Source organism: Ischnura elegans, assembly GCF_921293095.1.
Source record: "Ischnura elegans chromosome 13 unlocalized genomic scaffold, ioIscEleg1.1 SUPER_13_unloc_4, whole genome shotgun sequence".
Taxonomy (NCBI): domain Eukaryota; kingdom Metazoa; phylum Arthropoda; class Insecta; order Odonata; family Coenagrionidae; genus Ischnura; species Ischnura elegans.
In genome coordinates, this window is record NW_025791660.1 from 7,846,900 (window position 1) to 7,918,988 (window position 72,089).

The 72,089-nt window shown below is 38.0% G+C and overlaps 1 long non-coding RNA gene across 1 annotated transcript; it reads left to right on the forward strand.

The window, feature by feature from the left end:
• The first annotated feature begins 30,623 nt into the window (after positions 1–30,623).
• Positions 30,624–46,811, forward strand: LOC124173241. Its single transcript, XR_006868471.1, has 3 exons — positions 30,624–30,634; positions 40,091–40,093; positions 46,728–46,811. It is a non-coding gene; the product is annotated as an uncharacterized LOC124173241 (long non-coding RNA).
• The last annotated feature ends 25,278 nt before the right edge of the window (positions 46,812–72,089 follow it).

The window sequence follows — 72,089 nt, forward strand, 5'->3', positions numbered from 1 at the left end:
TCGGGTTGTTTTCCAACGTAAACCTCTAAGTTGGACGTGTAATGCATTTTTGCATCGCAGAGAGCAAATATTTTTATTCCATATTTGGCGGGTTTATTTGGTATATACTGGCGAAACCCACAGCGACCTCTAAATGCCTCCAACTTCTCGTCTATGGTAACCTGGGCAGATAAGCTGAAATTATTTTTGCAGTTTTCAACAAACAAATCAAATATCTCTCGCACGGGGGCAAGTTTATCAACTTTACGTCTTTCATTTCTAGTTTCTTTGTCATCAAAAGTTAGATGACGCAGCAGAAATCGGAAACGCTGAAGTGACATGACAAGGCGAAATATTTCAATTGAATTGCCTTTGGTACTAAAGAGGTCTTCGGCGTTTTGGTGATTACTTTTATTGATACCACAAAGCAGCAGCAATCCCATTAGTGCTTCAATTTCATGAACATTAGTAGGTCTTGCGTACGTGCTACGCCCGTAATTAGGAGAAACCTTATCAATGACTTTGTTAGTGCAATCGGTAATCATATTTATTATTGAACTATCAAAAAAACATCGCCATGATTCTATAGCACTTGTTATTCCTTTCGTTTTCCCTATAGGCCCTGGTAATTGTGTAATTATATTTTTTGAACGCGTTCTTACGCTCTGTTTTGGTGTCTTCTTTCTCCATATGGTGGTCCCATCTTTCCCGGTGAAGATATCATCCTCTTTCATTGCTTCTCCGTCGTCCATGTCCCAGTCTTGCTCCGAGTCACTGCTCTCTTCTCGCATCTCCAAAAGATCTTCTTCGTCATCGTCGTCGTCGTCATCAAAATGCAGGGACTCTTGTGGTTCTCTCTCTACTTCGGACAGCAACCGTGACACCCTCTGCTGTTCCTCTTCATAACTCATCCCTCCAACTAATTTCAGTAACAAAAACATATTTAGATGAAAATTGGATGCAACATATGGAACAGTAATATACAGCATAAGGTATAAAAATTCAAAGGTAAAATAGCTGCGAAGCGTACTCACCAAGTTAGATAAGTGCAGTCTGAGCCGTCGAAAGAGTTGAAAAAGGAGATTCACAGAAAAGAGTAGAGGGGCAGATTTTACCCTGTCGAGATAATGATAAAATTATAAGCTATTACATCTCGTTCAGTTATTACGAACCAGAGATAAGTACTAACCAAAATAAATTAATTATTTGCGTGAAGATAATAAGCAATTTCCAATGAATGCACTCCAAAATTTATAACATACCTGTTAGTGTCGTTGTGCTTGTATGTTTTTTCTGGACGGCGGCGTCGTTCCGCAAGCAGGTCTAACATCTGCACGTAAACAGTGACTGACTCGTGGAAAAAGGATTCCTTGGCCTTATATAGGGTACATGTAACTTCCAAGACTTGAAATTTGAATCCAAGGGATGGAAGAAAGCGGCGTCATTGTAATCTATTCTCATGATACATCAATGTTACACTTTCGGTCTGTGAGACCGGGCGTCACCACTCCGGCAACAAAGTAAAATTTCAGAACGTGAGTGGTGACGCGCGGTCTCGCAGACCGAAAGTAGCAATAAGTATCAAATTACTCTGACGAAGTGATTTTTTCTGTCATGTATCGGAAGAGCAGCGTGAAATAGGAAGCTACTGACTTCTATGGCAGAGCCGAAACCTGCGTTTCAAGACATAATAAGTAGTTAATTAAAAGTTGAACTTTGTGTCATCATTTTTGATGTGGAAACTTCTTTAGCGGCGTTAAGCACTTTTGCGGGATGGGGAAAAAGCATAGAATTCGCGTGAGCGTCACCGACCCGACACCGCGATCGCTACAGCGGGATATACATTTAACTCTTAAAATTCGAATTTAAGAATCACATTCTCGGTAGTATAGTGGTCAGTATCCCCGCCTGTCACGCTGGAGACCGAGGTTCGAATCCCCGCCGGGGAGGATTTTTTTCTCAATCTCATGCAATTTAAAATTTTTTACAATGGATGTTTCAACTGCGCAGGCTGTCCAGGTATAGTAAAAGTTTTTTTTACTATGATATTTACATTTTCCGGACCATATCAGACCTTACAATTAGGTATATTGCAAATAAAATTGCATCAAATATTACTATTTAATAAGTAAAAGTACATTACTATTTGTAACTACATATTCCGATCCGTATTTTTAATATTTATTTAATAATAAACAGTATGCTGAAAAAATAATTTAAATTTTTGTTGAAAAATGAGTATTACTGGAAAAATAAGTTCTTAAAATAATATTAAATCTATATTATAAAAAATGGATAATAATGATTTCAGTTTTCACTTCTGTTGGCCAGTCCCACGACTGTCCCGTTTTTTCTGAAATAACGGTCACCAGATATCACCGCGCAAGTATTACATATTTTGAAAAATCCAATTGAAATCATTAAATTATATAGGGGACAGCGGGGTCGTAGCGTACGTACACTTGAGCCTTTTTTATCTTATATCTTTTGTAACTGGTAATGATGAACGATATTGCAAAGACTGTGGGGGGAATACAAAGATGAAGAATGTAACTTGAAGTTTTATTCCATCACCAAAATAAGTAAAACGTAGCATAATAGCTTACATTAAAATTAAAATAATACCGACCCCCATCTTAGATGTAATAAAGGTGAGCTAAAATACAGCTAAAATTAAATAGAATCCTTTTCTGGTTACGATCAAATGCTTTATTGTAGCATTAAAATGTGAAAATACATAATTGGTACAGACAAACTGACCACACTACGGATGAAGGTCGTTTGGATTGTTGAGGTGTTCCGACTATCGAGGTCCACCTGTACTTGGGAGGAGTGGCAGCTCAATGCATTCAAAGGTCCTTCATAATTCACACATGCATTTTAATGTTCAAGTTGCTCAGAAAAGTTGTAATACTATATGGGGCATTATCGTTCAACAAGGGGCAGTACTTACCGTACACCTTTTGCCTTCTACGGTATTGCCCCATGCAAGGCGTACGACATTGTCCCAAAACGACATGACGCAGCATTTTCAACCCTAACCTAAAATAAGAACACTATATGAATTGTTTTTCGTATGAAAGACATGTATATATATTAAAAACCACTAGTTTGAATAAAGTCACTAATAAAATGCGTAGCATTGCGCATGTGCAATAAAATGCGTAGCAATGTTACGCATAAAATGCGTAAACGACCACCAGAAAAACGGAGCGGGATATAGAAGAGAAGAAAATCTCCAATTATGCCTTAATTCTCTATGTAGCCGGGACATCTGAAAAAATAGCAAGAATTCTGGGGAAACATAATATAGCGACACGTTTTAACTGTGTCACGAAGACATGCAACCTCCTGTGCAAGGCTAAGGATCGCGTGCCCATGAATACCCAAAGCGGAATATATGAAATTAAGTGCTCTTGCGGAGACTCATACTTTGGCCAAACATCAAGAGCCATGAAAATCAGAATGCAAGAACACCTAAGGGCCACCAAAAATAGACAGTTTCGGTTATCCGCCATCGCCGAGCACATATGGGAAGGACCAGCACACAATGTGGACTTCGAAAGCGCAAAAATCATCGCTAGAGAAAAACATTACTTTCCACGACTCATACGAGAGGCTATAGAAATAGCGAAAACATCTACTTTCAACAAGAAGGACAGTTATTCACTATCAAACACCTGGAAGAGACTCTTACTCAAAAGGACCAATCAGAACGCACCTAGCCCAAACTAAGGCTTATATAAGATGGGCAAAATCCTGCATCCGATACTTCGTACCTGAAGACGCCAGCTGTAACGCCGGCGAAACTGTCGTCTTGAAGATGAATCGACGCGGAGGTCAACCCGAAAACCTTGCTACGCATGCTGCACCACCCCGCGAAAGTCTCCATCAACATCACTAATAAAATGTTTCTCTTAACTCAGTTCGAGTTATTCCCTAAAATTATAAGAAAAGTTGACAAAGCAGAAAAACTTTCGTCACATTATTATTAAGGTAGGTCTCCATGGAGTGATTACGAAGAATTCCGGGAGCATCCCCTTACATCTTGCACTTCCCTCTTCAGCGCACAATAAGACCTAATACCTTTCATTCTTTCTAAAAATCCTATTCATTTCCTTCCCCTCCCTCGTTTACCTAACATTCTTCCCTCTAACACTGTTTTAAACATCCCATCCCTGCTAAGTACTCGCTCCATCCATACATTCTGTCTCCTCCGTACCTCATCCAAAAGCTGCCTCTCCTCACCCACCATATCCAGCACTTCGTCGTTCCTTTTCCTCTCCGTCCACTTCACCTTCTCCATTCTTCGCCACACCCACATCTCGAATGCCTCCAATCTTCTTTCGTCTTCTTTTCTCAGTGTCCACGTTTCTGCACCGTAAAGCGCTACACTCCAGATCAGACTCTTCACTAACCTTTTCATTAAACTCTTACATAACGATCCTCTCAGAAGCTCCTTTCTGTTCATGAACGCCTCCTTTGCTAATGCAATTCTCTTCCTAATATCCTTACAACTGTATCCGTTTTCCTCTAATGTGCTGCCTAAATAGTTGAACTGCTCAAGTTTTTCACCACCCACCTTTATCGTAAGTCTGACATTCCTAGCTCGTGCGCGTGCGTAACAGAAGAAGCTGCCAGGTTGTCTTTATCGGTTTTACTTTCCTTCCGCTATGCAGCAGCACTTCCCAGCGCTCACTACATATTATAGTGGATCTAAAATTATGGTATATTGGTATTTTCCCGCTCTTCCCTATGAACCATCAAAAGTTAACATAAACATTTAAATCATAAGAAAACATAGAGAATAAATTCACCAGATCTACAACTAGTTTTCATTTGCATTCAAGAGAGAAAAGTTGAACCCCTGATCATCACTGAATCTCGGCATTGATGGGCGAGGCTGTGTGGTTCAGAGTCACTTGAAGATCCACTTTAAAAATGTTTCTTCCACTGCTGTCCCCTCTGGGTATGAAGATTTTTTTTGCGTCTAGCCCATTTTCATATCTACGATAAAGCTTGTAGCCACATATCTAGGCAGTCTGACGAATGATTTTGTATAGAAATGTTGGTAAATTGCTATTAATAATCAGCGAAAGAGCTTCTTCTGGCGTCAGTTCATTGCGAGTATTTTCCTCTTTCTGTACGTAGACGTATGGCAGGGAATGACAAGCAGGAACCGGGTCGTGACATCGCTTTCCACATTAAATTCTTATGAGTGACAACATAAATATCGTTATTAGCCATCAAATTACGTTGTTGAATCTTTCGGAATGGCACTGTTTCCTTTTCAAACGCCTCATAAGACTAGCAAAGTGAGCAGTATTATCGTATTCTACATCCTATAGTTCATCCTTAAAATATGGTAATAATATATCATGCTATTTGAAATTCTAAACTCATAACAATAATGAACTATCATAAAATATAGGTAAAAAAATTTCATTTAATGGATATACAGACTGTCGCAGTGGCGTAATTAGGAGTGAGTAAGCTTTGGGGGGAAAGGGGGAATGGGAGGATATGGAGAAGGCCGACCTCCCTCCCACCCCTTTTAGGAACATTTTGGAAAAATGACTTGCCTGCAAATACATCCTCTATATTATTTCTACCTTATAGATACCTTTTCTCAACTTATACGCGTCCAAATTCTACAAATGAGGTACCAAAATGCACAGAATTTATCAGAGAACATGCGACGGCATATCTTACTTCATAATAATTGCTATTGTTTCCTAAAATTGGTTTTTAAAAAATAAAAAAAATCGATAAAAAAAATAATAATCGATTACGGTAAGATTGTCCTCATCCCAAGAAAATACTGTTAACGCCGTGCCCATCCCACCGATCACGCCCATCCCACCATGCCTTTTAATTTGACTCGCAGACAATTTTCCATTAACCCATTAATGCCCAGAAGATTTTTTTCTAAAAATTTAACTTTTTTTGCTTAAATTATGATTAGGCATCATACCTGATGCGGGGAAAAATATTTTTAAAAATCTATAACATTTGCATAGTACTTAATCCTACACGTATCTTAAGATACATCTGGGCACTTGAGGGGTCAAAAATGTACATTATCATTTAATTGTGTTTATACACGTTTTTGCTATATAATTCATTACCCATGCCTTCATCAGTAGTTTTTAATACTGAATTTGAATTATTATGCATCAAATAATATAATTTTGAGTATTATTTTAGTATTATAACGTAAAATATTTACATTTGCATTTTGAAATTTTACAGCAGTGTGATACTGTTTCCGAGTTTTTTATACCGTAACCACCCCTGTACAACTGATACATCCAAGTCTCATCTGAAATATTTGAACCACCATTTTTATTCCTGATTGTTGTCCGGTAATTTGCCAGGAATTGATCACACATGTCCACTCCACCCATGTGAGAATTGTAGTCCGCGATCGCTACTCGCATTTCGGAAACAGAATAACAAACAGGAGTTTTCATTTTATATGTATGCTAATAGTAATCAATTCTGATATGAATAAGTTGTCAGCAAATATGTTTTTACCTGGTGGTAATTTTCACTCATCCACTTGTCCTAAAAGTACATCACCTTGACCAAGATCTGTTCTCTGAAGGTTGGCTACAGCATGATAAAGGTTGACTTGATTCGAAAATACACTATAATTTTAACCATAATCTTACTCGTTTCCCTCTAATACATTGCTTGCAGCCATATCTACCGTAGTAGTGGTTGATTGATTCATCCACCAAACAGTATTCTCCAGCGCTTACAATTTTGAAAGTCTAGTTCAAAACCTCAAACTAAGGTTGAACTTTATATAGCCTATCCTCGCCATCATTCTTCCCATTATAATAATTATCTGCCAGATGAAAAAACCTTAACATTTCTTCAAACCTGTTCCTTCGCATTGACTGAGAAAGTATTTCGATGGTGCAGTCTGGAGATGACCTCCTATAAAGCCATCAACTAAGTAGACGATGACCTGAGAGAAGCAATATTCCAAACACTTCATAAATCACTTCGATTTGTACGTACAAAGAATGTACGAACATTTTTAACAATTGTTCATAAAATTTGTCTTGAATTTCTTCTGCTGACAGCGCTGATGTTAGTGCTATTTCAGATTTGTTTCACCTCTGCTCCATCACTAAGGTACGTCTTCTCTTCTCAGCGGTAAATGGGAGCCCCTATTCTGTTTTCTTGACTTATATAGCAAGCGGTGTGCAACAAAAGTAACAAAAAAGTATTTACAGGAGAGACGGTTGAAAAGTCTTTAAAGCGCAGATTCCTCCTTATGTCAGGTATACCTTTCGGAGACTCGAATTTGAACACAAAGTACAGAGTTTTTGGTGATGGAGCGTAGTAAAAAGTTTCTTTATCAATGTTCACCAAAGTTGCTTATTTCGTACACTGATTTCCGGCTTGCAAATTGGATAATATTGCCTGGGGAAAGCTGAACGAGAAACAAAGTAATCAATCCATTCCATCGTCGGCGATACAGAATACAAGTAATGCCATGACAGTGGCAGATACATATGGGGGTGAGGGGGAGCGCGCCCCCCTCTTACGTGGCCGCCTGCATTGCCTAACAGGACAGAACTACAATTGTAACTCTTTCATATCCTAAGATGGCATTGCCTTGTATATTTAATAATTATATAATATATAATAATAATGTCTTGTTTATAAACATTTTAAATAAAACTTTCCTAAACTTTGCACGTGACTTGATTATTTTTCATTACGATAAAAGTAAAGATAGCTCAAGATATATTTTGTGCCCCCCTTGAATTCTTTTCTGTATCCACTACTGTGCCAGGATAGGCAACTTGATATTGCTAGTATTCGCATTTCCAGACATTCAAATACTGACTCATTTTCTGCTTCCAATGAAGGTACTTTATCACAATTCAAATGAGAATGCACAATAATTCTGAGAAAATTCCTGTTTTGCTGTATTTACCTAATTGTTCAATATTATACTTCATGAAATGGCAGGATCATAAAACTGTCTTAGATCTATCACATAATAAGGCTTATAAAATAATTACTTATTCATCTAATCAATAAATAGAATGAAACGTGCCTATAAGTCAAAACTTGAATTTTTAGTGCCACAAGTGCCCAGACGTATCTTTAGATACGTCAAAACTTTACTGATTAGTTTTGTGAGGAGTTTGAAAGAAAAATGAATCTCTTTAAAAAGATAATATTCCTTATACATTTAAAATAAAACAGGTAAAAACTGGATTCAGATAACTCAATGGTTTATGTGAAAATTTAATTTTCACATGACCATAGCGTAGCGATTTCTGAGTAGTTCATGACCAGCCATGTGTAAGTAAGCGTAACAATTGCAAATATTGGTTTAAATAATCTAAATCACTTGTATGCCATTTGAAGACTTTATTCTGTCATATTACGTAAAGAAATCGCATTAACAACAAACCACGGAGTATTTAGGAATTTTTAAAGTGTGACGTATCTAAAGATACGTCTGGGCATTAATGGGTTAAGGTTTCCTACGCGATGACTATTAACAAGGCTCAGGGTCAGACTTTGCAAAGAGCTGCCTTATTCCTGCCTGACCCTGTAGTCTCTCATGGCCAACTTTATGTAGCATTCTCTAGGGTAAGATCTTTTCAATATATTTTGTAAATATTAAGGAAAACGCTAAACAAGTATTAACAGAGGATAGTGTAATTACTTCCAATGTTGTGTTTAAAGAGGTCCTCTGACCTCAATTTGTACATGAACATTCCGATTAAATTTGTACACAAGACCCTGCCTTTTTTCAACACTTTATAATTAGAAACGCGCCTATCCCTCTGTGGACCTGCATTGAAAAGAGCGGGGGAAGCCCGCGCTGGGAGCGGGCGCAGCACGCTCGTGTTACATAATTTTAGCACTTAAAATTAGGGTTTCAGTAAAAGATTACGTTAAATTTTACTATAAGTCAAAACTAGGTAATAGTTTTGAATACTATTTTTATTTCTCAAAGGCTTTGGGGGGGGTGGGGGGATCTATCCCCCTCATTCCCCCCCCCATAGTTACACCATTGGACTGTCCCACCGGTCGTGTGTCATTTTTGACCTGTAATTTTAGTGGCTTTGAAACGAGCAATATTAATGAAAATCGGCACACTTATGGAAAAAGGTCCTAAATTTTGTCGAGTTTAAGCAAAATCTTCCAATTTTGACCTTTTGACCTCACAATTTGGGTCCAAACCAAAAATTTGAATTTGCCTCATGGGGTTTCAATGTTAGAAAAAACGAGATAGAAAAAAAGTTTGAATTTCATCGACCAAGATGTCAATTCTTAGGTTTTCGGACACGAGAAACCCGAAAATAACACTTTTATTAACGAAAATTCAACTGTTGACCGAGTAAGGTCACCATCAAGGTCATAAGGGTGGCAAAAAGGATAGCATACCAACAAAGGTGTCGATCCATTGGTTTTAAAGGGTGCTCAAGTCAATGGTACTGTCCTAATACCCATACTATCCACTAATTGACCTCCAAGGTTAATACGGAGGTCAAGGGTCATAGAGGTAAACGTCGGGCCATCGTGACAACCATTGTGTCGAATCATAGGTTTTAAAGGGTGCCGGAGTCGATTTTGCCGTCCATACATCCGTCCGCAGATCTAGGGGGTGAGGGCACGGGGGCTGGTGCCCCCCCCCCCAGAACTTTAAAAAATATGGAAGATTTTAATAAAGTCCCATTATCATTGTGTTCATTTTGTATTACGAGGTATCCTTGGGCCCCCCCCCCCCCGGCACAAAATCCTGGACAGGGCTTTACTAGTGCCCCCCCCCCAGAAAGAAACCCTGGATTCGCCCCTGCGTTCATAGATCCGTATTGTTGATTGTTTGACCTCCGAAGGTCATAATAGGGGTCAAAGGTCAGAGTTAAACATCACCATGACAACCAACATGAATCAATCACGACTTCGGTTGGATGAAACGGGTGCTTCACGAGTCTATTTTCTCCCAACTCGGGAGAAAACGAAGTTACAGACTCAGGCCCCTGGTCACAAGATTTATAAAAGTTGTTTGTGCACACAGCCACAGAACACCTTTTCCCAGGCATTTCCAAGGAAAAGAGATAGCTGTCGTAATTTATTTAAAAAACTTCAAATTCTTCCTCTTCCTTGCGTATATATCTTTTGTGCCGTAATGTTAATGAGAGATAACAAATCCAAATTGACACTTATTAAAAATCTCGACATTCATGATTACGGTACGAGAAGCCGAGATAATTTTGCGGTGATACATCACAATCTCTCAATAATATTTAATACTGGCCCAGTCACTATGAGTTGCAGGATTTACAATAAACTACCAACTGCTCTGAAAGATGAGAAAGTACCAAGCAAGTTTAGAGGCAAATGGAAGCAGTACCTTTTAGGTAATATTTGTTAGCACACGCAGGAAAAACCTTTTATTTATAAGAGGTTATAACGTACACATCCACTGCGAACAAGAGAAGCAGTTACATCTAAACATAAACATAACCTTGGCAACGCCTTTCCGAATTCCACCCAGGTGCTGCTTATTTTGTCAATAACGTACTCTAACAATATTTTCTATTCTCTTGATGAATATCTAAATTCCTGAATGTATAAGAGAGAGAACGTGGTATTTTTTGCGATATGTAGTATGATCCGAAGTTTCTAAATTTATTTTCTATAGTTATATCTGACTTGCCGTTAGCCTGATATTTTATATGGATATGGGAAGAACTTTTGTTCAAGGATGAACATAAGTGATCTTCTTCAAACTGGCACAAAGAACTCTTACCAAAACATTCAAATCATTGTGACCTTCAGATTTTTATTATGGTAGTTTCGCACATTTTACTTAATTTTAGTAAAAAATATTTATATAGATTATTCAATCTGTCCGTAACAATACAATACGAGCTAATAGCTAATAGACCTCTGGACAAAATTTTCATTTGCCTTCAAATATGTTCTAAAAAATCAATAAGGATTAATATATACGTATAACGTTTATTATATGTAATACTTTTCCATGGAATTTTTTTAATCGCAAGAAAAGGAAGCTTTTCTCATCAGCAGACACTCCCACCTCAATACGTATTTCCATTGGCTGACGGAAATATGACGTCAGCTCATGCAACGATGCGGTGGTCCCATGAAATTCATGGGGGCTCGGCTGATTTGCAAGGAGATCTTCAGCATGGATCGGCACTTCGTTAGCGTTTCACTTTGAGAAGTGAACATAATATCGCCGTGACGTGCTTTTCCGAAGAGTGAAAAAGTTACTGGGGATATTATTTTGCTTCCGTGGGCATCATGGATCCTGCGTTTCGATAAGGGAGACGCGAGAAACTTGCCTAAATTTTCAACTGCCTCAATTTTTACATTCATAGGTCATTCACTGAATTAATAGTAACTACATAAATTCTGAGACCCGGGGAGTGTAGATGGCTAGTTGAGTATATCACCACGAGTGGAAATTGATTTTCTTAGGGTATTAGTTGATGTTAACGTTTCTAAATCCTTTTATTCACATAGAGTCAGACGAGAAGAATACGGCGATGATGCTATAAGTTACGTGGTTAAGCGTGATAAAAATGAATGCATCGTCCGTGATCGTATTCGTAGGTTCGATCGAAGGCCTATGTTGTTGAAGCCCGTCTTTTGGAGGAGAGCGGCGAAAGCGAAGTTGTGACTCTTTCGTGTAAGGATTGCATAGCCAGTTTGGGTACGTAAGACTTTACTCTAAGTGGTATTGTATCTTTTTTATTTGGCATTTTAAGGAAAACAAATTTTCCCGTTATTTATTCGTGTAGAACAACCTGATGAAATTTTTAAGTGGTGAAATCTCCGATTTAATAGACATAATAATTAGTAATCCCTGAAGTGTGGAAAATATAATATGGAACTTTTTCGAAGTAGCCCACTTGCTCAAAATTTCACTTTTAAGTAACTTAATGGGATAAAAAAATTCCCCTTTTTCTGTTGCTGTTCCTTACATTCTTTACCTACAGCAAAAATATAGGAGATAAAACTATCCGCTTATTATTATTACATTTGTTACCTATCAATGAGCTGTAGGGTTCTACGGTACTTATTCATTTGGTTTTGTAAACATATATTCGAGTTACTCTAACATTGTCCAGTCTTTCCCTAGTTTCAAGAAAGAATTATTTCAGTTAATTATATTAGAGCTTTCATAGTAAGTACCAATAAATCAAGAGACTGAAATTCGTCGGCACTTTTTCATCCGAACAGTTCGTCGTTCACCGTCTTGGGGGGCTGTGTGAAAATACTTATTTGAGGCATTTCCACTAGTATTACTGCACATAGGCACAATGCAGTACTTGTAGCTGCGCTTCGACAACTCGACGAAATACGTACGACAACAGAAACGGCGTAATAACACTATTGCATGAGCTGACGTCATTCAAGATGGCAGTGGTGCGAATTACGTTCTTCTTGCATGGCAAGTAACAGCTATTTAAAATGCTCGAAATAAAAAAATGCAAGATTATACGGCCAAAGTGTTACGCCACTTAGATTAATATTTACACGTACTTTTCAGAAAGATCTTTACCTTGATAGGTGTCCACTGAAGCGAAGCGAATTTAGGCCCTAAAGGGCCATAAAACCTTGCGCTACCCCTGAAAATGATGTCACTTTAAAAAATTGGGAAAATTTAATTTTATTGCATTTATGCTCTTTGAGCGACCTCTAAATGTTAAACAATTTGGCTGAAATTTTTAAGATATCCATTCTGCACCCCATAGCATATTTTAAGGGGTAGAAATCAAAAATCCGAGAAAAAATAAAAAATAAGCAACACCCTAGTGTCCAGAGGTCTATTCACTACGAACTATATAGTATATCGCATAACTTAAATCAGGTTTAAAATCTCATAATATACAACAAATTACGGAATGAATCAAGAACACTTTCGTTAGCATTAATTCTGACGGATATAATTCAACAATAAAGGCCGTCTCCTCTTCGAATGCTTTATTTTCTGTTTTCTTTCCTCCTATCCCACTTCGTTGCTGCTTTGCCTTCTTCTTTTTCTAACCAGCTTTTAACCAACTTGCGTTCACACACGCATTAACTACCGCCAACCATGGTCGGAAAACGGTGGTCTGGATCCCAACCACGGTTAACGGGAACTTGCGTTCACCCTTCGTTTTGTAACCATGGTCGGGGCTAACCGGCGTAGAAAGAACGTAGTATGAACGGGGCATAAGCATCTCTATGGCAATCAACTATTAAAACTGCTTATGGTCGGAAAGTTTCCTTCTTTTGATAGGGGAATAATAATCCTTATTTAAGCCAAGCGCTACCTCCTATCAGGGTACTATGCTACCTGCTAGCAGCGTAAATCGTAGTGGCGATCATATCCTCGCACTCAAGGTCACCTCACTTGCGGCAGCGGGAACCAGAACGACGTCATACGGGGATTTCCCTGCATTCCTACTTAGCCATCGCGTTTTCGTGCTCTTGAAAATTTTCACTTTTCATTTAATCGCGAAAGATAGATATCGCCATTTAAAAATCTGAAAGCGTTAAATACATACTCCAACATTAATAACCTGTCGATTTGGGCAATATAAAAATAATAGGAAACCACCCTATTTCCGTTACATAACGCGGCACATAATCACCCATGAGCCGCAGAAGCCTGTAGTCGAGAAGAATTCGGTTATGTTTACAAATTAAATCGTTTTTTTATTCGGTAAATAATTATTCCTATTTGTAACTTTCATTAAAAGTTGAATAAATATATTTATGAAGTTAAGTGAAATTGATTAAACTTAAAAACTTCTGTGGTCTGAGTTTTTTCTCCTCAAAAACTGCACTAAAATCGCTAATCAAATGTTCATTTCCCCAGTATTTTTTTATTGCCCATTTGGTTTAATGCCATTGTATACGGCTGCTATTAATCCTTTTTAACCAGAGCCATATTTTACGCGTATTTATTTATTTACTCCATTACTAATAATATTTCGAATTTAAAAAATCTATTACATATACAACAATCGTGGTTGCCTAATGATACTGATGCAATAGGGTGGTTTCCCAGTGTTTTTTATTTCCCAAATCGAAAGATTATTACTCCTGGAGCACGCATTTCACGCTTTTAGAATTTTGAACGACGACATCTATTTTTCGCGGTTAAATGAAAAGTGAAAAATTTCAAGCGCGCGAAAACGCGACTGCAAAGTATGAATGCCGGCAAAAGCCCGTGAGACGTCTTTCTGGTTCCCGCTGCCGCAAGTGAGGTGACCTTAGGGCGAGGCCCTGATCGCTGATACGACGCAGGATGGTAGCAGGTAGCGTATACCCAGCTACCTTGTAGAGCTTGGCTTAAATAAGAATTATTAATACCTCATCAAACGAAGGAAACTTTCCAACCGAAGGCAGTTTTAATGTGTGATTATTAAGACATGTTTCCCTGACCTCTGTGCCTCATGCATGCATTGGTAATCTCAAACGATGTAAAACTCCAATCTACTGGTATTGAAACTAGGTCGCCTTGACATCACATGGAGTGGTATCGCATGGGCGCCAATCTGTCCTTTTTCAAATGAGGTTAAAATTGACCATTGCAATTCGTCTAAATTGGGATTTCTAAAACCAAATGATTAGTAGGTACATAATGGATACACTAATGGATGGTAACGAATCGCAATCAATGCCTTTGTTTCGTTTTCTTTGATGAAGAAAACTACCCTATTGTTGGACGGAGGATTGAATTATTCAATTGGTCATCCTCATGCCTCTACTATGACATCTACAAAGTGAACTGAAATTTAAAACTGCTTTCTAAATACTGAAGCTGATGAGTGCTAATGACTGATTCAAATGATTAATACCTAATCTGTAAAATATCCGTGTATCAGGGGTAGAGGGGTCCGGATTGTGGCCTTAGCTGGGCCAGGTAAAATAAACCATAAGTCATGTCAAATTGTTTTGTAACTATTGTGATGGTAGACTAGTTTCAGATCACCGGCATCATGGGACGATTTCCAAGATTGTGAGCAATAATCTTAGTTTCTTTCCCTTACCTCCATAATTCTGTCCATTACCTAATGTGTACTCAAGACCATAATACTTACGTTTATTGATAGCAACGACAACTCCCTCGTTCAAACTAAATTACACATACCATAATTCACACAAAAACAGTCACTACCTTATCCAAACTCATATACACTTAATTATGGCGTTTCGTTCGTACTAAAAAGCACTCATGACACTAAATTAAATACCCTCATTCAGGCTTAATTATATACTCTCAGACACACAAAAATATAACTCCTGTCACTTAAATACCACATACCCTCAGCCACACTTTACAACATGCTCACATCACACTAAATTAAATACACTCATTCAAACTGATAAATATATAATATCATCTTCCAAATTGCATTCACGCTAAAAGTATACATATACTGTGATCTCACTAACCTACGTATACTCATTCACACTTTATTTAATCTCATTCACACTAATTAATAGCAAACATCGCCCTACATTACATGCACTAAAATATAAAATATCATGTCAATCATTTAAATGCAGTGATTCACAATTAACCATACATTCTAATTCATACATAGCAACACTACCATCACCATGAATTACATGCACTAATTCGTACTAACAAATACAATGTCATGTTCCAAACTTTCGTACATTCACATTCACACTACATTATTTACATTCATAACCAACCCTTAACAAAAATAGACATTTTTTGAGGCTATAATGTGCAAAATGAAAATACGATCTTTTGAAATTTATTTAAAAGAGAAACACAAAAAAATTTATTCGGTAAAAAAATACATTTCTACAAATTAAACAATGAGAAAAGGTTTCCGTAAATTATAAAATATAATATGTACTTTAGAATTCTTATTTCTCACTCAAACAAATAAAACAGGCAGATTTTGAAAGTTACACATGGAAGCATACTTTATATACATATATTTTATTGGAAATAGCAAGACCTAAGCATTCACAGAAAAATAAAAATCCAATTTTTCCGCCGAGCAGATTTAGAAAATGGATTTATAAAAATTATTATCACCCTAATTATGCATGCATATAAATACAAAATTTGAAATTAGATAATGGCGCATCATTGAATTATATTGATAAAAACAAGGCAAACACTGACTATTGAATGATATCAAGTACATTGGTTGTTGTCGGCGAGCATAATCAGTTAAAAGTAGACAATTTTAAATTATTTATTACTTAATTAAACCCATGATTTGATGATTACCATAATAAATTATGGCTGTTTTATTAGGTTTAATTGAAGATAATATGATGTAAAATAAATCAGAAAAATATACATGCAACGCTTCTGTAAGCCTTATACATAGTATAAATGGGTAGTTTTAAATTTTTTCGCCGAAACTAATTAAGTGAAGAAACACACAAAGTAAGTATTACAGTAAATCATACAATTTTATTGGAATTTTCAAGGTTTACATAAAAAATTGGTTAGACATTGAATTGAAGTACATTAAGTGACGGGATAATTTAACAAGAGGAATATGAAATTATTAACCGAATGAAATTAAAATGACATTAAAAAAAACTGAAACACTTACAATTGTGAACAATGGAACTGAATGCGTACACACTCCGATACAAAAGTCACCAACTGCATTAGCCAGCGGAAAGTCATGCGTATAGAAAGTAATTCACCGGTTTTACAATTTGAAACCACCAATGTAGTTTGCAAGCAATCAAAGAATTCGGCAAGTACTGTGAAAGAAAAATGAGCAGGAAAAACTGCCGAGCAAAATTTCGAAAGTTTGTTTTGAATCACCACGGCAACCTCGTTGAAACATGACTGTCCGCTGTTACACCCCCTCTCCACGTTGAGGACGCAGTTGGATTTGAGGGGGACATGCACTACACTACCATCTACTATCAACGCTACCCAAGTTCTACGATAAAAAAACAAGCACTACTTCAGCCATCACAGATAATGGCTTCCTCCAAAGAAAAATAAATGGCACTTTCATTCACACCAAATATATTAAACCTTCATTCACACATTACGTAACACAAGGTCATTCGCAATATAAACATCACACCATCATTCACACACATATATCGATAATAAACGCTCAATTATAATAAACAATTACTTATCATTCACACTCAATAATACAACCTCACTCACACTATAAAGTTACGAACTAAAATCGCACTCACATTAATATCTCATTCACACGAATAAAATACCTCATTCAGACTACATAATACCCTTATTCAACCAAAAAAATATATACCTCGACTTCACACGAAATAGCATACGTCATTCACACTACATAACATACACCTTTCACACTAAATAATAACCTCATCCACACGAAATAGTATACCTAACACACATCATATAATATACCACATTCACACGAAATAACATACTCATTCAGACTAAATAATATACCCTCATTCACACGATATAGCATACACCATTCACATCATATCACATTCCACATTCACGCGAAAAACATACCTCATTCACGCGAAAAACATACCTCATTCACGCGAAATAACACTACCTCACTCACACTATAAAGTTACGAACTAAAACCGCACTTACATTAATATCTCATTCACACGAATAAAATAACTCATTCAGACTACATAATATACCCTTATTCAATCGAAAAAAATATACCTCATGCACACGAAATAGCATACCTCATTCACATCATATCACATTCCACATTCACGCGAAAAACACACCTCATTCACACATAATAAGATCCGTCATTCACACGAAATAGGATACCTAATACACATCATATAACATTCCACATACACGGGAAAAACATACCTCATTCACGCGAAATAACACTACCTCACTCACACTATAAAGTTACGAACTAAAACCGCACTTACATTAATATCTCATTCACACGAATAAAATAACTCATTCAGACTACATAATATACCCTTATTCAATCGAAAAAAATATACCTCATGCACACGAAATAGCATACCTCATTCACATCATATAACATTCCACATTCACGCGAAAAACACACCTCATTCACACATAATAAGATCCGTCATTCACACGAAATAGGATACCTAATACACATCATATAACATTCCACATACACGGGAAAAACATACCTCATTCACGCGAAATAACACTACCTCACTCACACTATAAAGTTACGAACTAAAACCGCATTTACATTAATATCTCATTCACACGAATAAAATAACTCATTCAGACTACATAATATACCCTTATTCAATCGAAAAAATATACCTCATGCACACGAAATAGCATACCTCATTCACATCATATAACATTCCACATTCACGCGAATAACACACCTCATTCACACAAAAAGCCATAGCTCATTCACACGAAATAGCATCCCTATTACACATCATATAATATTCCACATTCACACGAACTAACAGGCCTCATTCACTAAAAATAGCATACCTCATTCATACGAAATAATGCGCTTCACAGAAAGTAACAACGCCAGTACACAATTGATAACACACACACTCATTCACCATTAGGCACGTTCTCTATCGCACACATACTCAATTACTCTCATATACACACATACATATATACTAAATATCATTCTCACACACACACTAAATCCCATTCACTCATTATTAAAACACAAATTAAATAAAATTCATCAAAAAATACAAAATGGCACATATACAATCGAAATAGACACAAATATGCGAAACAAAATATAATAATCTAAATCTTCAGACTTCGGATCGCCGCCATTCTTCATCTCTTGAATCTTCAAATGGGTCATATGTTCCTATGGTGTCTTCATATCTTGACTCTTCAGTTCTTCAGTTCTCGAACCACACAATTCGTTTCCTTCTTCATAATTGCTGAGTTCCTGAGTCACTTCAATTGGTCAATGTAGAGGCATTCCACGTTTATTTCAATCCTAAATCTGCTTCTTCAATGTCCAACATTGCAAGCTGCATCTTTCTCCCCCTGCTGATAAAACAGATTATCTTTTGTACTGAACAATAAGATATAGAAGTCTCCTTGTATGCCGAAAAAGTTATTATTCTTGAAATAACCAAATGGTAAAGAATAAGAATATTATTGTAAATGAAAAAGGATTTGACTCACATGATTAAGTACTATAAATAACGGAATTGGATGTCAAAATTGAAAAAAAAAACTTATTCCGGGTAGTTGCTGAATATTAGGTTCCTGCTTAAAATTTATGTTATCTAAAATAATAATTTTATCATTCTTGAAAACACAAGCAATACGGAGTCAAGGGTAAAATAATCAACGAACTCCATTTGAAAAAACTAATTTTCATCCAATCAGCTTGCAGGATATCTTTTAGAAAGCGTAAAAAAAATATTCTCAGGATGAAATAGAAATGTATTGTACCATGATAGGGGAAATTTCAGCTATAATATTCAAGAATGCGCCATCCATTTAGGGTTCATATAGTGAAGTAGAAAATAAAAATTACGCATGCAAGGATTAACTGACATTTTTAAAGTTTGAAAATAATTAAGAATTTGCAATTTTCAAAGTACTAAACCACAAAAAATGTAGCGTACCGATTGGAAAAAAATAAGATTCACTGATACACAGTGGTAAAATATGAAAATCAATACATTCTTATGATAATATTACAAAAAAATCAAATTAAACTAAAAGACGTACAAAACAAAAGAATGCGAACATCGCGATACTTCCAAATTCACCTGTAGTCACGTAGATTGCGCAATAGTCAATTGAAGCAAATAAGATTTTGTGCACGAAAAATCATTTCTTCCTAAGAACACGAGGCATAAATAACCATCTTGGATGAAACGGATAAGAAAGATACGGCTTTTATGGAAATTAATATTAATTTTTATCTTCCAATTACTGTGTAATTATTAATTTTATTAGTTAAAAATCTCAGTATACCATTATCAATGCACGTAAACATTTAGATTTTGCCAAAAATTAGATGGTGTGACAGGCGTTGTTAAATATTTTCCTTTCCAATATTTTACGAAATAATATTAAATTTTATAAGTTATCGTATCTGCTCCCGTCATGTGATTTCAAAAATTGATAGAGACATCCCATTTTTTATACATTAAATTAAATCCATTTATGGCACCATTTAAGAGTTTTTAGGCCAAATGAAGCTACAATGAAATTTCTTCTCAACCACAGCAAAAATTCTATCTATGAGCACCTCAAATTACCTTTTCCGATAGCAACTAGACTTTTCGGCTAGGCTCTCCAAAGAATTCAATTCTCCAGATCAAATTACGATCACGTATACGTATTTTGTCATTCAAATTTCACAAAGCTGGAAGTAATACTCGTACGACTGGACAAAAATAGATAACTTTCTGCGGAAAACGGAGGAGGAACGGCTATAAAATCACGTGCGACAATGGTTTTGTGAAAATTTTTCTTTTTTTTAGCTATGAAAAATTGAAGGGAAAATTTAAAGAAAACAGAAAAGCATGCAGTGAACTTGATGAGCTATTTGTAATGGCTGCCGATCTTATATTTAAAAAGAATGGAAAAACACTATGAAAAAATAGAGTATTTTAATGAAAATTCGTACTTTTCATGGTTCAATGCTAATTTTCAGCAGGAATTGATTCAGCTGACAGAGTCATTACCAAACTTATGTTGGGCTGACTTTCGGACATCCACCCTGGCTTAATGAAAAACACTGAAATCAACGGTAAGCGTAAGGGATACTGCAGAGGAATAGGAGAGATCGGAATAATGATTTAATTTTTTAAAATGTTAATACTTCATTAATTAATTCTCCTTTCCATGCACTCTAAAAGAAACGACAAAAATTGAGGAAATGATTAGGTCTTTGAATAAAAATCCGTTATTGCCTGCAGCATTTTAAGTCTCGTTCCAAAGGCAGCAGATCAATTGTAATATACCACCACGAACAAATGTAAGAAAAATAATATTACTGCTTTTAACGAGAATAATAGTATCTTGTTTCACTTTTTTAAAAGATGTTCACATAGCACAGTTTTAAAATAATTAACGGAAACGCAGAAATAGGCGCCATAGAAAGATTTCCTTACCTTTCGACGTGATGTCAGCACACTATCACATTCCGGATTAGCGCCATTTTTCCACAAGCTTACTCCATAATCATCCGCGATGACTTGTAGCTGATGAGAGAGAGAAACGGGAATCGAATTAATCTCCGTGTAAAATTGAAAATTGAAAAGGTGTGCGTAAAAGCGATTTAAAGTCATTTGCAATGAATAGTTAGTTTGAGTAGCCAACAGGATAAGTGTTATCTACGAATACAAAGGTATTCAAATATATATATACAAAAATAAAAAAAGTTATGTCCCGAAAAATAAAAATGTTTGGAATTTTTTTAGGAAAGAGTCGATTTCATAAATAAGCAATGGATATAAATCACGAATATGAATAAATGATTGCATTGATTAATGCAGAGATTGAGCATTCAAAAAAGGCTCCAAAAATTAAAAAAAAAAAATGATCATAACATACATGTGTGATCCGAGGAAAAAAATAACTTTAAACAAAAGGAATTCATTTAAACGCATTATGAAGCTCAGAAAATATAAGATGTCACATGTCATAGACGCAAAAACAGCTGGGAATGAATTGGATATACAAAATGGTATAATATGCATTAGGAATTTAAAAAAAAATATAAACTCAATTGGATACATTTATAAAAAGCATAAAAATAAATTGAAAATTGTAATAGGTTGTTGAGAACTCATATTGAATGGACTAGCATAACATTTTGTAATGCAAGCGTCGATTTTTAGGGCAATCATGTATAATTGGCACTCAATTGAGAAAATAAGGATAGATCAAATATGAATGCTTAACAAATTGAGGACCTTAATAGTTCATGGGAGACATTATAAATACTACTCGTCCACAAAACATTATAAAATTAACCTGACGATGTGATAAAATATAAAAACCAAAACACCATCTAACGGAGAAATAGAGAAATATATTTAAACTGTTATTCTTACCGATTTCCATGAGAAGAAATTCCTGGTTGATTTATCTTCAAATCATTTTTCAGTTAACTGATGGTCTCAATCTTCAGAAGTCTTCATATATTCGGCCAAGGGAATATCTTCAGCCTATGAAGAGAGCGGGTTAGTACATACAAGGAAAATAAATGACCCTTCCCCCAAGGAATCGCATACGCCCCACTACAATGCACGGGAAGTCACCGTGACACAAGGAGGAAATGACCACTTTTCCATCCAAGTGACACAGTTTCATCCCCGTGTAATGCAATGGTTTACAGCGCATGAAAAACCTTGGTTCGACACAATAAGACTAAAATTAACGCAAGCTAAAAATCCTAGCCTTACTCGACGCAATGATTCATAGCCATAATGGCCCAAAAGCTAACCTAGTTTTGCAGCTGGGGTCCTCTTCACGTGAAGTTCTGATGACCTAGACCCTGGGGAGAGAGGGAGAGAATACATACAAGGAAAATAAATGACCCTTCCCCCAAGGAATCGCATACGCCCCACTACAATGCACGGGAAGTCACTGTGACACAAGGAGGAAATGACCACTTTTCCATCCAAGTGACGCAGTTTCATCCCCTCACACCGCAATGGTTTACGGCGCATGCAAAACCTTGGTTCGACACAAAAAATACTAAAACTAACGCAAGCTAAAAATCCTAGCCTTACTCGACGCAATGATTCAAAGCCATAATGGCCCAAAAGCTAACCTAGTTTTGAAGCTGGGGTCCTCTTCACGTGAAGTTCTGATGACCTAGACCCTGGGGAGAGAGGGAGAGAATACATACAAGGAAAATAAATGACCCTTCCCCCAAGGAATCGCATACGCCCCACTACAATGCACGGGAAGTCACCGTGACACAAGGAGGAAATGACCACTTTTCCAAATAAGTGACGCAGTTTCATCCCCTCACACTGCAATGGTTTACGGCGCATGCAAAACCTTGGTTCGACACAAAAAATACTAAAACTAACGCAAGCTAAAAATCCTAGCCTTACTCGACGCAATGATTCATAGCCATAATGGCCCAAAAGCTAACCTAGTTTTGAAGCTGGGGTCCTCTTCACGTGAAGTTCTGATGACCTAGACCCTGGGGAGAGAGGGAGAGAATACATACAAGGAAAATAAATGACCCTTCCCCCAAGGAATCGCATACGCCCCACTACAATGCACGGGAAGTCACCGTGACGCAAGGAGGAATTACCACTTTTCCATCCAAGCGGCAGTTTCATCCCCTCACACTGCAATGGTTTACGGCACATACAAAACCTTGGTTCGACACAAAAAAAACTAAAATTAACGCAAGCAAAAAATCCTAGCCTTACTCGACGCAATGATCACGGCCCTAAAGGCCAAAAGCTAATCTAATTCACTTGCTTTCTTCTTAATGTGGTGCTCTTCTTTTTTTGTCTCCTTTCTTTTCCTCCTAAATGTGGATGACACACGATTAACTCCAATCCTTCCGCCGTTCGTAATGTAAAAATGCAATTTTCGCTCAATCGCGCAACTCATCGGATAAAACGCAATGTACACACGCATGTCGTATCGCTTTTTTCTTCGAGATCTCATCGTTGTATTCTCTCTTCCATCCTGTAACAGAGCTGATTAGTGCACATAAACATGATATATAAGTATACACGTCACCCAAAAATGCATCGCAAAACAAAAAGAAAAACATATTCACACACTAAAAATTACTCAACACGGTACCTTTATCCGTGCCAACATAAGTTTTGTATTGTAGGCCTTGTTTGTTTTACACTTTGGTACCTTTTGGTATTTTTGGTGTCTTTTGTAAATGTGAAATTTTTTCACAATGTATTTTTGCGAACTTCCTGTTTATGAGTATTCTCATAAAAAGACCCACTTACTGTATGGGTCCATAACCATATAATAACCTCATTGGTTCTGATTTTACCAAGAGCTGAATTCAACTCCTACCTCATAATACCAGCTGGTCCCTCTTATAACAAGTATCATAGAGAGTCCTCATGTTACCATCATACCGCGGTATATACCAATTATATAATATTATACCATGCTATTATTTTTGTATTTTAGGCCTTGTTTGTTTTACATTTTTTTTACCTTTTGGTATTTGTGGCGCCTTTTGTAATTGTGAATTTTTTCACTATGTTCATTTGCGATCTCTCTGTTCACGAGATTTCTCATCACAAGACTCATTTATTTTACGAGTCTACACCACATAACCTCATTCGATCCAATTTTACCAATAGCTGAATTCAACTCATACCCTATTACACCAGTTCGTCCCTCTTATAACAAATATTAAACAGAGGCCATATTTGTAACCTTCACACCTTGATAAGTACACATCATTCTGTAATGGAGCTGGTAAGTGCATAGGTATATAAAAAAACAAATTCAAAATCACCCAAAAAATGCATCACAAAACAAATAAATCATGATCACACAAAAAAATTTGCTCAACATGGTACCTTTATCCGTCCCAACTTAAGTATTGTATTTTAGGCCTTTTTCATTCGCAAATTTTGATACCTTTTGTATTTATGGCGCCTTTTTATTATTTCACCCTTTTCACCATGTGGTTTTGTGAACTTTCCGTCCACGAGAATTCTCATAATAAGACCCATTCACTGTATGGGTCTATAACCATATAATAACCTCATCGGATCCGATTTTATCCTAGAGCTGAATTCAACTCATACCTCATAATACCAAGTCGTCCCTCTTGAATTACACTCATCAAAGAGAGAGACTTCATTTTACCATAATACCGCGGTACATATAACATTGGTAATTAGCTTTTCTTCCGATGAATTCTGTTGAGAAAGACACAGTATATTAGCAGCATGAATCAGAAATCACTGAATTATAATAAAAAAAACTCAGCATTGAGCAACCTTCTGCTCATCACTGAAAACCATATACTTGATAGGAGATCCATCAGCCGCAAACACGCCTTCCGTTGTCATAGAAACATCTTGTATCATCTTGATAATGTCAGCTTTCTTATTGCTTAAGATAACCGCACCATCTTCTTACTCCTGGATAACGGCTGTCTTTGTTCACCCTGAAATAAATAAAAATGATATTGTAATTTAAAAGTTTATTTCTTAACCTATCGGTGAATATCAATATTAATCAATATATTATGAGTTATATGCCATATGTTTATTGCCATTTCATGCTGGTTATGCACATATCAATTTGTTTTCAATATTTGAAAAGTGTTCTCGTTATTTTAATCAACTAAATAGATTTCTGTAATCCATCAAACGAAGGAAAAAGTCAGGACAATGAAGGATGTTTTCAACGCCACCTTGCATAAATATTTCGTCTGTTTCTGATAAAAATTAAGTTTTCGACAAAACTCTCAATGAAATGCGGTAATAATAGAATAATAGCACAAATTTTTACAATTGTTGTGAGAGGTTTCTTAGGATAAAATAAAGGTTTATCCTAAGATTTGTAAAAAAAAATATTACCGTGAGTATTTAAAGTAAGACACACGGACGTGTGTGCCGTGCGATGTAATGGTAAATTGCCCAGACGCACGGTGGGCTAGAATCGTTTAAAAAGCTCGCCAAAACATCAAAATCGATTGCTTTGAAGTGAGCGTAAATTGATTGTAAAAATAGCTAAACTCATCCTCACGCAGTGGTTTCGTTAATAGTGTTATTGGAAAAAGATATTACACCATCTTAACTAACACTCCTTCACCTCCCATTTGAAGGGTTTTTGAAGATTTTATTTTCTTCATTCATCATTTTAATTAATTAATTCACTTAACATCTGGGTAATACTGTCTGTACGCCCGTAGCAGTTTATTGACGAAACGTGCAGCCTTCCTTTGTATTTTATTCAGTTCGCGGATTAAGTCTTTCTGCACCGGATCCCATACGCTCGCTGCATATTCAAGGTGTGGCCTGGCGAGTGCGAAATAGCCTCTTTCTTTTACTTTCTCATCCGAAAATATTCCCACAATGCGCTTGACGAATCCTAATTTCTTCAGAGCTATACCGCAAATATTCTTTATATGTGTTCCCCACGTGAGGTTCGAGGTTATCGTAACTCCCAGGTGCTTCACTTCGTCTGTTGCCTTTATGCCAGCACCATCCACAGCTTAAACATGGTTATCGTTGGACGAATTCCGCAAGAAATGTACCGCCATGCATTTGCTCTGGTTAAGTTCGAGTCCCCACTCTTCACTCCACAAATAAACGTTGTTCGGAAAAATCTTCTACAACAAATCTTCTAGAATTTAATAAATTAATTACAGTAATTTTTAATGTTTTACAGACCATAGAAATAGCTTTAATTTTCCCTGATAAATCTTCCATAACCACAGTGAAAAAAATTGTATTCCTTATTATTACATAGCATACAAGATAGTATACTATTTATGTTGCAATTATTACGTGTCGTCAAAGCTTTGAAAATGGAATGATACTAAGGATTCAAAATTTTTTACAATGGAAAGATGAATTACACGTCGACTTTTATAAATTGCCTCCGGTAATTTCTTGATTAAAGCTTTCTTAGCTCACGGTGATTGAAGATAGACGTACGGGTGTGTGCCGCGTGATGTAAATGGTAAATGGCCCCCAGACGCACAGTACCCTAGAATAAAAAAAACTGGCCAAAACCTCGAAATCGACGCAAAACCTTATAATGCAATCGCTGGGCTCCGCAAGAGGTGCACTGAAAGGTTTTCTTTCTTTGAGTGCATTCCATACACTACATACTACGGAGAATGGACTTGTGCTTAAAGTAGGGAAACGGATTCTTTTATTAAAAAAAAACTCCATTTCTAGGCAAGGGCCCTCGATGATCAATGGCCTCCACTTCCTAACCTCTTATACATATTGAAAGGCCTGCTGACAACGGTCGTTTAATAGTAATGTACCAAATACCAATTCAGGAGTAAAGGCATTCGAAATATTGTGCAGCTTAAGAATGAAGACGGCACAACATATTGACCTAGTAAGTAACGAGGAGGTGTAAAGAAAAGTTGGAGAAAATAGAAATCTTATAAAAAAAACCCTCAGACACATCAATAGGTATGATATCCTTATGAAGACAACTGTGGAATGACAATTGTAAGGATTGAAAAGAAAAGGACGGCTCCGAATGAATTACAAAAGACAAGTACCTAATACGACACCCGAACACGCTCACCAAATACCAATTTGTAAACATGTACAAACAACAAAGCATGATGAATCACCAACAAGGTCACATAAGAGGATATTACGCAGGGGGTAAAGAAATTTTGGGTCATTCATGGATGACTACTTTGAGGAAGGTTGAACACATAGCAACGGTGATCAGGAGGGCAAGCCTGTAACTCTGTTTTCTCCCGAAAATGGGAGAAAGGAGATTCGTGAAGCGCCTGCGCGAGAGTTGTCGCCCGCCCCAAGTCCCTAGCGCGTCTCGCCGGAGAAAAGAGAATTTGTCGCCTGGGAGAGTACTAGGCTCAAACAAAAAAGTCAAAGTACAAACGACTTCAGCGACCAGAAGAAAGCCTTCCTGCCATACATAAACGGGGACGACTGACGTAATAGGAAATATACTACGAAAATTCCAGATGAGGACAATCTTCTCGCCTCACACACAGATAAATCATCTCCTAAACACCGTCAAGGATAGAACTCCACTACAAGTGGAAGGGGTCTACCGAATTCCTTGCCCCTGGGCCGACTCGCTATCCATCATTTGATTTTGCCGCCGTCCAGACATCGTTCCTCTGTTTTTTTCTTGTTACGAGTTCTACGAGTTATTCCAAGCCAGACTCTGGTTGATTTGTACTCGAAGTTCATCACCGTTTGCGCAAGCGATAGTCCTCTTCACCAACACGTTTAATTATCCGCAATTATGCCTGCTGGGCCCATAACCTGATAAAAATTATTATTTCGGTAACCCGTGGACGAAGTCTTCGTGCAACTATACAAGCTTCGGCAGTTAGTCCGGAAAAATCAGGATCCACTATCTTCTTCGAATTTTTATTCTCAACCATTTTGTAAAAAGACTCACAGCAAAGTAAAACAACAAACCCTTGACTACAAAAAAGTACAAAGATACTTTTTTCTGTTGATAAAAAAACGGCTTTGTCCAGGAGTATACGAAATTATACATGTCATAGAAATCTTAACAGGTTGAACACATAGCAACAGTGATCAGGAGGGCAAGTCTCTAACTCTGTTCTCTCCCGAAAATGGGAGAAAGGAGATTCGTGAAGCGCCTGCGCGAGAGTTTTCGCCCGCCCCAAGTCTCTAGCGCGGAGAAAGGAGACAATTTGTTGCCTGGGAGAGTACTAGTCTCCCGACCCAAGTCCGTAAGCCCCATCAAGCGCCTTCCGGCACCCCAAACGGAAGTCAAAATCCTCGCCAAAGTAAAGGTTTTAAACAGAGACTCGTCCGAGAAGCTAATGAAATATTCAAAGAAGAAAAGAACAATTTTAACAGGGATACCGGCATTATAATTAGCCGTACTTGGCAACCCGTAATAAGAAAAAAACAAGCAGCAACCCACTCCCCCAACCTCCGGCTCCCCTCCCCCCCACCACCTGACGCAGATACCTACATAAAAGATTTTAAATTCTCTCATCTCTTCATAATCCCTTTGAAAAAGGGACCAGCATCTGTCGTGAAACGTTGGGGCCACCCAAAGAATATACGCGGCGACATAGGCCAAAAGTTTTTTATCATAATGACGAGCACCCGCGAATATTTTTAACGAAGAATTGCGACGCTTCCATGGGGAGGAATTCCGACAGCGATCGAACGAATTCGACAAACTGCGAACCAATAACTGTCTTTTTTCTACTACGTTGCCGAGACCAGCAGATCCTGCCAAATTTTCTGAGACTGCAGCACCGCCTTCGCTCTCAACGCACACCCCGGATTCTTCACAATGCCACCGAGCAATTACCACGACACAAGCTATTCAAGGTACCCGCCGCGAACTGGACCACGTCGGCAAGGAGCCTTTCAACATAGTACACATCATTCTCGCCAATGCCATGACGAAGGAAGATTTGGAGAGGCTCGACAGGATGACGGCATCACACATGATCGCGGTGGTAGAGACTATGAGGGAGAAGAGGAAATTACACAAGATTACAAAATTCGCAGAAACCACACAATCCACAATGCGAGGCACAGGTCGTCGTCAACCCCTCAAAACACCCCCTGCACCCGGCCGCCCAGTCGATCCTTCAAAAAGGATTCAATTACGCGCTGACGCCAAAGAAAATTCCAGTGGAAGAAATCATTAGCGGAGTAGAGAGCGCGATTGGTCACCTACGACCCAGCGATGCTGAGATGGTTCAACAAGACGCCTGCCGAATCCTCAGAATGAATAAGAAAAACCAGAAGCACAATACCACCATTTATTTATTTAAGTAAATTTCACGTACAGCCGCAACGCCAGTTTACGGTGAAATTTTTAACAATGACATGAATTAGACACAATTCAATAACAACATAAAAAAAACAAAGAATTAACCAGTAGGGAAGTATAGCATTCAATTAGCAGACATGTGGGTCATAGCTTGTGCGGTGAATTTTTTGCGTGACAGGTAAAAAGGATCTATGGAAGGAGGGAGCGAATTTAGAAGGGAGGAGAGGCGATATAAGGGTGAGCGCTTGGTGAGGGAAATTCTGGGAATAACAGGCAGATGGAGTAGTTATAGCGAGCGGGTGGAAAGAGTCGGTATTCTAAAATTCAACAGAGAAAGGAGTTCAGGGCAGTCAAAAGTCGAGTTCAAGATATTGTGTAGAAAGTTGAAGTCCGTTTTAAGTCTGAGATTCTGCAGATTAGACAATAAAAGAGAAGACAACACAGCATCAGAGGACATATTGCGTAAGTGAGGGATTCTATGCCTAACTATTTTGGCAAAGAAGTGGAACTTTTCCCCCCTGTTTCAAGTTGCGCTGGAACAATAAGTGAACCCTGAATTTCTAATGTGTAGCAGTGGACCTTTAAACCCTGCAGGAAGATTTAAACGCAGTTCATTTTAAACTTAGTTTGATGTTATCAAGTTGATTTTTGGTTCCTTTGTATTTGGTATCCGATCCATGTCAATCCGGCCCTACTAGCATCATTTCAAGTGCTACTCCTCATATTTTGTGTGCTAACTTGTGATGCAATCGCCCATGCACCATTGCAGAGAGGGAAGCGCTTCGAAAATTGAAAGAAAATGACAACGTCGTGATATTACCAGCAGACAAAGGCAACACGACGGTCGTCCTAGGGAAAGAAAAATAAGATAAGAAGATGGAAGAAGAACTACTTGCGGAAGGACCTTATCAAAAGATCGACAGAGACCCAACCTCCCGATACAAGAGAATAGTGACAGAAATAATAAATACTTGTGTACCGTATACCGCCGAAAGAAGAAGAAGAATCAGCCCACAGGATCCGAAAACTCCTTATATCTACGGCCTGCCAAAAATTCATAAGGAAGGAGTGCCCCTTAGGCCCATTGTCTGCGCTATTGACTCACCAACATATAAATTAGCGACATACCTGGCGCCGATTTTACAGCCCGCAATAGGAGAGGCGAAATCATACGTGAAAAACTCTCAACATTTTCTTCGGATCGTTAGCGGCATCAAGGTCAAAAAAGAAGACATCCTAGTCAGCTTTGGCATGACATCGCTCTTCACAAATATATTACTAGTGACGAGGCAGTAAATGTCATCAAAGACAGATTCTGAGAAAACATCGCCAAGCCGGCAGAGCACTTTCTTCCGCCTTAAGAGCACTTTCTTCCGTTGGAGGAATAATTTTTATCAACAGGCGTCTGGAGCAGCGATGGGTTCCCCTCTTTCCCCAGCAATTGCAAACATATTCATGGAACAGCAATTCAGAGCGCCGCCCACAAGCCCAAGATTTGGGTCAGATGTAACGACGACACTTTTATAATTTGGACGCACGGCAGAGAAAAGCTTCTAGAATTCTATACCTATTTGAACGGGATTAACGAAAACATAAAGTTTACAGTGGAGGTTGAGGAAGACGGAAAACTTCCATTCTTGGACGTTCTCGTGGAAAAGAAGACGGATGGAACATTGGGGCATACAGTGTATCGAAAACCAACAGCAACAAATCGGTACCTGCACGCTTTATCTCACCATCACACAGCACAAATAAATGGAGTGGTCAACGCCTTGATTCACCGCTCCTACACGATAGGTGACCAGAACAACTTTGCCGAAGAGAGACGGAAGCTTGAGGCCATTCTACGGGGAAATGGATTCGACGACAGAGGTATTTCTCGCACTTTTAATAAAGCCGTCAAAAAGAACGAGATCAAAAACAACACCGCAGAAGCCGCGAATTCATCCACAATCGACCTCAGCGATCAGAAGAAAGCCTTCCTGCCATACATTAACGGGGACGACAGACGTAATAGGAAATATCCTTCGAAAATTCCAGATAAGGACAATCTTCTCGCCTCACATAAAGTTAAAACATCTCCTAAAGACCGTCATGGATAGAACTCCACTACAAGTTGAAGGGGTTTACGAAATTCCTTCGCCAGACCTGCGGGAACAACTACATCGGCGAAACAGGCAGGTCGGTCAAAACACGCCTAGAAGAGAACGCCGCGAGAGCGATTCGACTGGGGCAATCAACAAAGTCCGCGGTAGCCGAAAACGCAGCGCTTGGCCACACAATAGACCGCGAGGAAACCAAAATCCTCGCCTATGTAAAAAGGTTTTAAACAGAGACTCGTCCGAGAAGCTATTGAAATATCCAATGAAGATAAGAATTATTTATACAGGGATGCCAAAATTAAAATTAGCCGTACTTGGCAACCCGTAGTGAGGAAAAAACAACCCACTCCCCCAACCTCCCGCTCCCTTCCCCCCACCAACTGATAAGATACCTATATAAAAGATTTTAAATTCTCATCTCTTCATAATCCCTTGAAAAAGCGACCAGCGTTGGTCGGGAAACGTTGGTGCCACACAAAGAATTGACGCGGCGACATAGCCCAAAAGTTTTTAATCATATTGACCAGCACTCGCGAAAGTTTTAACGAAGAAGCAATATATAGTTAATGAAACACAAGACATGTCCTCATTGTTAAAAGAAACTTATTCCATGGCAATGTGACAGAGTACCACCATTTCATTGGTTTGTGAGATCGCGAATCGGTTCCGCTGTCAACACAATACACAAGCTAAAATAAGAACTTCAATAATAAAGGAATATCAACAAACTAAATACTACCACACACCGTAAATATAAAGTGATACATGGGCAAATAAAATAACCAAAAACTGGAAGTCACTTCTTGACAGATTGAAAAATCGAAGAAGGACACTTAAAATGCGTGGAAAAGGATGCATGATGCAAGAACCGAAATATAATTTCAGATCGGTCAGAAACGAGACAATACGGAAGATAGTTTGCCCAAGAGATACGTATAGCAATTTGATTTCCTGCGCACAATTAATTAGTTGTTAAATAAACTAGACAAGCGTCGTAACACCCACAACACACACTTAAATCTCTCCTCTAGGTTAATGTCTATTTGAAGCCTTGTCATCCCCTGCCATAAGCCTATTGATGCATCTTGCGGAGTAAAATATATACGAAGACTATCAAACAAACTTTTAAATTAGACTTGGAGAACGCTCTAACTGCCATATTTGTCGATTTCATTTACATCTACGTTCTATCCCGCAATCCTCATATAAAGTGCGTGGCATGGGATGTTACGACAACAGCCGTTTCCGCATAAAAAGCAAATCCTCAAACAACATTACGAATACCATTTTTTTTAAACTTTTATGGTTCGGGGAGATTTGCTGGATTACCAATTGTTTTAAATTAATGGTATCGTTCTGAAAATAACAGAAAATTTAAGATTGCTTAAATTCCTAGAGTGAATCTATTCAAAGTTAGAACTATGGAAGAAAATAAACATGCAACGATCCGACTAAGCGAGTGACGCCATTTGTTTCATTAATCGAGACGCTGTTGCTACCCTCAATAGCACGAGGAAAGAATGACACTTAAAAATCTCTGTTTTCCATTATATTTATTTATTTCTCTATTTTATTTTTATTTCTTTATTTCCTTTATTGTCGTCTAATGATCACGTATATCTTAGTACGACGACAAACCAAGGATGTGTTTCACGTCCAATAACATAAGAAAAGAAAACTTCTCCGTATTTACTTATTGTTAGTGCAGATTCCCATGGCAACTCGCCAAACATATTGAAAACGCTGCAATTTGTAACGAAATAAATTGACATGGCCGCTCTGAGCCTTACTATAATGCGGGAAAATTGACTTTCCTTCTCAAGGTTGTCTTCCTCAGGAACGAGGCGGAACCCCTATGAAAAAATTCTATAAAAATGTTTCAAATTTTTATACATTCTTATACATTACCATGGCCATGTATAAAAATTTGAAACAGTTTTATACAATTTTTTCATAGGGGTAGAAATTCAATTGAGGTCTTATTATAGCAGCCAAGGTTCTGACGGAATATACTCTGCCCATGCGCTCCAAGCGTAATTCGCGCTAGTCTCTATTAAATCAGAAAAAGTCATCGTCAGAAGAATTGGGAATTCCACTGAAAATGGATATTTATGCGATAAAAAAATCCTTCGCGCTGAAAATTACAGTGAAAGCAGTTCTTACTTAACCTGCTTGTTATTCGTAAAAATTCCAATTTGGAAATTGAATATTAATCTTGCGCTCCAAAATTCGTTATGGGTAAGAGTAAAATATGTGTCAGGCTTGTTGATTTTCCCCGGAGTGTCCAGATATCGAGATTCGAGTTATCAGGGTTCTAATGTTGGTTACATGACTCTTCTAAAATGCATAAAAACTTAATACTGACTACTCATAACATCTCCGGGGCAAGATCCCCGTTTTTGGCCCCCCAAATATTTTTTGTAAGTCGGCATCCCTGAACAATTGTCATGGGAAAAGTAGATGGCAAGAATGGAAAAGGTTATATGGATATGAAAGAGAAGGAATACGTAAGATTAGCTGATAAAAAAATGGAGTGGTGAGCTGCGTCAAAACAATCCTAGGATTGCTGACCGGTGAAGATAATGTCAAAGTTTTAATACTACATGAATAAATATGCAGCTCATGGTATATTTTTTAAAAATCCACCCCCAGAACTTTTACTTTATCTCGTAAAAAGGCATATCCGTCCAATTATATTTTCTTGCTATTAACAATTTAGTCTCGTGATGGGACGTGAAGAACGCACAGTATATTGAACGTCTTCGGCGATTTCACGGCAAATAATGTAACGTCATGTTACAATTTCGTTGGATTTTGTGATGCTAGGATGATGGTTCTCTCCCATGCACTGACTTAAGGAAACAGCGGACTCTTTCGTATTGCTAACAAAATATTTCAACGCGGAAAAACAAAATTTTCTGTGATAAATCATGAAAATGATGTTGAATAGCAGGCTTCCGTGTAATGAATAGCAGAAATAAATTATTTAAAAAATGTCGACTCAGAGAAACGAACCTGAGACTATCGGTCAAAACTCATACCTTAACCTCCTGGCTACATAATAAACCTCGTTAGGAGCTCTTTCTAAGGGCAAGGGGTTCCTAATAGGAGGCAGTTTGTTTGAGTACCGACCCCATCTGTAAAGTGGGGCTCGTGGGTGACTACGTATTATCGAAAACGACATGGTACTTAACAGTTCCTTTAAATTCTCGTTCATGTGACTCAACGAAACGGCAATACCGGATATCGGATTATCTCCTCAACATCCACCACGGAATACCACAGAAAGATTTCTTCTGAGAGAAAAATAGATTAGACAGGCTGATAAAATGGCCTATGCATGCGGAGACAGAAGTCAGAAGATGTCCACGTTTATCTAATCAATTTATTAGTGGCCATTAAGAAAGGCCCTTAACAATCACGGTCACGTTCTTGGATACCTGAAAACAAAACAACAGTCCTCCTTGATAACAACACAAATTATTATAAATCATTATAATTATCATTGGAAGCCTTCCTTTGGATTCTCCTTCATGTGCCTCAACGAAACGAATATACCTGATCATATCCTAAACATTCATTCCCCTTCGGAACAGGGACGCAGCTAGGAATTAGGGCTAGGGGGTGGGGGGTATAGGTGCAACTAATACCGTGGTGTTTGGGGGTATGGAATACACACCAGGATAAGCGGTAGGTGCGAGATTATTAAATTGCGGAATTTTAAAGATAAATGGTTAAAAATGGTGAGTTTTGCGGTTTTCTGAGGGATATTTTTTCATTAATCCATACACTATTCTATTAGTAATATCAATCTAATTATGTGAAACGGATTAAAAATTTCTATGAGCTCTTGGGGGGGGGGGGTTTCCCCCAAACCCCCCCCCCCTCGCTGCGTCACTGCTTCGTAAGACCACAGAAAGATTTCTTCTGAGAGAACAATACATTGGACTAGCCAGGGGGGACTGACTAGCATTGACTAGCCTGACACATTTTTTCCTCACATCTGTAACGAGTTTTTGGGGGGGGGGCTCGGTCCCCCTAAAGGTCCCATGGAGTCGGCGCCGCTGGGACTAGCAGATTCAATGGGTTACGAATGTATAAGTGGATAAGTCAGAAGCTATCCACGGTTATCTAATAGATTTATCGGTGATTATTAACACTTTGAGTTCCGGCTGCTAATTTTAAAGCTCTACTGAAAAATCCAGCCATTTTTACTAAATTCGTACATTTTTTAAAACTTTAGCATCAAAAATATATTTATATCGATGTGTATTTCAGTAAAAAATGGACTTTTCTCTTCTTTATGAATGAGTTGAATAACATTTATTGCTAATTTTTAAATATATACTTTAACAATGAAAACCTTGAGTTTTTGAAAAGTAAAAAAAAAGATGCAACATATGATGTACCGCCATAATATGCATAATAAGTTTATTATAACGCTCAATTTGAACTATTTAAAGCATGGAAATCATAAAAAAAGCATTGTTCCAAGAAAAACATTATAAATCCTGGATGACAAAAAGGGTCACTGCACCCTCAACGAACGGTTCTTTCCGCAAAATAGTTTTCACACTAAGTGGCCTAAGATAAGGATGCCGGTAGCTACAGAGGACTTTTCGTCCTCAAGTAAAAATGAAGTGAACTCTCTTTTTCCATCGAGCAGTTGATTTTTGAAAAAAAAACAGACCCCCTAAGCAGTAAACTGGAAAAGTACCACGGGCGAAATATTACGGCTTTACGCATACAAAGTCAATTTAATAGAAAGAAGTAATATTACGTCCATGGCAATCCTCAGAAGGATTAATTAGACGTAATATTACGGCAATGGCACGCAGAGTGTTGAGCAAGGCTCTTTTAGCCTTTGGCTTGGATGCCTAGGAACAAAACAACAGGCTTCCTTGGCAACGAATCAAAATGGCGGTTAGTGTTGCTCTAGAGGGGCCCACCGATGTTCCGTTGTCTCTTTAACGAGGGGGTCCGGGAGGGCCCCCACCCATCAAGGGCCACGTGTAGTACATTTCGCATTTTACAATTCTCTTAGTGCCATCAACGATTTATTGCCTCTATCGTCATCTTGATCACATCAGAAATACGGGCGTTCTTCGATTGTCATTCTACGATGATTTTTCAAGAATTTTGTCCAATCCGCGACTAAGTCCCCTTCTGAATCGGCTAATTTATTTGATATTGTACTCTTATGGTAAATTCCGATGTGGATATCAGCCTCATATGTTATTTAATAGAAATATTATTAGCAAATTCTGAGCAGAATATCCGACTGTCCAAATATAATGACTTGCCACGAAATAAACTCCTTTAACAATAGATATGAATTCTTCGAACTTATTGAAAATCGAGTCATTTGATTCTGGGTTCATGTGATCAAAATTTTAAAAAATCCTTCTGAAATCCAATCAACGAATATTAGGATTTCTAAAGAGTTTTACGTTAATATCAACAATAAAATAATACTGTCCTTTTTAACAATTCTTTGCTTGAGATTTGAGTGAATATTTTTATACGAAAGTAACAAAATCTACTTATAAGGATGATGATATGACACATGGTGATGCCTTCATCATTATTCTACATCTTTCCTTATGCTCTGTCTAAAATATTTAATAATAAATGAGAAACTATATAAGATAACATCTCGCACTAATTGTAAGCTCCATTCTTTACGTTTTCTAATTCCATGTACGAACGCCTTCCAAAAATCATTTCTCGTTAAAACGGAAGGTCTCCAATCATGTGTTCAAATAAAAAGTACACATGGCTACAATCAGTATGCATAATTTCAACTCTGCTTAATAAAAGACAGCCTATTTATGGCCGAGGATTTGATTTATAGAGTCTCTGATATGACGCATGTAGTTATATTCAAATTCTTATGTATCCTTATATCTCGTTGTAATTTCTGCATCATACTCTTATGTCGTTATTAATTCGGTTTGAATTTTCATTTATGTATCTATAATGAGGTTTTTGGGCAGCCAATCACTTTAAATTGTGTTTTTCTTCCACGGTGATGTCCAGAGCGTATACAAATATTCTATATTCTACTCATTTCTATGCTCAAAGGGACTCATCGCTAACACTGCCATCCCTCTAGAGATTTCAACATGTACTACTTTTCCTCTTCAAACACTTTCAGGGACGATTAAGTGAAGAAGTGGGGTTGGGTGAGGAAATGCATTCCGGCATCACGTGTCAAAAAAGAAAGTGCGAAGCTTCGAAAGAGAGAAGGGAGAAAGTAAAGATAAGGATGTCGAATTATTTTAATTAAAACAAAAAATATCTGATGCACCACCACCATTATAGCGACCAGCACGAATTAAGCTAATAGCGGGTGAACATATTCCGTCACAACCTTGGTTGCCATAATAATAAGACCTCATTTGAAATTCCCTCATGTCTGAGGACTTGTTTACACGGTACAGCGACCAAAACGAGTTAATGTCTAAATGAACGAATGTGCGTGAATTGACTTAAAAATGCATCGCATGGATAACCACACAACTTTTGTGAATGCATTATTAGAAGATAGAACTCTTATATTTTGGTATATTCATTCGGAGAATTGCTTTTTCCTCAGACGACGTGAATAATATCCTTTGTTTACCGTGTTACTATGGTAGGTGCGACCACGAGAAGAAAATATAGGAAATACACTGAAAAACAGATAGAGTTAAAATGTAATTCTCTCCTCGTACAATAAATGATAGCAACGGTGTCCCGATAAATAAAATGAATGGCGAAAATCGTTAGGACGACTCATTAAATGTTAATCCATTTTTATACCCTTGAATGGATATGCTACGTGAATAAATAGCCGTCGATATGGTTTTCGCTTTGCGTGATTGGTGTTACATTTTGTGTTGATACCTACGTAATATTTTTATGACTGTGTGGTGTGCATGTGGAGATGTCTTGAATGCTGGATATCTGCGATTGGTCCAATAATAAAAAACACAAACTAATTAGGCTTGGATCGCGTGGATATTCCGTCAAAACCTTAGAGTAGACAAAAGACAACTTTCCTTGAATGTCCTTCATCTCGTTCCTTAGAAAGAAATGCCGTCAAATTGGGATATCTACCTATTTTTCCACAAAGCGATAGCGGAGATACAAATTTGGCAGAGATACTTTCTTTTCCACAATAGTACACAGCGTATAAGGCCGCCATAGGAAGTGATAATGAGGAAGTGTTGAGAGAAGCAGGAAACAATAGAAGTCTTTTAAAAACCTTAAGAAGAAGACGGGATAATTTCATCTGCCACACCATCTACATCTGAATCTACGTATTATCCCGCAAGCCAACTGAAAGGCGTGTGGCAGAGGGTGTTAGGACAATAGCCATTCACACATAAAAAATAAATGCTTTAACAAAATTGCGACTAGCATTTATTAATGTCCTTTATGGTCCGGGGGAAAAACGAATTCGCATATCTATCCGTTCGGCAAAATATCTCTCTTAATTTATCGCTTCTGTCGGACCTGGAAATATAGTGTGGCTCTAATAATTATTATGTTCTCCGTATCGCACTTAAAGATATCCATTCTCAATTGTTCAAGCAATCTAAGCCTAGCGCGCATCCTTCGAGTCTCCAGCGGCTCCCAGCCTAATTCGCTTAACATCTGAATAACGCTGTTTGTACGCCCGTATCAGCTTTTTGACGAACCGCGCAGCCTTCCTTTGTAATTTATTCAGTTCGCGAATTAATTATTTCTCCACCGTATCCCATATGATATCGCTGCATATTCTAAATGCAGTCGGACGAGTGCGAAATAGCGCATTTCTTTTATTTTCTCATCCAAAAATCTTCCCACAATACGCTTGACGAATCCTGATGAAGAAAATCGTCAAAGTACAAAAAATGGAAAAGACGTGAAAATGAAGTCCCCGAATGAGTTAAATAAGGCAAGTAATTAAGAGAAAAAAAAGAGAAGAAATACGTGAATGTGAATTGAATTGTTATTAGTGAAGTAAGCGCAGAGGAGATTAGAGGCAAAATAATCTTTGGATCTTGTTCACAACGATACCTAGCATATGAATGATCATTGATGATGATAATATCATGATAATTATTGAGGAATTCAGAATAATTCTTCATCCTTCTGTATTCTCTAAGGGAAATGTTGAAGAATGAATCAGAAATCACTCTGATAACATCTTTCATTAGGACTATTCTTTTCGTTATCCAATTCTACGTTCAAATACCAATCAAAAATCATTTCTCGTTACGGCGTCTAAATTTTGGGATTCTATCCCTGAGGGCTTAAAACAGAAAGGCTCCAGTCATGCATTGAAATATAAATTGCTCAAGCCTCTAAGAAATACAGAGGTACAACATTAACCTCTTCTTAACAAAACACAACCTACAGATCTCATACGTGCGGCTAAACTACAATCTTTGCTTCTTTGTTATCTTATTTTAATTTATTTATCATACTGAGGGTTCTAAGATGGCCGCCGGTATCCACCCACGCACTCCTAGGTCTAATATAATAGTGGTGTTTTCAGTGGTAATTCTCTCTGTTGTGGTGCTCTCAGTGTGTGTATCGTCTTGTGTACCCAGCCCATTCCCGTATATTTCCGAAACGATTGGTTTTTCCAACAACTGTGTCAGATATGGTGATTTTCATTTCAACGCTATCTACGCATGTGGCTTCAACGTCCGCCATCTCCAACTACGCCGGCAGCCGCTGGGCCGCCCGCCGAGACGACGCTCCCGTCGGGCTGCCTTGAGTAAGTCATTCTCTGCGTGGAACCTACTCGCCCTACTTGTTCTCTTAGCCGGGGACGTCAGCCTCAACCCTGGCCCTGATATTCAATTATATTACCAGAACGTTCGGAGTCTTCAGAACAAACTCTCCATACTTTCCTCCCACTATTCCGACCTCTGCTTTTTTGACGTGATAGCCCTGTGTGAAACCTGGCTCAGCGATAGAGTGGGCGATAGTGAATTGGAATTAGCACGCAGTCACCAGTTATTTCGACGTGATCGGAGCTCTCGTGGTGGGGGTGTACTTTTGGCGATTAACTCCACCATCCCGGCCACTCGACGTTTCGATCTCGAAACTGAGTGCAAAATAGTGTGGGTAGAAATTCGGCTTGAGGATGGTTGTGGAATCCGGAAGAAAAAACTCTTCATTGGCTGCTTCTATCGTCCCCCTTCAAGTGTTGTATCAGTGTTAGAGGCATGCCTTGAGTCGGTCCTCCGCGTTCACACCCATGGTGACCTAATTCTACTTGGGGATTTCAACCTCCCGATCACATGGAGTTCCCAGACTAGCGGCATCAGTGCCGACAACAATGGCACGTTTCTTATAGATCATTTTATAGACGGCATGGGCCTTTTCCAGTGCAACCCTTTTCCCACCAGAAATTTGGCAACCTTGGATCTCATCCTTTCCTCATTCAGTGTGAACTCTCCCACCACATGCAGGAATATTTTCAACTCCGACCACTCCTCGCTCGAGTTCTCATTGCCCATGTCCCTCCCCCACCCCACTTCTGCCCAAACTTCGCCACCAGCGCGGTCAGTGAAATCTTGGAAGAAGGCCGACTGGGAAGCCATCAACTACACCCTCTCCCTCCTGCCCTGGGGTCTCCTGGAGAGCGGGTCCCCGGATGACGCTATGGAAGTATTTTATGACTTTGTGCACGGTGTCACCAATGACTTCGTTCCCTCCCGAAGAATATCGAAGAAAAAACCCATGTGGCTCACAGCTGAAACCTCCCGAGTTCTTCAAAACAAAAGAGCTGCTTGGAAGCTTTGGAAGTCTTTTCCCAATCCCCACACATATGCCTCATTTTCTTCCCTTCGTAGAGTGTCGCGGAATCTCTTACGCCGCGATTATAGTAATAGCATCAAATCAATTACAGATGACATGGCTTCTAACCCTAAACGCTTCTGGTCATTATTTAACTCGAAACGGAAATCAGCCCGATTACCATCCATCGTTAAATCAGACCAAGGGTCTTTCTCGGGGGTTGAGCGATCTTCGGCTTTTAACAAATACTTTTCCTCAAACTTCACCCCTCCCACCCCGCAGTTCGAACTTCCAACACTTAATCCGGTTTGCTCTCACTCACTTACTGTGGTATCTGTTACGCCTGAGGAGACTCTACGCCTCCTTAAATCTTTGCCTCCCAACAAAGCCACTGGAGCCGACGGCCTCGGATCACTCTTTCTGCACCGAACAGCTGATACTCTCCACATCCCCCTCTGTAAATTGTTCAACAGATTCTTTTCAGCGGGATCATTTCCTTCAACTTGGAAAACAGCACTTGTAACTCCCATTTTAAAATCCGGCAAAAAAGATGATGTAAGTAACTATCGTCCTGTGTCTATCCTCCCTGTTCTTTCTATTTTATTCGAACGTGTTATTCATGACCGACTTCTATCATTTACTATCGCTTACATCTCACCCCAGCAGCATGGCTTCCTTCCAGCTAGCTCCACTGTTACGAACCTATCTATTCTACATCAGCATATCACCGCTGCTTTCGAAGCCTCTTCTCAACTAGACGTTTGCTACATTGACTTTGCTAAAGCCTTCGACTCCGTCAACCACACCCTTCTTATCCACAAACTGTCTCATCGCTACAATATCCACGGCTCTTTCCTATCTATATTATCGAATTTCCTAACCGACCGCACTCAGCGAGTTGTTCTTGACGGAGCGTCTTCTCCGAGCATCCCCATCCTTTCAGGCGTCCCCCAAGGCAGCGTTCTCGGACCTCTTCTCTTTTCCCTTTTCGTTGACGATATTACGAGCTGTGCACTTACTAACGCATGCGGAATTCTCCTCTTTGCAGACGACTGCAAAATATTCAAAAGAGTTGAGAATACTTCTGACTCTCAGTCTTTGCAGTCTTCCCTTCATTCCCTCGAGGCCTGGTGCCTTCAGTGGCAACTCAAAATTAATACAAGCAAATCAAAATATATACCTTTTTCTTTAAAACGCAACCCCACTCCTCATAAATATACTATTTTTAATGAAATTGTTCCGATTGCTTCCTCCATCAATGACCTTGGTGTTACTTTCGACCCCAAACTAACTTTTCTTCCGCACCTTAACAAAATTAAATCCATGGCCATGTCAGTTGTAGGAGTTCTTTATCGACTCACTTCTGTTACCGATCCAATCGCTTTTGAGAGCTATTTTCACCGGTTGCGTTCTCCCAATCCTCGAGTACTGCTCCGTCATTTACTCCACTGCCAGCCCCTCCAACCTTAAAATTCTTGAACGCCCAGTTAATTTCTTTATTTCAGTAGTCCGACACCGTGTTCCTCACCTCCGTAATTCTTCTCGCTCTGAAGTAATGTCTGCCCTATCATTGGTCCCACTATCCTACCGTAGGAATTTCCATGATATTTCCTTCATTTACAATGCCTTAAATGGCAAGTTCCGATCCTCAGATATGATGCCTTTCTTTTCACTCCGCATTCCCTCTCGCTCCTTCCGTAATAACCACCTACTACAACAACCTAAATTCCGTCTTTCTCTCTCTCAGAGATCACTTTTTTACAGACTCCCCACCTCTTTCAGTGCCATTTCGAGTACTCACCCTTCCCTGGATCTTTCAATGCCCGTAAGATTATTCAAGAGGCAGCTTCGAAAAGCCATCTACTGAATCCATTTTTTTTTCTTTTTATATCCTTTGTATATTTTTCTATAGTTTATATTTGTTAAAGTTGCAGATTTTATGTTTTGTATTCAACGAAAAGGCCATTTTGGCTGTGTTTGAATAATTTAATAAATAAATAAATTATATCGTTATTACTTCTATGGGTTCTTACGAGAGTTCTTATAGCTCAATTAAAATAAAATATTTAAATAACAATGCCTACTTAGTTCAATGCGATGTGCACTCTTACGTCGCTAAACAACGAATGACTGTTTATTTTAAACGTAATAACTTGCATAGCAACAAAGGAAAATGACCAATATGAAATTAAAAAACGATAAAATAATGAAACAAAACCATATAAAAATATAATTATCTCGCCACACTTGGATTTGATTGTTCGTGTGTGTACCTAATGATCTTTTTGGTGAGGCTATCATTGTAAATTGAGTTTTACTTCAAGGGTGACGGCTGGAGCATAAATATTATATTCTATATTCTATTCTATGCTGAAAGGGACTCATAAATATTGCTATCATCTGTCTAGAGACTGCTTTTCGTCTTCGAGAACTTTCAGAGTCGTTAGATCGAAGGAGTTGGTTTGGACTAGGAGTGAATTGGCACGAAAGAAAAGTGAAAGTGCGACGCATCGAAAGATATATGAGCAAAGCGAGAAAGCGATGAAATGGAAGTCGAATAGAATGCCTATTTTACTAACAAGCACATCGACAGCACCTCTTTTTTTACCGACTATACCACGAATTAGGCTTGGAGTGGGGCATAGACAGGGCATATTTCGTCTCAACTTTAGGTGGCATTTGAACTTCCTTCATCTCGTTTTATTAGAAAGAAATAGCGTCAGAAAGGAAATCAAATTCCCCCATGGCGATAGCGGTGGCACGGATTTTTTTAGATACTTTTTTCCTCAATAGTCGATAGGATATAAGGCCCTCGCTGAGATCAGATTGTAGCAGTCGCTTACGGATATGACACTCGAAAGAATATATAATCGATATGCATCACTAGAGGATTAACTGATCTATATTAAGGTGGCTAATGCATGAAGGAAGCTGATTTGAAGGTTCTGCAGTAAATAAACGAGAAGAATAACAAGGAAATAGTCTGCAAAACAGTAAGGCAGTAAATAAACGGCGTGTAAAGAGTTGTTTGGGAAGAAAATTGCAGAATAAATATTATAATCCTATCAACAATTGGAAATCAATCGCAATTCTACACTCTTGTCGACTTGAGTAGCGAAAACAGAAGAAAGTCAATGGGCGCAAAAGAAATTTTGAGCTTCCTTAACTTTTATCGTAATGAGCAATAATCAAGCCACATCAATTTATTTTATTTTAACTGATTTTAAACATATATAAGACAAACACATCCTATGATATAAAAATGTTACAATTGTGGTTCTGCAATGTTAGGCAAAGCGGGGGGCCAGGTAACGGGAGGGGGTTTGCCATAGGACTACTGATGGTTGGTGGTTGGATATAAGGAAAGAGGAAAAGGAATAAGCCTATGTTTTATAGACTTGGAAAAGGCTTTCGATAGGGTAATTTTTGAAGAAACTGATGGAAATTATGAAGATGAAGAAAGTAGACTAGAAGGAAAGACGACTGATAAGTGAATAGGGTGGTTTCCTATTATTTTTCTATTGCCTAAATCGAAAGATTATTACTCCTGGAGTACGTATTTCACGCTTTCCGAATTTTGAATGACGACAGATATTTTACGCGACTAAACGAAAAGTGTAAAATTTTCAAGCGCGCAAAAACGCGACGGCTAAGTATGAATGATAAGAAAAGTCCGTGTGACGTATTTCTGGTTCCAGCTGTCGCCGCGTGAGGTGACCTTGTGGTGAAGCTTTGAGCGCTGACACGACGCAGGATGCTGGCAGGTTTAAGAGTACCCTGCTAGCTGGTAGCGCTTGGCTTAAATAAGGATTATTATTCCCCTATCAAACGAAGGAGACTTTCCGACCATAGGCAGTTTTAATAGGTGATTATTAAGAGATGTTTCCCTGAGCTCTGTGCCTCATGCATGCATTGGTAATCTCAGACGATGTAAAACTCCTATCTACTCGTATGGAAACTAGGTCCCTGTGACGTCACGTGGAGTGGGATCGCATGGGGGCCAATCTGGCCTTTTTCAAATGAGGTTAAAATTGACAATTGCCATTCGTCTAAACTGGGATTTGTAAAACCAAATAATTTGTATAATATGAATACACTAATGGTGGGTAGGGACTCGCAATCAATGCCTTTCGTTTTCGTTTGATGAAGGTAACTACTCTATTGTCTGATCAAGTCATGATTATCCATGATGACAGTTTCGTTGTGGAGGTTCGTTGGTTTGCAGTGCAGAATTGTGTCTTGTTATGGTGCGAGGCAGACGTCACAGGTATCCACAGTGGCGGCTCATGAGTCAAATGCTGGGCGGGGCACACTTCACCGGGGGTTAACATTTTTGAATATTTTGTGTATTTTAGCGAGTTTTTCAGGTAATCTAGAGTCTATTAATACACAAAACAATCACTAACACCAAAACACTATCAATCAGTAACTCGATTAAATCACCTACAACTAGGCCTATTCAAATTAAAGCAATTTACACATAATAAGTGAACTGGTCACCGAAATAAGGTATTCTGCAACACACCAAGATTATACGGCCGCCGGGCGGCGCGGCGATGTCAACAAACTAGATACGTCGCTTACTACGCATGCTCGGGCGGCGTCCCAAAACTCCCACAAGGCACTAGCTTAGACGCGTCATAGCAACAGCAACCCCCACCACAACCACTATATCATATAATTGAATGTTAATATGGATTGGGACGTTCTTGCCAGCGCTCCACGGCTACTAATACGAACTTTTCCCACGATTTTTGCGTGTTTTTATCCTACATTTTCGATGTATGCGATTGATAAAACACTTTGATTAAATTAGATGTATGATTACATTTGAATGCGTATTTGTTTTTTTCCTTTTTCAAATCTTTGGTAGGGGCGGCGTCCGAGAGTCCTTATATAGGCAAGCCGCCACTGGGTATCCGTCCACTTTACGCAGAGCAACACGGGGCGAGGCAACCTTTGAGCACTGCTATTCTACCGACAAGCACACGGACACGGCTCGCGTCGAATTGTGCGACGCGAACGCCTCGTAGCGAGCGACCCCGGTACTCACAGTCCGAGGCAAAGAGGAGCATTCGCCACGGAAGTTCGCAGCGAGACTGTGGATAGCGGCCTAACGGCGAAGGCACCACATCACAGCGGCGAGAAAGGAATTCGTGGTTGGAGCAGAAGAAGTGGCATATTGAAAGTAAACAAGAAACTATCATCACGTTTAGGTGCGATTCGTGGGAATTCATTAGACTAAGTTACCGTAGGGATAACAGCGTAATCTTCCCTCATAGTTCACATTTACGGGAAGGGTTGCGACCTCGATGTTGGATTAAGATAATAATTAGGTGCATTAGCTTAATTAATGCGTCTGTTCTACCTTAAAATTCTTACATGATCTGAGTTCAGACCGGTTTGACCCAGAGCGGTTTCTATCCCCAATTTAATATCAGTTATTAGTACGAAAGGACCATAATTGAAAAATATTTTTTATGTTTTGAATTTTATTACTATTTTGGCAGAAAAGTGCTATGGATTTAGAATTCATCAATGTAGGTTAATTTCCTACGAATAGTACTTGTCTTTAAATGATATTATTTTAAGATTTTTAGGAGGAAGGGCAATTCCTATAGATATAGGGTGTTTCATTAAAATGAAAATAGTTCTATTTCATATACCTAAAAATAAAACACATTAATTGTCTGATGTCAGAGGTTAGTTTAAATTGAAAACATTAGTTTAGGAGACTAATGATGAATATAATTATTTACATTTCTTTTTATTAAAGCTTATTTTTACGAGAAAAAAGATATTTGTGTGCATGGTAACTCTAAAAATTGAATGACCCCTATTTTGTAGGTTTTCATGCACTTTTCGTGATGGGGAGGGAGATTTCGAAAATACTAACTTTTATTTCCGTTTAGTAATTTTTCATCCTATTTTTATCAATATTTAATTTAATTCTTTTAATTAAAGCTTAATTTTCTGAGAAAAAAGATATTTGTGATGCAATTAGCATGACACGATGAATAGCTTACTGAACTTACAGCCTTTTAATTGTAAACCTATACATCTTGTAACCTCCCACTGGGACCTAGGTGTGACCTTTGATGACAAATTAAAATTTTAGGATCACATTTCGATGATAGTGAAAAAAGCAATGACCTTTGTTGGTGTGCTATATCAACTAACTTCACGACCCTACCGCTTTAAGAACAGTTTTTTTTCGGATGCATTCTCCCTACACTAGAATACTGCTCACCAGTTTGGTAGGCCTGCCCCACTACTATAAGCATGTTCAACCGCCCTGTAAACTTCTTTCTTGCTGTTGCCCGCCATCGAATCCCCACACTCAGATATTACGCCCGTGACGCTATCCTTTCCTCCCTCAGGATAACTAGCATAAAAAGCCGACGTGTCTTATCTGACCTCATTTTTCTGCGTAGAATCTTTAGCGGTTCTCTACGGACAAACGAAATTCTCCCTCTTTTCAGTTTTCATATTCCTCCTCGCCCCTCACGAAACTACCCTCTGCTTCACATTCCGCGATTCCGTCTCTCCATCTCTCAACGATCTCTGTTCTACCGAATCCCCTCCTTGTTTTAACTCCATAGCTTCAAAAATCCTTTCCCTTGACCTATTTTCCTCTGCCACTAGTTACAAAGCCACCTTAAAGTGACATATGAATAATTCACCGCTGTGTAATAAATAGTGCCCCTTCTTATGTTTAAAAATTTTGTTTTCTGTTAGTTTTTACTTTCTGTGCTATTGTTTGTTATCTTTGAGGTATTATTTATTTAATGAACAGCCAATGTAAAAGCCTTTGTGTCGTTTTTGGTGATGAAATAAACAAATGAATGCTTCCCTAAAATACATCGCTAAAGTTTGAGTTCGACGCAGAATATCGGAATGAAGAATAACAGTTTAGATATTGTCCTTACTCTGTAGCTTGGCTTTGCGTAACGTTTCGGGCATAAAAAACACATAAAAGCTGACCGAAGACAGCCTGATCACAAGACGTAAGACGATATAGTGGCAATCCACAATTAATTCCAGTTCTCTCTCCATTGTAGTGGCTCTCCTTCACTAAACTATACCAAATGATAGGCAGGAACAAGCATACCACCATTAATTCCATGTCGCCCAACACCTCCTGTTATACCATTTCTTGCAATTGACACATGATTCTCATCAGTGGGGTTTAATACCACCCGCTTTAATAAAATACCCACTATAATACCCAGCAGAGAGTTATTTCGTAAGGGTCCACGCGACCACGCGTAATATGACCACGCGATTTCATTCATATGTTCTCCAATGTTAGTCAACCCCTCTCGCAGATATCATTTTTACACCCAATTTAACGAGCAAACTTCAATTGATTGCGCATTGCGTATATGCCTGTGGCCACAGGGCGTCCGGAACGATTTTCTTTTTTTTATGAACGGCCACGTATAAAGTCATTTATCTAATTACAAATTGTTGCAAACACAAAAGCAGATGTGACATGAACTTCGTGCAGCTTAGCTTTGCTTAATTTCGGAGATAAATCTTTCGAAAACAAGTATTTGATTTACCGCACGAAACTCACTTTCATCGATTCCTCTAAACAAATGAAAGTTGTCTACTACAATCGGCAACAACAATGGAACTGTGACATGGATTATACTGAAACTGTAACAGCTGACTAGTCAAGAGCAATGCTTACCGGGAAAAGTAATTTCTGATATTAGAAGTGCCATCTCTCGGAAATTATAAGGAATTATAGAACGACCCTCGCATTTGTAATCCATTACTCATTTTTTAGTTGCAAGATTTCGGTTCGTAACTAAGTCCTTTAACTTTAAGTGAGAAAAATCGTATGTAATATACAGTAAAACATCTATGTAGTGAACCTTTTTACATTGAATTGGAATTAAAAGATATCACATCGTTTTCTCTCTTGAATCATGGTAAGAATCACGTGATAGCGCTCGCTTTCTGTTATCATTAAATAATTAATATATGTTCACATAATGGATTCATTTTTGTTAAAACTCACAAATAAAATTGTTAAGAAGCCAGTAGTGCCTTTCATTTCCGAGGGATATGAAAAATGGTGCCTATCAATGAAACCTCTATATAGTGAACCTCCAAACATAATATTGCCCAAATTTTGGTCCCCTCCATTACGATTTAAAGGGGTTTTACTGTATGTAGATGTGATAAATTGGTAAACAAACCAACATCATAAAACAACATAATAATTTTATATCCGCATTATTGACACGATATCCCCGTTCAGTTGAACAAATCATGCCAATCTGTAAAATCTAGTTTAAATAAACAGCAGAAAACGCCTCGGGTAAAATACTTCTCATACTTCGAAACTACGATACTCCCTTCGTGTCCATAAAATATTTAATAATTCATGTAATGTGCGTAATGAAAGTAATTAATTAAATGGCGATGCACATTTTTTCAGATTTCCTTTCTTTTCAACAAATTTTTGCTCAATTTTTCGGATGAAATACAAGTATTGTACGGACGCCCGAAGGTTCAAAATGGAAAACTGAGGGTTTACGATTCTCTATCTTTTAATTTTCGCCTAAATTCGAGGAATTAGTCCTTGAAATGGATGAGGAGTATTAAACCATGATGCGTCGCAAGTGAAACTAATAATAGTTATAGTAAAACGAAATAAGGAAAAGGTAAATGTGAATTGTGAGTTGAAGTGCCCCAAAAAGCCATAGCGAATTCTTCTTGTCCATTATACACAATTCGTCCTTGAACCAAACCACCTTGACCCACTTCCTGTTTCTTAAACGATCGCTGAAAATTTCCATCTTGATTTCAAAGAATGAGCAGAGTTTTCATCTCGGGAAGTGACCGTATCATAGCAACTCATTCGAAAAGTATCATTTCTTCAGCTCAACGGAATAATTAGCGAAAATAAAACAACTTTTAGTAGATGGAAATAAGTTGGAGATTTCGAAATTAACTCCGGAAGATGGCGAGAGACAATTTCTCACGCTATATTATTTAACTGTCATGTATGCACTTCAATTCATTCAATTTTATAAGTACAGTAAATTCCGGTTAATTGGGACATATCGGGACTTGTGCACATTGCCCCAATTAAGCGGCTGCCCCAATTAGGCGAACTATCCTGTATATGGGCATAAACAAACGTTGATAGAAAGAAGACTATAGAATGTTTATAATGCAATATAAGTTTATTAAACTATTAATTAGATTAAAAAATCAGCGAGTTTAGTTAATTTATCATCATTTTTTAGAATTATAACAATTTAGTTAAAAATATTTTTAACAGCCTCGGGAGACGCCGAATGAATGTCTTTTACTAAGTCCTATCAAAGAAAAGTTCTATCCTCTTGCGAATATTATATATAACAACTAGAGCTTTCAAAATATGGCAAGAATAGGAACATTTGTGAAAAATAAGAGTAGATCAAAGGAGGAAAATATAAAAAAAAGTATTCTGAAAACAAAAAATTTCAATTTCGTCGCGAGTATAGAGTCTGTGTCGCCGACTCATGGCCCAATAAAGTGGCATGGTGTACCAAATAAGCGGAGAATACTCTGGGATATCCCTCATTTGGGTTCTGTTGTTCAAGATCTGCCCCAATTAAGCGGCTGCCCCTAGTAACCGGTGGACCCATTAAACGGAATATAATGTATGATCTTAATTTTAATTTGAAAGTGTTATTAAGCATACAGGGACTAGCCACGGTGATAACTTTACGGGAGACACAGGGATCCGGGTTCGAATCCCGGTCAAGGCGAATGATTTTTTTCTCTGTGGATTTTTCGCACAATGAAAGTGTTCTTTACATTGTGTACTAAGGCTATGTAATGCACAAACCAAACGAATGAAATGATAGCCGCCTTTAAAATCTTATCTATTTTATAAGGGTCTCCCGGGGAGGGGGGGTGTGTGAGCGTTTCTGATTAAGGTTAGGATGAGTGCTGATGGTCGGAGAGTTTCCTTCGTTTGATAGGGTATTAATAATCCTTATTTAAGCCAAGCGCTACCTGCTAGCAGGGTACTCTGGTATCTGCTAGCAGCCTGCAACATTGCAACGCTCAAAGCTTCGCACCAAGGTAACCTCACTCGACGACAGCGGGAACCAGAAATGCGTCACACGAGCTTATACCAGCATTCATACTTAGCAGTCGCGTTTTCGCGCGCTTGAAAATTTTTCTCTTGTCATTTAATCGCGAAATATAGACATTGTCATTTAAAAATCTAAAAGCGTGAAATACGTACTCCAGGAATAATAATCTTCCGACTCAGGTAAATAAAAATAATAGTTATTCACCCTTATTTATGCAATGACACATGCACACACTGGTATTTGAAAATTGAAAGTTAAGGTTTTATGTCATCCTGATGCTCTGTTTTCCGCTGAACTTCGTAGAAATTGTCCTTCAAATGGTGGAGGAAGCAGAGGCCGTGATGCATCGCATATGAACCGTTAGTGAGACAGTAATAAGGCCTGAAGATGCAGAAAAAGGTGGTCAAATTTCACTTCACAGTCAACTGTCCAAAATGTTATGCAATGTAGAAGTTTAACATTACAGCAAAGAATTAATCGCTTGAGAATTCAGCAGAAATGCGACATCCCCCACACCTCACTCGACTTAATAGTTTAGCTCTAGAATAACTTTACACGGACTAAGTTAAATAGGCTCTGCATTTACAGTTAATAACTAACTGCATTTTTCAATACTAAATATTGCTAGTATTATCAACTACTAGCTTATGCTTAGCGAATGCTTGATATATTTGCATGCTTCTCTTGGCATGTTATAACTCTTGCATGAATCTCTCACTACGCTAATATTTCGTTTTCCTATTACTAACTAGAATGTTTATTTCCATGGTATAATGGACGTGACTTGAACCCTTTAACGTTTCTTTCATAGCATGTTGGTTTAACCGATCCACCAACTGTACTACATGAAATAATTACTTTAATAACTTTCGTCGTTTAAATACATTCGCCATTTACATCCTCTTTGAGCAATGTGCATATATAATATGTTCGTTTTTAAAATTGCCTCTTTTTTAAAATTGAAAAACGTGTAATTACTTCGGACTGGATCTCTCCCAGAACTCAACCACATCTACTCATAGCGTAGACACAATCAGCTGCGGAACTAATTGTAAGTATTACTGAGACATAAACAGCAAGACGTAATGTGAATCTAACGATAGGAAAAAAACTTCGCCACGTAGTCCGAAAGAAAACACTCCGACGGCCCAAATGCCCGCAGGGATGTGAGTTTCTACTGTGCATTCCATTCGCTAATATTTATTTCGATTGGGCATTCGATCTTGGAGTTTGACTCCTGCATCGGTGGCTCTGTCGCGTCCGTCCTCGTCGTCTCTTGGTGCCGTTAGGACTAAAGATATAAGTTGCTTCATGTGCCAACCTCCCACGTTTTCACCGACCCGACTACATCAGTTAAGCGGGAGTCATCGCGGTCTACATATTATTGAAGACGATAGAACATTCGTATAGTACGAAAAATAACGTGATGGAGAAGAATAACTGTATGGAATATTTTTCCAAATCCTTCTTGAAATGAGATTTTGTTTCGAATAACGATATCCGTGGAAAAGATAATGAATTTACGCCATTCAAAATTTTATAAGGATAGCAGTGACTAATTTGCGTTTAAGTGGATAAGAAAAAATATGGTACTGCCATCATATGCTTAGGAAAAAATTTTTTTCGGTGCGATTCGAATCCCCGACTTGAAATTGCTGCCGAGAAAAATAATCTGATTTGCCACTAAGCCAACTCACTCACTGATTTCAATATAGTTTCATTACGGGCTTTCCTAAGTCATTCAATAGTCTTCTAGTGTCACTAAATCAAACTGAATATTAACACGCATTGCCACTATTCGCAGTGATGTTGCGGCGATTATTTTGTACGTATTTTATTTACGTTATCTCTCTTTGAAAATCTACACAGTTAATTTTAAGGAAATGTACTTTGACGGATTGGCTAATTTAGGAGATAAAGTGATTCAAAGTTGCGAAGGTGGATTTATTACCAAGCGTGAGCTATACAATTTATGTAGCATTAAATATTGCTCATATCACGTATGAATATCTCTTTTAAGATGTAGTAATGATGAAGATATTGCGAGAGATGTTCAAATTTCTCCCCCACTGGTACCATAGACAATAAAGAAACTCATTTTCCAAAACTCGGCGAAAGTGGCGCCGCTTTATTCTTTGCAGTACTTTTGAATCCGACTGTGCAAGGACTGTGTTCTTGTGGGTGTGAAAATTCCCCAAACATAATTTCAACTATTCCTCTGAGGTCAAAGGAAGTAAATCCTCAGGCAAGAAAGTGTTTCATCTAAAGAAAAGTCTCGCAGTAAATTTCAGGGTTTTGTGATACTTTGGTGGGCCTCCAAAAGGCCCCAAGTACACGAGACCCGAGTCAGGTGACCAAATCACTATGGAATTAGCAGCATTAGCAATAGCATTAGCAATAGTAACGTGAAAAATAATCTGCCTCACCACTAAGCCAACTCACTCGTTGCTTTCAATAGTGTTTCATTACGAACTTTCCCAAGTCTCTAAGTGCCGCGAAGGATGCAGGTTGCTTCATGTGCCAACCTTCCAATATTTCATCGACCCGGCCCCATCAGTTAAGTGGGTCTCGTTAATGTTTACATTTTACTGAAAACAATAGAGCAATCGGGTTATACGAAAAAGAACATGATGGACAAGAATAACTCTCTGGAATATTCTTCCAAATTCTACTTGAAATGAGATTTTGTTTCGAATGACGATATCCGTGGAATACAAAATGAATATTCGTCATGACAAATTTTATAACGAGAGCAGCAGGGCTGTTTTAAGGTCATGGCAGGCACTTTCAAAGTCATAGGCCCTCCCAGACTTCATTTTTAATATTTTTCAAAAATGCACCCACACGTCTTTGCGATTTGAAATCTTAAATCAACTTTCCGAATTTTTAATTATTCTATGCAGACTCTATGCAGTGATTCCGGTGTTACATCATGCGCTTCGCATTCGTTGTTTATCGTTAATTGTGTGCTTCCTTTGCTTAAAAAAATTTAAAGTAAGTTTCCTTTTCTAAACTCAAATTGATAAAAGCGTATCTTCGGTCAACGAAGGGACAATACACGACTATCCTCCCTGGCATTAATTTCAATTCAAAGGATTTGATGAGGGAAATGACATTTGAGGACCCCATATGTGACTTTGCTAAGAAAAAGAGCCGAAAAGTTAACATACTGTAATTTACAGATCTACAGCACTGTAGCTTGACTTAGGTGCTCATCTCACACGGTTGTAATTAGAGTTACTTTAATAAAAACATTATTAAACTTTACTGGCATTCTGAACTTGTTTTCACCTTATGTTCTGGCTAACGTAGGCCCTTGAAAATTCCGTAGGCTTTAGGCACAGTGCCTACTGTGAAATGTATTGGAAATGTATTTTTCGAGGAAAACTTATGAAATCTGTTTAAAAGTATTTTTTTTAATTTCTTAAAATGACAAAAAAAAATTTTATCATGAAATTTGAGCGAGTTATTATTAAAATAAGACCAGTCCTTCCTTTTTTCAACGAAAAAACAGTGAAAACAACTCCTTATTACTACACTAGTCAAAATTGATCAATGCCCTTCAGAATTTCTCTTTATTTAAGTAGTTAGTAGTACTTTATGCTCTATGGAACATTTAGTAGTCCAATGCGACTTAATTCAATAATTATCTAAGCAAATTTGTAGGTGCAGTGTGTGAAATATAGTTCTGTGAATTAGTAGAGAGGTGAGTGATTTATGAGCCTACTGAGGGACCGCAGAATTGACATCGACACCGAGGAGTTAATTCATTTGGTCGCTGCAAAGAAAGCTAGAAGGCTAAATTCAATTTTATCATAATACTTATATATTTTCCTTTAAGGGTTTATAATAAATATGCATATTTAACCGTAAACGCTATTTTATTTAACTTATAAAAATTATTTTATGTTTGTCTTCTATTCCATAAACCCCCCCCCCCACCCGGAAAATATTTTCTGGCTGCGGCCTTGGAGTACAATGAACAGGAGTGAAATAAAGAGATCTGGAGATAAGATACCACACATCTTCGGTGGGTATCCTCCACTTCGATCTGATTTCTGAAGTCCGTAATACGAATCAAAATATCTTAGCATATAATAGGGTGGTTTTCTATTATTTATTTTTTTGCCTAAATCGAAAGATTATTACTCCTGGAGAACGTATTTCACGCTTTTAGATTTTTAAACGGCAAAATCTATTAATTAGGATAAAATGAAAAGTGAAAAATTTCAAGCGCGCGAAAACGCGACGGTTAAGTAGGAATGATGGGAAAAAGTCCGTGTGACGCATTTCTGGTTCCCCCTCCCGAATTGTGAGGTGACCTTGGGGTGAAGATTGAGCGCTGATACGAGGCAGACAGCTAGCAGGTAGCTGATTGCCCTGCTAGATGGTAGCGCTTGGCTTAAATAAGGATTATTAATACCCTATCAAGCGATGGAAACTTTTCGACCTTGGGCAATTTTAATAGGTGATTATTAAGAGATGTTTCCCTGAGTTCTGCGCCTGATGCATGCATTAGTAATCTCAGACGATGTAAAACTCCTATCTACTCGTACAGAAACTAGGTCCCTGTGACGTCACGTGGAGTGGCATCGCATGGGCGCCAATCTGGCCTTTTTCAAACGAGTATAAGATTGACCAATAACATTCGTCTAAACCGGTTTTTCTAAAACCAAATAATTTGTGTATTATTAATACACTAATGGTGGGTAAGGAATCGCAATCAATAGCTTTCGTTTTCTTTGCTGAAGGAAACTGTACCCTATTACGTAGTCGATCAACCTTTCTCGCACCGCTGCCTAAAAAATCGATTTTTTAAACCAATAACACCGATTAACTGCAAAATCGCGAATCAACTGTGGCTGATTAAATAAAAAAATCAATCAGTCGCTGTTCAGTCTGCTTTCACACTTTCCGTCATAGCCAACGCTTGCATGCCAATCGCTAATTCGTGGGTTGAACTCTCGCAGCTACATGAACTATTATTCCGAAATGCGACTCGATCAAGTAAAAAGTGAACTCTATTTTTTACATTGCGCTTAACCATGATACCTATCAGAAAAATAAATACGGAAAATTCTGACGAGTCCATCTTCTATATTATTTCTACTGTATAGATACCTTTTTCTCAACTTATACGCAACCAAATTCTACAAATGAGCTACCAAAATGCACAGAATTTATCAGAGAACATGCGACGGCATATCTTACTTCCTAAATTACGCTAGTGTTTCCTTAAATTGGTTTAAAAAAAATAATCGATTTAAAAAAATAATAATCGATTCCGGTAAGATTGTCCTCATCCCAAGAATACAGTTAACGCCGTCGGATCCCACCATGCCTTTTAATTTGAATCGCAGACAATTTTCCGTTAAGGTTTCCTATGCGATGACTATTTACAAGGCTCAGGGTCAGACTTTGCATAGAGCTGGCTTATTCCTGTCTGACCCTCTATTCTCTCATGGCCAACTTTATGTAGCATTCTCTGGGTTAAGATCTTTTCCAAATATACTTGTAAATATTAACAAGTATGAATAGATGATAGTGTAATTACTTCCAATGTTGTGTTTAAAGAGGTCCTCTGACCCCAATTTGTACATGAACATTCCAATTAAATTTGTACATAAGACCCTGCCTTTATTTCTACATATTAAAATTAGAAACGCGCCTATCCCTCTGTGGACCTACATTGAAAAGAGTGGGGAAGCCCGCTCGTCTTATTTATACCACCAGCATTGATTACAGAGGTTTACCAACAGAGCGGGGAAATGAATCCGATTCGATTTGAAAGCATGATGAATCCTATCTGTGCATATATATATCAGTAGTTTGGGGTGCAGCCGTTTTTGTAGTGAAAGCGTTGCAGTCGCCGAATGCAGCACTACGCAAACACTAACTTCCCTATCGTGTATCGCCTATCGCATGTCCTTTCCCCTCGGCGTCGCACTAACCCATTGGTGTACAAAGTTATTTTTGTCAAATATTCATTTAAAAAGTAATTATTCCGGTTAATGAGGTTCATTTTAACTTATTTCTGCAGTTTTTAAAATCAGCAGTTTAAATAATACAGCCCCTCCGATATATCGGACCAGGGGCGCAGCTAAAGTGTATGTGCCAAAAATCAAAAATAAATTCCTATTAATTATAGAATTAGAGCGGTTTAAAACTTTGACAAGGTTTTTCTCAAAAGCAGCTGAAGGTCAGTTAGAACCTTGTCAAACCATGGTAGCGTATAGTGTATCGCTTGTCGCATGTCCTTTCCCCTCGGAGACGCATTAACCCGTTGGTGCACAAAGTTATTTTAGTAAATATTCATTTCAAAAGTAATTATTCCGGTTAATAAAGTTCATTTCAACTTATTTCTGCAATTTTTCAAATCGATAGTTTAAATAATACAGCCCCTCCGATATGTCGGACCAGGGGCCCAGCTAGGAATTACGGCTAGGGGGGCTTTCAGGCGTAACTACTACTGGGGGGCTTGGGGGTATTGCATACCCGCCAGGGTAAGCTGGAGGTGCGGAGGCCTTCCGCCGGAAAGAAATTAAGATAAATGGTTCGAAATGGTGATTTTTACGGCCTTCTGAGGGATATTTTATCAATCATCACCCTATTCTATAAGCAGTATTAATCCAATTAAGTAAAATAGGTTTAACTTAAAAATTTCTGTGAGCTCTAGGGGGGGGGGTTTATCCCCCAAAATCCCCCCCTCGCTGCGACACTGTATCGGGCTGTCAGTTTTCAGTGTTGATTACAGATTCAAAATAGTACGAAAAAAACTTGATAATATAGAAAAAATAAAAAGATCAACCTTTAGATGAAAATTGTGATAGAAGTTATCAACATCCTGAGCAAAATACTACAGTAAAAAATAATTTACTTGCCCCTGTGCGGGTGACTGAAAATTCTTTCAATGCCATGTCTATACATAAATGCTTCTCAAGTCGATAAATTCAGGGAGTTAACTGAAATATTAGAGAGGCGGTGAAGAGACAGACATCCATTTGAACTTAATATAGCATCGAAATGTAGCGCAAGCCAATTAGAGCCCAGAGAAATATTACATACGCGCCCCCTACACATCGGACGCTGTGCACTATTGGGTTAAGTTACGCATTGGCAAGGTAGTAATCGGCGCGACATCCATTGGCGATGGGCGTCCCGATTGCCGTGAGATCAGATGTCTGTCATTAAGTTTCTGCATGGTCAAAATGGTTGCTTCGATTGAAATTCATCATCAGTTTGAAAGAAGTTTACAAAGCCCAAAATGCATTCGCTTGAAAAATGTTCGGAAGCGGTGCAGAAAATTTACTGCTCGCCGTCTCATCGTTCACGAAATTCAGTGGAATTGGATGGATTCCTATTATTTTTTTACATTGCCTAAATCCAAAGACTATTACTCCTGGAATACGCATTTCACGCTTTTAAGTTTTTTTTTAAATGGCGACATCTATTTTTCGTGATTGAATGAAAGGTGAAAAATTTCAAGCGCGCGAAAATGTGACGGCTACGTATGAATGCGGGGAAAAGCCCGTGTGACGCATTTCTGGTTCCCGATGCCGCATTGTGAGGTGACCTTGGGGCGAGGTTTTGATCGCTGATACGACGCAGGAAGGTTGCAGGTAGCGGAGTACCCAGCTAGCAGGTAGCGCTTGTGTTAAATAAGGATTATTAATACCCTATCAAACGAAGGAAACTTTCCGACCATTGGCAGTTTTAATGTGTGATTATTAAGAGATGTTTCCCTGAGCTCTGTGCCTCATGCATGCATTGGTAACCTCAGACGATGTATATCTCCTACCTACTCGTATAGAAAGTAGGTCCCTGTGACGTCACGTGGAGTGGCATCGCATGGGCGCCAATCTGGCCTTTTCAAATGCGGCTAAATTGACGATTAACATTCGTCTAAACTGGTTTTTCTAAAACCAAATATTTTGTATATTATGAATACACTAATGTTGGGTAACGAATCGCAATCAATGCCTTTCATTTTCTTACATGAAGGAAACTACTCCATTTTCAAATCATCGGGAAAGATCATTGGTTTACGTATTCTGGGTCAGAAAGTGTGTCCTACTGATCTATTTCATGCCTAAAGATACAAAAGTCAACCACGCGAGGCAGAATGCGACTCTAAGCAAAGTTCTAAGGGTAATCCAGAATGAATTACGCGGCATTTTGACAAAAGACATTCGATTGCACCAGTTCACAAGGTGTGATGTCCACAAGGGACTAGGATTTGGTCGTGTTAAATTTCAAGGTACTTTAGTGAGCCTCCAAAAGGCCCTAAGTACACGAGACTCAAGCCAGGTGACCAAATTAGCATATAGTATTAGCAGCATGTGCAACAACACGCAATAGCAATGCCTTGGAAGGGATAGTATGACAAATATTCTCTTAAATATGACGACCTCTTTTTAGTTGTAAGGTATTTCGGCGGCTTACTGGATAATATTTTGTTTTGCGCAGGCATAGGAAAGACTCCATCAAACACTGTTCACGGGATAATTGAGAAATTAAAACAAACTTCTTCATTGGATTGGGATCACTATAAACTCAAACTAAAAAAATAGACAAATACCCGCAATAGAAGATCATTCATCGGATCACAACAATATAAGAAATTCTATTCTCCGATAGATATACTATGTAATCAGTCACTCACTTTTTATTCGCAAGATGCTGATTCGTAACCAAGTCTTTTGAACTTAAAAGGACAAAAAATTCACTCAAAATGACACAAATAATAGATATTTGTAAAGCGATACTCATTTTTATTGCGTAAAATATTGGTTCGTAACTAAGTCTATCGAACTTAAAACGGCACAAAATGTACGTCATAGAGGTAGGTGTAATAAAATTATAAACAAATTAGCATCATTATTTTAAGAATGCATTATTGATACAAAATTTCCGCGCATGAAATAAGTCGAGAATAAAACATCATCTCAACCTAAAAGTAGGGATTATAAAAAAACAACAGAAAACGCTCACGGTAAAATATTAACCAGATTTCTAAATAATGTTGCCTCCATAATAATAATTATATTTTTGACGTGCCACGTATAATGTATGCACATATAATACTTATCTCCTCGCAAATAGAACATATCACTATGATTAGTCCTGTTTCTATGAAGAAATTCATGAATAGTTTCGTGTGTTGTTAGATGATGCATGGATATGACTGCGGACACTAAGAACGATATGATTAACATAAGTAACCAAATTTAAACTTGCAGGAATTTCATTTTTGAGGCTATAAGTGCAAGAAAAAGGTGGACCTATAGAAAACTAACTGAGCAAATACCAAATGACGTCCAATTTGTGAAATAATTTATAAAAAATATGAAAATGAGAATTTATTTCATTTAATGCAATCACCGCCTAAAAGAGTGGACGAAGCTAAAAATGTCAGAACCATTTTAATTACAATAATAACCAAAGCAATGGTATCCATGGGCCACAAAAAAAAAATATCTAAACAAATTAATAAAGAGCATTGTTGTGCGACAAATACAGGTGTATATACGCTTATCCCAACTGAAAGCACAATTCATCTGTCGCTCACACAGGCAATATATCATGACCAAGTATATTATAGACGAAATTAACTATTAAAGAAACAAATGACGATTGTGAACTTCATACGTAAAAGTGTTTGCGGTATGATTTATATGCACTTCGAACTATAGAAAGAAAAATGAAGAAATTTTTGAAAATGAAGTTATGTTTGTAGTCATGGCAACTACACCTAAACAACCTCTAAAGGAACACACAAAGACCTAAAATCTCCAGTCTTTGGAACTAGCAAAGATTCGCGAAAGACTAAAATCCAGTCGATTAACTGTGAAAGCCTGCGTTTCTCTATCACAGAGGTGTAAACAACCAAGTTAGAATCATTTGATCGTGTTTTCAACCATATCTTGCAAAACATTGTGTTTTCTTTTCTTACTAAGCAGGCAATCAAAAGGGGCAAGTCATGTGGAATTTACATAAGGAATATTTGAGGCAGATCCATGAAGATACTAGGATTCGTCAAGCGTATTGTGGGAAGATTTTATCGGATGAGAAAGTAAAAGAAAGGTGCTATTTCGGTCTCGTACGACCGCACCTTGAATATGCAGCGATATCAAATGTTATCCGGTGCAGAAGTACTTAATCCGCGAACTGAATAAAACACAAAATAAGGCTGCGCGATTCGTCAATAAACTGTTACGGGCGTACAGACAGCGTTACCCAGATGTTTAGCGAATTAGGCTGGGAGCCACTGGAGACTCGGAGGCTGCGCGCTAGGCTTAGATTGCTTGAACAATTTAGAATGGATATCTTTAAGAGCGATACGGAGAACATAATATTAGAGCCGCATTATACTTTCAAGTCACTCATAAACGATAAAATTAGAGAAATATTTTGCCGAACGGATAGATATGCGAATTCGTTTTTCCCCGTACCGTAAAGGACTTTAATAAAAGCTAGTCGTAATTTCGTTAAAGCATTTCTTTTTTATGTGTAAACGGCTGGTGTCCTAACACCCCCTGCCACACGCTTTTTTAGCATAAAAACAGAGAAGATAATAGTTCATGAGAAAGCAAAATTTATCCGTCACTTACTCAAACCCCATCTCTTCATTTAGAGTACTACAGAAGAAATAATTCGTAGAAAAAAGAAATAAAATGACGATTGAGAATTCCATACGTAAAAGTGTTTGCGACAGAAATGAGATTCACGTCCAACAATGGCATCCGAAAGCGAAAGGATAGGTAGTTTAAAAATGCAGTTAAGCTCGGAGTCATGTCTGCATCAACAAGGGCGACCTTCAAGAGAAGAAGAACCTGAACCAAGCAGTGTTTTGAATCGGCGAAGCTTTGCGAAAGACTAAAATTCAAGCCAAGAAATCTTAAGGTCATCGTCCCTCTCTATTTCGTAAAGTAGTAAGCAGACAAGTTATCTTCATTCGATCGTACTCTCAACCATAGATTTTGCTGAACATTGTGTTGACTTTTTTATTGCGGAGGAATAGAACTCCAAATCTGGAATAGAATGACATCGTAAAAACATACAGTGACGGTAGGTGTCTCGCAGTGTAAATGAAAGCAGCTGAATAGGTTGTTTGGGAGTTAACCTTGTATATCTATAGCAAGGATCTCCTAATTACAAAGAATACTTAACTGATTTAATAACTAAATGCATTCGGAAGAAGGAAAAGTTATGTTAGGAGCCTTCGCCATGCTTTCAAACATTCAGTAGAGATAGACGCAATATCTTATCAAAATACATATCCGTTGCAAAGAAGGGAGTTCATTAAAGGCTAACGAGTAGGTTTTCAGTAAATGCCAAGCTAGACAAGACCATTTAAATTACTTAATCACTATTCAAAATTTCATCGAATAACAGCAGGCGAATCAATAAGTAGCATTGAGGCATATGCGTGTTAAATGTCACCAAGGAAACAATCCACTGTCCACAAATAATAACAACAGCGAAATGAAAATGGCCAATCCTTCACCAAGTGAAATAACACCCAGAAGATCAATCATAAAGCCCATTCATAAGACGCTAATATCAATTACGAATACTCAAGTGTAGATAAAATTCTAGAAGCCACTAAGTGGTGAAATGATTAATTTTCAAACCAATTAACTATGCCACGGGAAATTGGAAAAAAATCGTCACCTCCATCTTGAGATCTACAAAAAAAAACCTAAACGCATAAAACGATCTATCGATCTTATTTATTATTTTCCCTATAATTGTTACTAATAATTCCATTCACGGAGGAACAAGACAAAGAAAAATAAAATCTTTAATTCGTATACGAAAGCATACAACCCCGTGCAATTAGAAAACAATTGCTTCAATTTCAAGTAAATATTAGCAAACTTATGGCAACTTTTTGGCATATAACATAATGAAACATTGTGTAATAGTAGAAAAAATTGAAATCTACTCACCATTTCTCCCCTCAGGATATCTCTCCGACGTAATACGTATGATTCCCAGAAATTCCACTCGTAGAAATTCCATTCCAACTGACACAGCACTATTTTCACACGGAAACAATTTACTGGAAATAATGAGTAATGGACACATGTTAACATGATGCTATCATAACGCACGAAAAAACAGTACAGTATGCACAAAGGTGAATATTTATCTGTTATTGAAGTAACTATCGGCTATTGTGAAGACGGAAAAGTTTATGTTGGAAATTAAAAATTGGTGAAAAATGATAGTTAATCCACTTAATTATTCATTTAAATTCTTATTAATTTCAACAGTAGCGTGATTCAACGGTAAAGAAGAGAAAGTTAGCGAGAAAAATGAGAAGTCTTTTGTCGGTTGCATTCAGACGAAATATTCGAATAACTGTGATAAATTTAAGCGATCACAACTGCTTGTCGAAGACACAAAGGAAAGAAACGTCTACTTCAAATATCAACGCGAAATATATTTTGTAATGAGTCTAGTGAGATCTCCATATAATGTCTCGTGACTGAAAACATCTGGGTGTAGCAGTCGGCGGTCAAATGGGGCAGCCTTGCGAGAATTCCATCACGTCGGTGACAAGCCCCATAAAACTCGGAATATTCTTGCGGCAATAGCTTCGAAGACGAGAATGCTCGATAATAACAATCGCTTAAACTAAACGATGAGGGACACGACTTCCTTCACGTAAGCTATTCTCAAAACCTCTTTAAGAAATCACCGGAGTAGTAAGTACGTATAGCCTTGGGGAAAAGCACTTCGTAAGCAATTCACATATTATATCGCAATCAGGACTAATTAATCAGAATCCGCCTTAGCGAAAATAAGATCGCAATATGACGAATGGATCGCTGCAACGGACAATTTACGAACATCTGATGTGCGAGACATTCTGACGACATTACTGAAAGTATTCACTAGACATCGAACTCAATTTATGAACAATTCAGACGTATCTCCTTCCGCAATAGCAATCGAACTCGTGAAAGCGAATAAGCGGTGATTGTAAGGGAAAAATTGGAAATCGAAAAAAGAAAATATATCCCCAATAAAGTCCTATCGTTTGGCAGGAACCATGGAAACACACAAATCACTGGGGAATAAATCACGAATACGCTACCTTCAAACCTTTGAGGTTCTTTGCAAAGGGTAATAAAAACAATCAAAGGCGGAATAAATCTCAATAAAGTAGAGAAACTCACAAATTATTATAAGCACTGATAAAAGCAGATTCACTGATATATTAAACACTAAAATAATATAGCAATGACATATGTATGACACGATAAAAACGTAAACTTATGAATGGCTTGCCTACTTACGTCTTAACTCCACGGCGGTTAGCAGGAAACTGAGAATGATAGGGACTCCGTGGCTACGATTCGTCACCTGAGTGAAGGACATTTATGACGTCACAAAACTTTGAGTCTCATTTATTTCGTAAAAAAATAAAATTAGAGTATCAGTGTTCAGCTAATAAGTAATATTTAATTTAAAATAATTTTTAAATGTAATATTTTTAATAAATTTATTTAATATAAGTTGAAAAACTATTACGCCACTTTTTGATCAACGATTTCGAACACCGATTGGCTTTTGTTTTCCTGACGTCACGTCTGCTTTCCTTGTAATGCGGAACAAGATCGGCCGTCTCAGTGTCTGGGACCTTTTGACTCTCCGACGGTTTTTAAATGCTCTATTCAACTGTAAGCGTCTACTCATTCCATTTCGAATCCTCCCCACCTCCTGGCTTTCTTCCCCCACCCACATCTCAACGGTCTTCTTAACCGACATCAAACCATATGACTCGTTATCTTTTGTCTCATTTCAAACTGCTTGCACACCGACATACCGTACAATTGTCTATATCAACGGACAACTGTTTCTAACTCCATTGACATCTGTAGGACGACCCAATGGATACACGGATGCAGCGACGTTACTGTTTTTCGTGCACGCAGAGTTTGCTGGAGAAATTTAAAAATAGTGAAATAACGTGTGCATGAGAGGTCAGGGTTGGAAGAAAACCTGGTGCAAACAGCGGCTAGCTGGGACGACATTAACATGATTGAAAGTGTTTGGGTACGTGAGTGAAATATTATTTATGTGTATTATTATTATGGTTGCCATCGTATAATACGCATTTCATGCTTGATTCGTCGTTGTGTGGCAGATTTACATCAAAATACAATAATAAGGTCAACTGTTGACATCATATGATTCAATTTGCTGCACTTTTTGACTCGACAACTCATCACAAATATCTGGCCGCCCTGCGTTTTATCAGCGGGAAAATCGGTTTCCCTTCGAACGGTATTTCTTTCTTAAGGCATATTTAAACGGTATACATTAACGCGCACGAGTTAATGCGTGAATGCATGAACGGATTCGGTCGATATGAACGGAACATTCACAAATCAATGAACCAAATTAGAACAGGTTCTTTATTCAGTACATGCATTCTCTTAAGTTGGGTGTTTATCCGGTGCATTTTCGTGTTCATTCACGCGTTCAAATATATTCAGACGGTAAGTCGTAATGGTTGATGTTCCGTGTAAACAGGCTGTAAGTGTTAATCTCTTGTGTGTATTTTTTCAGGTGAAGTCTTCATTGCCGCTTTTTTCAGGAAATGATCCTAAGGTTGATCTGCTTCACTGCTTGCAGAGAATGGGAGTACGGAATGAGCTGTTTTAGTGCAGGTATGTCCTCTCCATGTTTACGTCTCTCCATAGCAACCTTCCGTTTGAGGCAGCGACTGTATGAGCGATGACATTATAATTATATTCTTGTTATCTCCCTCAAATATAGTTCTACTTCCCACCGCAACAATTCAATGCCGCACTATGAGCTGCTATGTCAATACTCATCCCTCATTAATATCCCATAAACTTATCGAGTTGCATTGGATGGATTATCGAAATTGTTTTTCACAATTCAGTCCCATAATATATTACACGTACTTTATTCAATTTATCGGATTACCTTCCTGAATCTCAGCAATATTTATTCCACGTATAACATGTACTCACTTATTGACATTTTAGATTACCATTACTTAGTTTAATCATCTTATGAATATATTTCTAGCAAGTGATGTAGATAACGATAATTCTATAAAATTTAATCCAGCTATCGGTTTCGTACAAGGTCTAATACTTATATCTACTTCCAAAAACCTTTCTAATGCTGTATTTATTCTTTGGTGTAATTTTGCAGAGACGCGGTACCAATCGTTTTTCCTGGGCATTGATCCTGGTGTTCGTCTGGGCTGCTGTCACGGATATGAGAAATAGTCAGGGAGAAATACGATGTCGACATTTGGTACGAGTATGGCATCGGAGCAGAAATTCTGGGGAAATAATTGTATACACGTGAGTAAAAATATGGAATTTTCATTTGAAATTGCAATCTACTAATATCCAATCTATCTCCAATCTAAACTAGGGGTGGTTTCATCAAGTAACGCCCAAATCAGTTGATATTATTCTTAATATCTTAGGCGGAAAGTGTTGCAAACCTGTACGTGTCAAAAGACGTCATAAACTCTAATAATTCAGAACGAGAAATTACATATCAAGAGGAGGTTTTCCTCAATTAAGGCGTAGAAACAGGTGATTCATGTGTTGACTACAAGTGCTATCAAAAAATTTAAAAAAACGTTACGGAATTGCGACTTCGTTTCATTGACCAAACAGAACTAAAGGAAATCTATAAACGAAGCATGTAACAAAATGAAATAACGCCCCGGCTGGGCTCGAACCACCAACCTTTCGGATAAGAGCTGAACGCACTGGCCGATTTCGCCACGGAGGGGATGCAGGAAGAGGATTTCTATTGGTCTAACAATAAGGATTTGTTTAGGTGATACCTTAATTTCGCTTGATTAAAATTAGACAGAAAGTATAGTGTCCCTAAAAATTTTCATAGAATTTCAGAAGGGGTAGATACTATGATTTTTTTCGTATCTAGTCCCGTTCACACCAAACATTAGTATAAATCAGTAAGTCAGTGGTCAGACGTGGATTTTATAGTATAATTATGCTACACATGGCGATAAAGAATTCTAAATACACTCATTGTGGTTAATAAAACAAATAAAATTTTATTCCCACAAGCAAGAGCATAGATAAATATAATAGAATTAGTTTTAAAATATGAAAATTATCCTTACTTGCTTATTTATTTATATTTGGAGCCATTATACGCTTTCCACAAGAAAGAAGCTATCTCGTAAGATCCGATAATCGTTTGATACTTACTTTTGAAAACAACAAGCTACACAATATAACACATTCACCACAAGGTGTTTCCGCACGTACACAATCGAACACACTTGACACTATATGCACCATGCGCTAATCCAGTGATTTCCAAATTCGCATTATTTTATTAATCCACATTCACGAATGCACTTATTCACTTTGCACCACGAAAGATTAACATCTTATAAAGCTGTAAAACACTTCCTTCATGTCATCAGAACACGGGAATAATTTCTTCACTAGAAAGAAAAGGCACACTCAGGAATAGAACTCAACACTCGACTCGTCACACGGTTACCCAGCAACTGAACGATATTCAGAGTCGCTTCGCATAGTCGATGCGATGTTTTTTCTCAACCACCCTCAACTCTGAATTGCGTCATTCCGAAGGCCTAAAGACTCACGAGCTCTTCCTACGGTTAGTACGTGACCACAGTTCACTGCATTTTAAGCAAACATTGAAGAAAATGCGGCCAGCCGAACGGCAGTTGTTCGCCATGTTCACAATCAGAGTGAATGATATTAGCGGTCATTCACATTGACTTCGTAAGGGATCCACATTGATTCTTTGGGTATGTGTCATGCTATGTAAGCTATTCAAGGGTTAAAATGTATTCCATGTTTGGTGAATATTCGAAATATCCATGCTTAAAACTTCGAAATAATAGTGAATAATGGAATAAATAGCATTCGACACTCCCATTAGAACCATTTCGCCATATTTGCATACCCATAAGCTTTGAATAAACAAACACAAATTCGAAATCGCAGGCGTACTGTCGCCTTCCAGCAGAGAATATAAAAAACGAACGGATTTTTCTTGTACGACACAGCGAGCTAAACGACAGAGGCTATATTCACAATGTGTCTTAATATACGGAATCCAGAGAAATCTTTCCCTCTGATCGCATTAACAAATAGTTTTTCATTTGGAGCGAAGGATAAAATGTGAAGACCTCGCTGCGGCATGCGATAGCGTAGACTCAACATCAAAATCATAAACAAGAGACGAGGTCTCATGAATACAAACAATTGAATAGCGATCGCCACATTTCACCATCAGCTGTAGCGTATAGATTTAACCCCTTCGATTAATTTTCCGAATATCCCACATATAGCACAAAATATCTTCTAGATATCTAGAAAATATCTTCAATGTCTTGGATATCTTAAATATCTTCTAGATATCTAGAAAATATCTTCAATGTCTTGGACATTTTAAATATCTTCTGGATGTCTAGAAAATGCCTTCAATGTCTTTTATACTTTAAATAATATATCCTACTTTATCATGCCTAGAATATTCTAGTGTTTCACAGTGGGGACCAGGGAGTTCGAACCTCCCCAACCCCCCTCTAAATGTGAAAACAAGTTTGCTTTGATTCGTAAAAGAAAAAAAAATCCTTAGTTTTTAAATTATGGGGGGGTCCAGGAATCCGTCCCCCCCTGAAAAATAAAAGCACATTATTACTTTGCTTCACGAAAGAAAAAAAAATGAAAAATATTTATTTTTATACCTGGTTGGGGGGAGGGGATCCTTCGACCCCCTCCTCCCTCCCCCCCCCCCCGAAATCCGGAATATAAAAACATATTCACTTTGCCTCATAAAAGGAAAATTTGAAAAAGTCATCAATTTTTATATTTCGGGGGGTCCAGTGGGTCCGCCCCCCCCCCAAATATAAAAACACATATCTTGCCTTATCAAAGAAAATAAATTTGAAATTTGGGGGGTGGAAATTGGGGGGAAACCGGACCCCCCAGACCCACCCACTCGCTATTCCACTGCTTGAGGCTCTGTAATACACAAAACAAAATTATCATAATGATAAACTGCGTTTAAAATTCTTACCTAATTTTAAACCATCTGGGTGGGGGGCACGTGCCCCCTAAACCCCCCATGTGTTGGCTGAGTTCATTAGCGAATAATTTACCCTGAATTTTCCCGATGGATCCAATTTGAATATGAATGTCTAGAAAATCTCTTCTCAAAGATATCTCGTAGATATCGGAAAAGCGTACATTCAGATATCTAATATCTACAAGATATCACAAGATATTTTCTAGACATTAGCTGAAGACATTCTAGATCATGGGTTCCCAAACTTTTTTGTACCACGCCCCCCCCCCCGTTACACATAACAGCTTTCCATTTTGCAATACCCTATATTCCACGGTGCCGTACATATCAACTCCTTCTTTGAACAAGTATGTGCCTACTTGATACGGTGAGTAGCTAGATTTTTTTTGTTCATTGTTGAATGCGGTGAAACAGTCGCGTCTGACAGTAACTGCTATGGAGGGGGACGGTTTTGACAACCTTGAAGTCTGCTGTGTTTTGTAGTTTTCAAAACTGTAACCTTCTTTTACAAAGTTTACAACCTTATTGAAACTTTACAAAAACAATTATGAAAACTTGGAAACTCTTTATTTCAAAGATCTGAGGAAATTAAATTTGCAATTATTTTATTTATTTCATTTGGGTGTCACGCCCCCCTGGAGTTTCTCCACGCCCCCACCCCCGGGGGGGCGCGCCCCCCAGTTTGGGAACCCCTATTCTAGATATTTTTTTGACATCCAGAAGATATTTTGTCCTGTGTGGGATCGTGTTCTTATTCCCTATTTATTTTTTCTGTGGTTCTCTTTTAAATGGTAGTTAATGGAATGATATTTTGTAATTTGTAATAAACGTAGAGCCGTGGAATAAAATACAATCATTAAACAAGGAGAACACAGGTATCGCCATACTCGAATGAAATCATTTTCATCCTTCCAATGCATCTGATGTTTCATGAAATACGAATTATTTATGTATGCTACGAATGTTTTAACGCTTTTAAGTTTCAAAATAATTATATCGTTCCTCTAAATAGTGCTAAACTTATGAAAATACGATGAAGAGATACACTCGAGATGGCATCACAAGTTCATGGCGAGCTAAACTCTTCATTACAGCACAAAGGTGTGAAATACTTTTTTAAATAACTGAATTACTTAATTTCCTATGCCTTTACCAGCATTGATTAGGGATTATAACTGAAATTTACATCCAAGATGACACAATGCATCGAATTCATATCCTTTCAACGCTGTTCCTCGCGTATGCAGACAATCAGTTACAAATGTAATTAATATGGACGTACCCCAGCAGGGGACCCCCCCCAAAGATCAAAAGTAATTTTTTAACAAATTTTATTTGAAACCAAGAAAAAGATACCATTATGAAACATGTCATTAAAATCAAATGATTTTTTTATGAGCAAGAATTTTCAAAAACTAAGAAAGCGTTCTTATTACTTTCTTGAAGTTTTTAGTTCTCTAAACCTTTTTCATTTGTTAAATCTTGAACGACCACTGCTTGCTCCCCCTCTCTACTTTTATATCCTGGATACGCCCTTGTTTATTAAAACAATCGGTTCATACTGTTTCGCCATAAACAAACACCGGTAAATAGCATTCGTCGCTCCCATTATAGCCTGTCCTGAATATTTGCATGCCTATGAGCTCCCCACAAACAAACACAAATTCGAAATAGCATGCGCACTGCCGCTTTCACTCAGAGAAAATCCAACGCGATAAGATTTTTCTGCGATAACGCAGCGAGTTGAACTGCAGTGATGCATCGCGTTACAACCGCTCGTGTGAATGCTAGCGATTATTCCCGATGTCTTCGTGTACGGAATCCATAAAAATATTTCCCATTGAGCACACTGCCATATAGTTTTTAAAAGGGGATTGCATGTCCCCAAGGGAGAATGATTATTTATCAATCGGTCGATTCGTCAACCATAAAAAATTCATCAATTTAATTACCGCGGATCTTACAGTGACAAGATTTTTGACAGATGTCGTCATAGAGGATACATGTGGGAATTCGCTCTTCCCCCGAACCATAAAAGACTTTAATGAATGCTATAGTCGTAATTAATTTTGCTTAAGCATATCCTATTTATATAATTAAATGCTTGGATTGCATGAACAATTGAGAATGGATATCTTTCATAGCGACATATAAAGAACCGTATGATATTTGTAATAATAATAATAATTATGATAATGCCGACTTTATTTCACAAGCGAATTTAAGACTAGATATTCCTCTCTTACAATTAACTTGTTTGACAATCACATACATCCATACCCTAGATGGTGGTCAAACCACCCAGGCGGGATTCGAACCCGCGACCTCTATGCTAGCAGTCGGGGACTTTACCCCGGCGCCACCGAGGCCGGCAAGCAGAAGTTTTTTGTAGGTCCGAATGAAACGATAATATAAGAAAGATATTTAGCTGAACGGATAGATATGGGAATTCGTTTTCCTTCAACAAATGCATAGTAACGGGTGATTCGTGTGTTGACAATAAGTGCTATCAAATGGTAGGCAAAAACATTGCGCAACGGCAACTGCGTTTCAATTGACCAAAGG